This window comes from Hordeum vulgare, chromosome 2H (assembly GCF_904849725.1).
Source record: "Hordeum vulgare subsp. vulgare chromosome 2H, MorexV3_pseudomolecules_assembly, whole genome shotgun sequence".
Taxonomy (NCBI): Eukaryota; Viridiplantae; Streptophyta; class Magnoliopsida; order Poales; family Poaceae; genus Hordeum; species Hordeum vulgare.
In genome coordinates, this window is record NC_058519.1 from 30,310,173 (window position 1) to 30,382,261 (window position 72,089).

General features: G+C 43.8%; 1 protein-coding gene across 1 annotated transcript; it reads right to left on the minus strand.

Annotated features, from left to right (window-relative positions):
- Positions 1-41,651: 41,651 nt before the first annotated feature.
- Positions 41,652-45,175, minus strand: LOC123424636 (probable protein phosphatase 2C 33). Its single transcript, XM_045108270.1, has 7 exons — positions 44,731-45,175; positions 44,458-44,632; positions 44,151-44,368; positions 43,916-44,023; positions 43,688-43,813; positions 43,346-43,584; positions 41,652-42,083 (listed from the first exon to the last, which is right to left on the minus strand). Exons 1-7 carry the CDS (start codon positions 44,941-44,943, stop codon positions 41,861-41,863), a joined length of 1,302 nt encoding a protein of 433 aa, XP_044964205.1. The 5' UTR covers positions 44,944-45,175; the 3' UTR covers positions 41,652-41,860.
- Positions 45,176-72,089: the final 26,914 nt, after the last annotated feature.

The window sequence follows — 72,089 nt, forward strand, 5'->3', positions numbered from 1 at the left end:
TGTACATGAGGAAGGCAACTCCGACAACTACCCATACTTTGCCCCGCACGGTCTAGCTAAAAAGAGGGAAATAATGTGTTCGAGGCGACCTCATACCGGTTGCATGGTGTGCGTTCGATCCCTTTCCATCCAATGATGTATCTTCCATTAGAGCATTAGTCGGGCGCCTCAAATCCGCCTCATATGTCCGGATATATAGGCCATCCGGTCATTCATCGGTCACGAAATTTGACCTAGTCACGCGTCTCAAACGAGTCTCAAACACCCGGGCTAACCGACACCCCTCATATTCAGTTTAAATGTGGGGCGGATATGGGGGCATCCGTGCACGTTCGTCACGTCGGACACAACCTGACCCCATCGCAAATTGCATCAAATCCACCCTGCAGAAATGTTGGATCCATTTGTTTTTTCCTCTTTTCTTCCTCCGCATCATTCGTCTCGCCGCTTAGTTGCCGCGTGTGCTCCGCAGTCATTCCAAGCCTTTGCCCCGCCAGCTCCGGCAGAGCAGTCCTATGTTCCGTCCTTGCCACGGGGAACGTCGTTGCCGGCCCGGAAGCCACCGCGGTACGTCTGTCAACTCCCTGGTTCTACCTTGCGCTGGATGTGTTCGACACATTGTCTAACCAGATTTTCCATGATTTTTTAGGGAAAACGATGGATTATGCTTCGTCCGACGAGGAGTATGGTCTGACGTAGCTTGATCAAATGATTAAAGATCAGTTCTTCAATTCGTCGGATCCGGTCGAAGAAGTAAACATGATCGACAAGTGGAGCATATTCTTAATTTTAAAGGCTCAATCAAAGGGAGAAGAGTGATCAATCGGGATAGGTTATGCGGAGCAAAGCTACTCCAAAAGGATAATTTTGCTCCGAACCCAACTTTCCGGAATGATCCATGGTTTTGTCGCTGTTTTCGCATGCGGAAATCATTGTTTGGATGGAGTGGAGGCACACGATGACTACTTCAAGCTCACAAGGGATTGCTGCAGTCAACTCTCTTTCTCTGCCAAACAAAAGTGCACGGCTGCTGTGAGAATGCTTGCACTTGGTACTGCTGCAGATGTCGTTGGTGAGATGGTTAGGGTGGGGGAGAGCACATGCTTAAAGACTACTATCAAGTTTGCCCGTGGTGTGATGGAGGTTTTTGGAGCAGAGTATCTGAGAGAACCAAATGCACAGGACACGAAGAAGTTGTTATCTATTGAAGAGGCCAGAGGATTTTTAAGAATGCTCGGATTAATTGATTTCTTGCATTGGCGGTGGAAGAACTGTCCCAAAGGTTTGCAAGGAATGTATCAATGTCACACCAGAGAGGCCACTATCATACTACTCGGCAAGCGGGGAAGGAGCACGACGGCTTGCAGCCCGAAGTCGTGGTTTGCTACGGCCATGGTGACACGGGTTGGGCTTCACACCACAGGTCGACACGCCACAACTATATGTGCTGCTTTGTCATCTACAGCAGTGCTTTCTTCGGCTCACAAAGCATTGGTGTGATGGTGCTCCCATGGTTTTTCGGTTTGCGGTATTTGTCTTCCCGGACGGCGATGTTAATGGTGTGGTTGGTGGATGCCGACGATTTGGTTCAACAATCGACTACCTTAAAGGTCTATTTACAAAAAAAAATATGGGCTGCTTTTGCTTATGTGCCAAAACGGCTGTCCTGGGTGATGTTGTTCAGTGTGGTTCACATATATTGTATTTTTTAACTTCATATGATGATGAATATCATTTCACGTGAACATAATCCCAAAACCTATTACGGGTACCTACCAGTAGCATTTTTATCCAAAGATTCAAAACAAAGTCCAGGAATCACTTCGCGGTTTTATTTGCTTTATAAGCATTGCATCATATATTTTGGATTCCTCCAAAAAGGGAGAAGAGGAAGCAGGGAGAAGGTAAAATCTAAATCTATGTATTCCACTCACACTCCACATGTATTCACAGTAATTGTTCAGGCTGCCAGTGTAATTTCAAAAAAAAATGTGTTGCAGCAAAACATGTGGATAGAAGCAGCTTAAAAATAAAGGACTCTGCAAACAGTTCACAACTTCACATCAACATCCATTCCCCGCCCCAAAAAAAATACATTTTCGCTTAAAAAAGAAACCATATGAAAGTTGACTGGGAGAATTTTATTACATCACTGTTCCCAAAGCTTAAAACTCAGTCTGCACAAACAAGAAAAGAGAAAAACTCTCGGTAAGAGAGATCTCCATTTTGTATCGTTTTGCACAAGTAATCAGGGGGCATATCAAATGATGAAAGGCAATGAAGTTAAATATTTGCACCATCTTCTTCTCTCATCTCATGGATGGAGTATATATCATTGTTTAAATGATTAATATATTATGCAGTTTGATATACATGGAGCTGGATTAAACACCCAAAGAAGCATTACTGAATGGCTGAATTTAACATGTGAAGAGTTAATCCAGATGAAGGGGAGTATGTTGCAGAATTATACATGTCTACCCACATAAACAACATTGAAACTGCTGGACTTTTCCATGTGGTCTAAGAATTTACATACAAAAACATCGAATAATCAAATTACGCACCATCTAAATTAAAAGCAAATCTCCGAATCACTTCTACCCCGAAAACACCAAATCCTATACACAAAAATGGCACGAAATAATACCCTGGCAAGACTAGCAATTCACCAACATACAAGATACAACCAAAGTAAGAAATTCTTTCTCAAAACATGTCAAAGACAAGGAACTAAGATTACTTGCTAAGATTCTTGATTTTTAACAATAACCATACTATAATATCAATTGACATAAAATTGTACTGAGTACAAAACTGAACCAAGTTATACAAATTTGCCCGACAAAAATATCGCCACACAAAACAGTAGGGCCAACCAAGTGAGGTTCTTAGAACCTTCGCTGGTTCTAAATAATGCAAACTCAAAGTAATGAGGGGGGGTAAATTAGAGTAGTCCTATATCAAAGATTCCCCGTAGTTCAGAATTTCGATGTGATGCTAAAGGCATGGTAATGGACATCAAATAATGATAGCAAAAGTGCTCTGCTACCATCCAAAATGTTCAATTCTACAAGCAACACTATGGAGGCCAACTAAGAACAAAAGACAAGGTGCGTATAGAATAAATACTCCAATGGCGCAGCAAACCAGCAGTGTAGAACATCCAGATCAAGCACTGCATCCTACAGTTCTAAGAAAAACGTAGGCTCATGATTTGCACCATCTTCTTCTCTCATCTCATGGGACGGTGGAAGGGGAATAACACTCCCTCTCTGGTAATGCTTGGTAATCCACAAGTCGATTTCTTGGTCATCTCTGCTCTTCACATATCCTAAAAACTTGCCATCAATGTCAAAATGCAACACACGCCTACAAGTGAACCGGACCAGCAGCACACCCTCTCTGAGAGCAGCCATCCTATGGATCATTGTCACCTTCGGAAGTGCTGATGGATGCACCCCGGTCAAATTAATCCGGTGCTTGAAAGACCAGGTTTCCGCATCATAATCCTATAACACCCAAACATCTATGGTGTGTTTGTCACCACGGATGCTGCACAAAGCAAGAGTGCCATCCATCTCCAGCAACGACTCATGAAAACAGTCGGACAATCGGGCAGGACGACACATCAATCGAAATGTTTCAGCTCCTGTGTTGAACACCATTATGGAGTTCCCATCCCAGCCGTAGTATTTTTCAAGTCTCCAATGCATGCTGCCACGATGGTGGGCTGGTGGATATTCACACGAAGCGGCCAGGACCCCGCGTAACACCAGCTCCGAGGAAGGCGGCGAGGATGTTTGTTGTGGGATGCATCCTTGTCCAATGTATCGTGTATTATCAGATCCCACCGCTACGACGTAGTAGGAAGTTCTGTAATTTGTGTTATGTGCCTTGTAGCATTCCGGATCCGTAGCGACCCAAAGCACTCGGTATTCTCCTCCAGATGGTTGGTGCCGATAGAAGCCAACAATCTGGGGGTAAAAAACCCGTTGGGTCCGAGGCTTCGCTAGGGGAGCACACTTGCGGGTGACCGGGTTGCAGATGAAGAACATGAAGCGGTGGGAGACGATGAGGAGGCCATCAAGGGCAGCGTGGAGTATATCATTGTAGTAGGTCTGCATGACAGGGCAGAGCTGTTGCTGGCCTGCACCAGCATCAAAGGAAAACAAGAGGCGGTGTCGCTGGGCGTCGACAAATTGGCTGAGGATCGGGAGCAAGGGCTGGTGGCGGTGGTTGTCCAGCATGAACTTGTCGGTGGAGGTGGCGTTGTGCCACCACCTGCAGATGGCGCGGCAGCGGAGGATGTCCTTGGGCGGCAAACGGATGTCAGGCTCTGAAGGAAGCACCTGATGATCAATGCACTGTGGAAGGTGTCGGAAGCGTTATCTACCGCTCATCGCTGATCCAACGGTCGTGACATAAAGCGGCACTATGGAAATTCCGACAAAGCCCCTGGCCGGTCGCGCGTCCCTCTCCTGCTCGTAGCCGCGCATCCTTCTCCTCCTCTGGATATAAAGCCATGTAACTTTCCCCTTTACCAACTTTATGCTTGTTGTAATCCAGGGTTGAACCCTAGCCGCCGGTGGCGAGCTACATTACCATTTCCTTCTCAGTAAAGCTCCAATTTCCTCGCGATTTCTCCTTTGAATTAAGCTCCTGTTCCACTATTCGTGATCATACTCTGTTTGTAGTTAGCGAGAGCTTGACAATCGGTATCAAAGGCCCGGTCTTTCCTCGGCAAAAAGGGGGCGGGCGCAGCAAGATAGTAGATCTCAGATCGGAAGGCGGATGTTGATGGGTCTTCGTCCTGGTTGTTGGAGCACCCTGCTGCAGTGGTAAAACCCCAGGTTTGGAGATCGATCCAGAGCAGGGAGGTTGCTGGGGGCGGTGTGAGCAACGTGGGCTAGGTAAATTCCCTCCCTTTTCCCTCCCTTTGAAGCAGTTGGATTGTGATCATGGCGGGAGTAGCAGAGTCGGCCACAACTGCTGCTTTCCAGCTGGAGTCATTAGAGTTAGATATGAAGTCACTGAGGCAAGAAAGAGATGAGGATAGAAAGGAATTCCACCAGTTCCAAGCAACAGCGAACAAGAATTTCATCACAATGCAGAATTTTTTTGACAAGATCCAAGATAACTTCACGAGATTATTACTAGACCCTGATCCTGGTAAAGATGATGCAGCTGATCATGCATCAGTACAGGGAGCAGCTGTGCAGAAAGACAACCCTGGAGGATCACCTATGATTGCACCAGGGCGCCCAAAACAGCTAGCAGCAGATACACCACCATCTGTGACTATGCCTGAAAAAGCTGTTGTGGGAGGAGTTGGTACAGCAGTATTGAGGGATCAAACTAGAAGGGAATTGAACATGGATGGTACATTGAAGTAACCCTACAGGCATCCAAACTTTGGCATTAACAAAGCTGAGGGCATGGGTCAAAATGCTATGGTTGTGCATGTTGTTCAAGAGGAAGAATTGCAGGAGATAGAAGGATATGAAAACAACTATAGAAGAAGAGTTAGTACCCCAATGGACAGTAGAAGAAGCCCTCTTACTGTGAAACCTGCTAAGCTCAACATGGTAGAATTTGAAGGAGATGATCCTGAATCCTGGATACAGAATCTAGAGCAATATTTTGCTGCTGCAAGAACACCTATTGAGCACATGACTGAACTAGCAATATCTTACTTGAAAGGACTTGCTGTGCAGTGGTGGAGAGGTACTGGTTTTGCCCCTGGTAACATTGCTTGGCATAAATTCTGCTCCTTACTGTCTACGAGATTCTCAGTACAATTTGTTTGTCATATTGTGACTTCCTTTCATGATGTCAAGCAAGTAACAACTGTGACAAGATATGTGGAACAGTTTGAGAAATTGATGAACATCATGAGAAGGGAGAACCCTGGAATTCCCAATGAATATTATGTGACTAGCTTTATAGCTGGCTTACACCCTTACATCAAAAGTCATGTGGAGTGTTTCAAGCCCAAAGATATGCAAACTGTTGTGTTTTATGCAAGGAGGATGGAAAAAAGCACAACCATCTCCTGCAGTGGTGCAGACAAAGCCTTACTTCCCACAAGTGAAGAGACAGGTGAATTTTAAGCAAGCACCTGGCCAGAATAGTACACCTCCTCTAGCAAAAAGTACACTTATCCAACAAGCTAAGCAAAACCAGGTCTGCTGCAAGTGTAGGGAACCATGGGTTCCAGGGCATAGACAGGTGTGCAAGATGAGCCAGAAAGCACAGATTTAAGCCATGTTAAATCAAGAAATAGATAACTCAGATGTGATATTTGTGACAGATTTTGAGGACCCTGACTTGGACACACAAGAAGCAGCAGCACCAGAAACTGTACTATATGTTTCAGCACATGCTGCTCATGGCCTTAATTCAGCTAAAAACACATTTATTTTGTCAGTGAAAGTGGGGGAAGTGACAGTTACTGCTCTAGTAGACAGTGGTAGCACTGCTACATTTGTATCTCCTGAAATGGCAAGAAGGATGTCCATTGCACATGTAGCTAACACTAAGGTGAAAGTGGTGGTAGCTAGTGGGGAGGTACTGTGGAATGAATTTACTGTCAAAGACTGTCCATATGAAACTCAGGGCAGTAAATTTTGTGACAGATTCAGGATCCTTAAGTTGACCGGATATGATATGATATTGGGAGTGGATTGGCTTAAGAAATATAGTCCAGTTCAAATGGATTTTATCAAGATGGAGTTGAAGATTGCAGGCACACAAGGTCAAGTAATCACATTTGTGGATGAAACTGTCCCCTTGGAAAAGATCACTGAAAGCAAGGACAAGACTAGTAGGTTAATGGAGCAAGTTGTATGTGGCTTCTTTCTGTTTCCTATATGTGAAGCAAATTATGAGTTAACAACTACTGAAGTACCTAATGATTTGCAACCACTACTTCAACAATATGAGAAGCTATTTCAGGAACCTGGTGGATTGCCCCCTAGCAGACCCTGTGATCAGAGGATTCCACTCATAGAAGGAGCAAAAGTGGTGAACCAGAGGCCGTACAAAGTACCACATCATCAAAAGGAAATTCTGGAGGAAATCATTTTGGACTCGCTGAAGAAAGGATTGATCAGGCCTAGCACCAGCCCTTTTTCTTCTCCAGTGTTGCTAGTAAAGAAGAAGGATGGATCTTGGAGGCTTTGTACTGACTACAGGAAGCTGGATGTTATCACTGTAAAGAACAAATACCCAATACCTGTCATTGAGGATTTATTGGATCAGCTGAAAGGAGCAAAGTATTTCTCAAAAATTGACCTGAGAAAGGATACCATCAGATAAGAATGGCAGAAGAGGATATAGCAAAAACTGCTTTTTCAACTCACATGGGATTGTTTTAGTATCTGGTGATGTCTTTTGGGCTCACTAATGGCCCACCATCATTCCAAGCACTAATGAATCTGCTATTTGGCCTGCTAAAGTTTGTAGTTGTTTTTTTTTATGACATATTGGTCTTCAGTCTGACATGGGAGGAGCACAAGGAGCACCTCAAGCAGGTGTTTGAGATCCTGCAAGAATAAGATGTATGCCAAAATAGAGAAATGTTCATTTGGGAAAAAAGAAGTGGAATATCTAGGTCACATTATCAATGAAGAAGGAGTGTCCACGGATCCCTGCAAGATTAAGACTGTTCAGGACTGGCCTATTCCTGCTAATATCACTGAATTAAGAAGTTTCTTGGGCTTGAGTGGTTACTACAGGAGATTTATTCAGGGATATGGGATAATTTGCAAACCATTGTTTGATTGTTTGAAAAAGAATGCATTTGATTGGCAGCAGGAACAAACCAAGGCATTTGAGACATTGAAGCAGAAGCTGACTAACACTCCTGTGCTGGCTTTGCGTGATTTCACAAAACCATTCATTTTGGAAACTGATGCCAGTGGTTATGGTTTAGGAGCTGTTCTAATGCAAGAAGGAAGATCCCTCTCCTATTTCAGTAAGACAATTGGCCCAAAAGCTACAGTTATGTCTACATATGATAAAGAAGCTCTAGCCATCATTGAAGCAGTTAAAAAATGAAAGCATTACTTTGCAGCTACTGCCTTGGTAATCAGAATAGATCAAGAAAGTCTAAAGTACATCCAGGAGCAAAAGATCACTCAGGGCATTCAGCATAAACTTTTGTTGAAGCTGCTCGGTTATAACTTTACTGTGGAATACAGAAAAGGAAAGGAAAACAGAGCTGCTGATGCTTTATCTAGGGTGAAACATAAGCTTTCTGCTCTGATTGCAACATCTGTTTCACCTACTTGGGTCAGGGAGATTATTAAAATTTATGAGGATGATGATAAAATCAAGGAGTTGATTGCTGCATGTGTGGTAGATAAGGAAAACAGTACTGCTTATACTTTCAGTAATGGAATTCTGAGGTATAAAAGTAAGGTGGTGGTAGGAAAAGCTACTGAGCTGAGACAAGAAATAATGAAAGTGTTTCATAATTTAGTACTAGGTGGACATTCTGGTGAGAGAGCAACTTATCACAGGGTCAAGCTAGTTTTTCACTGGTCAGGCTTAAAGAAAGATGTGGTGCTATTTGTCAAAAGTTGTCCTATCTGTCAGGTTAACAAAGCAGAGCACACACTATATCCTGGATTACTAGAGCCTCTTCCTATTCCTGATTTTGCTTGGGCACATATAAGCATGGATTTTGTTGAGGGATTGCCTGTGTCTGGGAGCAAAGACCTGATCCTAGTAGTGGTGGATAGATTCACAAAATATGCTCATTTTATATCCATGAAGCATCCTATATCAGTTCAGACAGTAGCTAGAGCATTTTCTGACAATGTCTTTAAGCTGCATGACATGCCTATGGTTATTGTCACTGATAGAGATAGAATCTTCACAAGCAACCTGTGGCAGCAACTTTTTAAATCCATGAAGGTGAAGCTACACATGAGCACAAGCTACCACCCTCAAACTGATGGCCAAACTGAGAGAATAAATCAGTGTTTGGAAAACTATCTCAGGTGCATGTGTTTCCAACAACCTAGAAAGTGGCATGGACGGTTGTCCTTGGCAGAGTGGTGGTATAATACTTCTTACCACACATCATTGAAAATGATCTCATTTCAAGCATTATATGGATTTCCCCTCCAATTGTGGCTGAGTCAGCACTGCCTGATTCAATATGGGCAGAGAGTGACAACTTGATGCAAAATAGGGAGCTGGCTATGGAAGTGATCAAGCACAACCTCAGTAAATCTCAGGCTAGGATGAAGCAGTATCCTGATCAGAAAAGAAAGGAAAGAGAGTTCATAGTGGGAGACATGGTCTATCTAAAACTTCAGCCTTATAGACACACCTCTCTCAGCCTGCATAAGCACCTCAAACTGCATTCTAAGTTCTATGGCCCTTCAGAGTGTTGGCAAGAGTGGGAAAGCATGCTTATAAGTTATTACTGCCAGAGGGATGCCAGTTACACCATACCTTCCATGTGAGCCAGCTGAAAAAGCACATTGGTGAGCATGTCGTGCCATCTCCTCACTTGCCTCTTGTGAATGCAGATGGAACTATAAGAAGAGATCCTGAAGCTGCGTTAGATAGAAAACTGGTTCCTCGGCGCCAAGGTGAGATAAGCCTTCCTGTGGTGCGCTGGCTGATCAAGTGGATCAATATGCCTACCGAAGAAGCTATGTGGGAAGATGCAGCTTTTATCCAGAAGATTTTTCCTGCGTTTAGAGCTTGAGGACAAGCTCAGATTCAAAAGGGGGGTATTATCAGGCTCTGAAGGAAGCACCTGATGATCAATGCACTGTGGAAGGTGTCGGAAGCGTTATCTACCACTCATCGCTGATCCAACGGTCGTGACATAAAGCAGCACTGTGGAAATTCCGACAAAGCCCCTGGCCAGTCGCGCGTCCCTCTCCTGCTCGTAGCCGCGCGTCCCTCTCCTCCTCTAGCTATAAAGCCATGTAACTTTCCCCTTTACCAACTTTATGCTTGTTGTAATCCAGGGTTGAACCCTAGCCGCCGATGGTGAGCTACATTACCATTTCCTTCTCAGTAAAGCTCCAAATTCCTCGCGATTTCTCCTCTGAATTGAGCTCCTGTTCCACTGTTCGTGATCATACTCTATTCTTAGTTAGCGAGAGCTTGACAACGGACGAGGATCTCTTCGACAACGATCGACTCAGGAAGGTCATCCAGGACGGTCGCACCTTCGCTGCCCCGCATGGTGACTGGTCGCCGGTGCTCCGTCAGATCAGATTCCGATCAACTATAAGAATAAAATGGGGAAACGTAAGGATGGCGTGTGACGGATCCCTGGGGCGGGCACGGAGAGGCGAGAAGGTTTACGTACCCTGGCTGGGGCGAGGTGGGCGATGGCGAGCTATGGCGGCATCGCGAACCACCTGCGGTGGCCGTGCCGCTTCCTGGCGTCTCTGGACATGAAGACAAGAACGATTTGAGGAAAAAAATAGATGGATGGAGACGAAAAATGAATCAGAATGCGGCGGACAGCGTGCTCTGAGATCACCTCGCACGGCCGGTCTGGGCGGCGGATATGTTTAGTGGCGTCGGGGAAGAGGGCACTCCGGCGAGCAACTCGCGGTGTTCCGGCGGCGGGATAGGTTGGGAATTTGAGGGGGCGGCGGTGGTAGGGTTTGGGTCTGCCCTGTTCCCGTCTGGCCCTTTTCACACCGAAAGTATGTGCGTTAATAATGTGTTGGTATTTGATCTAAGGCCCAACGGGCTGTAAAGAAAAGAAGAAGAAAACACACACAATGATGCCACAATCCAACGATCGTTTTCCCCGTCACAACAAAAACGTCCTGATCGGGGCCATCCTAACCAATAAGCGATTTTGGTCCCTTGTCGCTAGTGTACATAAAAAGGATGGGGGCAGCCGGCACCTACGAGAGATCAATTCACGTATGGTTTAATCATGGTCCCCACATTCCTAAAACCCTAACCGATCTGGGACAGTGCCGATGGCGCCCGGAGCTCTAGCCACATCCCTAAAAGCGGAAGACCATCTCCAAGCTCTGCCCCTGTTCCAGGGCAGTGCCGATGGCGCCCGGAGGGACGCCGCTACCCGCTGCGACCGTCTGTCCCGAGCCTGCATTATGCCTTGCATTGAGCAGGCACGGGACATCGCATCGCCTGCACCAATGGCCTCTTTCATTGGTGTTAAGAACCCAATCTCTCTCTCACTTGTTCTGTTAGGTGGTCTAATTACTAGACGTAAACTCCAGTCATGTTAATCCTACGGGATTATTATCTAACAATGGTATCTTCAGCCGTTTTGTGCCTAGATTAGATCCCTAATGATGGTCCGGTCATGTTAATGTGCCTATTTAAGTCCAGATCATCATTGTTAAAGGTTATGATTAATGTTTATGCAATAAGTATGATCAAATCAGGTTCTGTTAGTCTCATTATGCCACGTTTCCATTTGATTTTGGTGATTAGGCCATGTTTTTGATTCATGTTAAAGCATATAGAAGGAGGGGATTCAAATGTCTTAAGAAATCATCAAATTATCCAAATTAAGAGGATCAGAAACCCTAGATTATTCCCCAAAATTTTTACAAATGCAAATCCCAAATCAGAACCAAATGTATGAAATTTTTTAAGGGAATAAATGTTTTCGGGCTCACCTAGATGACACCGGCACTCGGGTCCGCGCGGCCGCTGCCGTGCATGCATCCATGGCCGGAACGCCACCTTCGTTGTCGCATGGCCTCTGTGCCTTGCACGTCGTTGTCGCCGACAGACTACGTCACTGGAGCGACACTCGAGGGACGAGCGCGCGGGACGAAGTCCCCTGTACGTTGCTCTGGCGAGCGCAGCTGCCGCGTCGCCATGTGTGGCATCCTCGCCGTCGTCGTAGTGCGGGCACGTACCCACCGGCATTGCCGTGTGGGCGCGGCTCGCCGTCACCGTCGCAGACAACCTCCGGTCGGGATTGCGGCTGGATTGGGGGAAGTGGCTGATGGGGGCTAAGGTTCGACCCTACCCCGCTTTTCCCTCCGCTCGGAGCGATCCGAGCCGCTCGCTCGATCGGACGGACCGGCCAAAGCGGCGGTCCAGACGGGCCGTTTTCACGATCGAGCTTCAGCCCAGGTTGTTTCAGCCCGTAATTTTTTTTATTTTAAGCTCTCAGACTGGTAGTTTAAATGGACCAAAATAAGGTTCTGCGAATTTTCTGTTTTATTCGGTGCATTTTCTGAAGTTATTCTAAAAATGTTATGCACTGTTATAAATAGAAAATTGTCAGAAAAATTATGTTAAAAATTATGTTTTAGATTTCTGAATAAAATGAAACCACGAGAAATTTTATTTGGAAAACTTTTATGAAGTTAATGTTTGTGTCATTTTATGGCATATTAATGTGATGATTTTTGTAATACAACCAACATTGTTTTACAATTTTGATCCATTTTAAATTCTTTATTATTTTCTACCCAACAATGATATAATTCGGAGTTAATTTTTTTGCATGAAAATTAATTAACCAACGTAGGTCAATTTTCCTGCAATTTAATTTTAATTATGATGTTCTTTTCCTTTACCTATGATATTATGAAATTATGACAGCTTCTGGTCCTCATGGTTTCGAAAACATCAAGCCACTAACGGGAAACAACTTCCAAACATGGAAGGACTCGTTGCTATTGCACTTGGGTTGGCATGAGGTTGACCTCGCGCTTAACGAAAGTAAACCAGAGGAATCTGCAAAGGGTGCCACTGAGTATGCTGAGCTTAAGAAAGCATATGATACTAAAGTTGAGCAGTGGGAGAGGTCAAACAGAATGGTACTCCTAATTATGAACTTCTCATCTCGACTGAGATTAAAGGGTGCCGCCGAATATTTGAAATCGGTGGAAGAACAATTTAAGGGCTCAGAGAAAGTGTATGCAGATGAGCTTTTGCACAAGCTGCTTGCAAAATATGATTGGCATGGAAGTGTGAGGGAACACATATTAAGTATGAGCAATGCCGCGGCAAAGCTTAAAACCATGAAGTGTGACTTGAACGAAGAGCTTCTTGCGCTCCTTGCTTTTAGGTCACTACCCTCACGGTTCAATCCATTCAAGATAAACTATAATTCTCTTGAGACTAAATGGAAACTACCTGAATTCATTGCACATTGTGTTCAGGAGGAAGAGAGAATGAAAAGTGAACAAAAGGATCAAGTTTTCCATGTTAACTGTGGTAAAAGTAAGCATGAGAATAATGCTCATGCCAACAATGTGCCCAACAAAAAGCAGTTTTTTCAAAAAGACTCCTCCAAAGCCTAAGCAATGCAATGAGGCAACTTCTTCACGTTCCGCTCCTCCAGCCGTTGCTCCACTCAACCTCACAAATGTCGCTGGAGAAAGGATTTGCAACTTATGCAAACAGCCAAATCATGTCAAGGCGGACTCTCCAGGTTTTCTTAAGTGGCTGAATAAAAATGGTAAGGATGAGATCACTCTCATAGATGAATCTCTATATGTTGATTTTTCTGAATCTAGATGGTGGATTGACTCAGGAGAAATTGTTCATGTCGCTAATTTCTTGCAGGGATACCATACAAGCCATACCCTAAGAAGGGGTTCAAGAAGACTTAATGTTGCAAATGGGAAGGAGGCTGAAGTTGAAGTTGTGGGCTCCCTCACTTTGAAGTTGCACACTGGTTTCCTACTTCAGCTCACGGACGTTCTTTATGTGTCTACATTGAGTAGGAATTTGATTTCAGTTTCATGTTTAGATGATTATGGTTTTCATTGCACCTTCGGGGAGAAACAATGTTTTTTAAAATATTGTAATAAGGATGTTGGTCTCGCCGTCCGATGAGGCAAACTTTATATGTTGAATCTTTCTGAATATCCTATATGTGTGAATCTCTGTGAGATGAATGTGAATGAATGCAATCATGAAAAAAAGGGAGAAGTACCAATCCTTCTTCGAAACTGTGGCACCGTCGTTGGGCCACATTTCGAGGGGGAGAATGGAACGATTGATTAAAGTAGAGATACTTCCTCCACTAGATTTCTCTGACGCAGACAATTGTATTGACTGCATTAAGGGAAAATATTAAAAACAATTAAGAAAGGAGCAGTAAGAGCCACAAGGGTCCTTGAACTTATTCATACTGATATATGCGGACCTTTTAACTTAAAATCTATGGATGGTTTTGATTCCTTCATTACCTGCACAGATGATTTCTCTCTCTATGGCTACATTCACCCTATACGTGATCAGTCTGAAGCTTTGGAGAAATTTAAGATTTATAAAGCAGAGGTTGAAAATGAACTCGGTCTAAAGATCAAAGTAGTACGGTCTGATCGCGGGGGAGAATAGTATGGCATGCATGCTTCTTATGGGCAAATTTTAGGACCATTTGCTAAATATCTTGCTGAAAATGGAATTATTGCCCAATATTCAATGCCCGGTGAACCTCAGCAAAATGGTGTAGTTGAGCGTCGCAACCGCACTCTTATGGATTTGGTGTGTAGCATGCTTAGTCATGCAAGCTTACGAGTAAGCCTTTGGATGGAGGCATTGAAAACAACTGCACACATCCTGAATCTTGCTCCAACTAAGTCAGCACCGAGCACACCTTATGAGATGTGGACAGGAAAGAAACCGAGCATGAATTACTTGCGTGTGTGGGGTTGCCCAGTTGTAGCTAAAGTATTCAATCCACATATTAAGAAGTTGGACCCAAAGACAATTAGTTGTTTTTTCATTGGGTACCCTCATAGAGGAAAAGGATACCATTTTTATTTCCTAGGTCACACCACCAAGTTTGTGGAAACCAGGCAAGCGGTATTTTTTGAGGATAATGAAGTCACTCTGGTTAGGGCAATTGATCTTGAGGAGAAGCGGGTGTATGTGTTGGAAATATGCCCTAGAGGCAATAATAAATTAGTTATTATTATATTTCTTAGTTCATGATAATCGTTTATTATCCATGCTATAATTGTATTGATTGGAAACACAATGCTTGTGTGGATACATAGACAAAACACTGTCCCTAGTAAGCCTCTAGTTGACTAGCTCGTTGATCAAAGATGGTCAAGGTTTCCTGGCCATAGGCAAGTGTTGTCACTTGATAACGGGATCACATCATTAGGAGAATCATGTGATGGACTAGACCCAAACTAATAGACGTAGCATATTGATCGTGTCATTTTGTTGCTACTGTTTTCTGCGTGTCAAGTATTTGTTCCTATGACCATGAGATCATATAACTCACGAACACCGGAGGAATGCTTTGTGTGTATCAAACGTCGCAACGTAACTGGGTGACTATAAAGATGCTCTACAGGTATCTCCGAAGGTGTTCGTTGATTTAGTATGGATCGAGACTAGGATTTGTCACTCCGTGTGACGGAGAGGTATCTCGGGGCCCACTCGGTAATACAACATCACACACAAGCCTTGCAAGCAATGTGACTTAGTGTAAGTTACGGGATCTTGTATTATGGAACGAGTAAAGAGACTTGCCGGTAAACGAGATTGAAATAGGTATGCGGATACTGACGATCGAATCTCGGGCAAGTAACATACCGAAGGATAAAGGGAATGACATACGGGATTATATGAATCCTTGGCACTGAGGTTCAAACGATAAGATCTTCGTAGAATATGTAGGATCCAATATGGGCATCCAGGTCCCGCTATTGGATATTGACCGAGGAGTCCCTCGGGTCATGTCTACATAGTTCTCGAACCCGCAGGGTCTGCACACTTAAGGTTCGACGTTGTTTTATGCGTATTTGAGTTATATGGTTGGTTATCGAATGTTGTTCGGAGTCCCGAATGAGATCACGTACGTCACGAGGGTTTCCGGAATGGTCCGGAAACAAAGATTGATATATAGGATGACCTCATTTGATTACCGGAAGGTTTTCGGAGTTACCGGGAATGTACCGGGAATGACGAATGGGTTCCGGGAGTTCACCGGGGGGGGGGGCCCACCCACCCTGGGGAAGCCCATGGGTGTTTGGGGTGCCGCACCAGCCCTTAGTGGGCTGGTGAGACAGCCCAAGAGAGGCCTATGCGCATAGGAAAGAAAATCAAATAGGAAAGGGAAAAAAAAGAAGGAGGTGGGAAAGGGAAGAAGGACTCCACCTTCCAAACCAAGTGGATTTCGGTTTGGGAGGGGGAGACCTTCCCCCTTGGCTCGGCCGACTCCCTTGGGAGTCCTTGGACCCCAAGGCAAGTCTCCCCCCTCCTCCTCCTATATATAGTGGGGTTTTAGGGGTGATTTAAGACGACTTTTCCACGGCAGCCCGACCACATACCTCCACGGTTTTTCCTCTAGATCGCGTTTCTGCGGAGCTCGGGCGGAGCCCTCCTGAGACAAGGTCATCACCAACCTCCGGAGCGCCGTCATGCTGCCGGAGAACTCTTCTACCTCTCCGTCTCTCTTGCTGGATCAAGAAGGCCGAGATCATCGTCGAGCTGTACGTGTGCTGAACGCGGAGGTGCCGTCCGTTCGGTACTAGATCGTGGGACTGATCGCGGGATTGTTCGCGGGGCGGATCGAGGGACGTGAGGACGTTCCACTACATCAATCGCGTTCACTAACGCTTCTGCTGTGCGATCTACAAGGGTACGTAGATCTCTCATCCCCTCTCGTAGATGGACATCACCATGATAGGTCTTCGTGCGCGTAGGAAATTTTTTGTTTCCCATGCGGCGTTCCCCAACAGTGGTATCAGAGCTAGGTTCATGCGTAGATGTCTTCTCGAGTAGAACACAAAAGTTTTTTGTGGGCGGTGATGTGCGTTTTGCTGCCCTCCTTAGTCTTTTCTTGATTCCGCGGTATTGTTGGATCGAAGCGGCTCGGACCGACATTACTCGTACGCTTACGAGAGACTGGTTTCATCGCTACGAGTAACTCCGTTGCTCAAAGATGACTGGCGGGTGTCAGTTTCTCCAACTTTAGTTGAATCGGAATTGACCGAGGAGGTCCTTGGATGAGGTTAAATAGCAATTCATATATCTCCGTTGTGGTGTTTGCGTAAGTAAGATGCGATCCTACTAGATACCTATGGTCACCACGTAAAACATGCAAACAACAAAATTAGAGGACGTCTAACTTGTTTTTGCAGGGTATGCTTGTGATGTGATATGGCCAACGATGTGATGTGATATATTGGATGTATGAGATGATCATGTTGTAATAGTTAATATCGACTTGCACGTCGATGGTACGGCAACCGGCAGGAGCCATAGGGTTGTCTTTATAACTAACATTTGTGCTTGCAGATGCGTTTACTATTTTGCTAGGACGTAGCTTTAGTAGTAATAGCATGAGTAGCACGACAACCCCGATGGCGACACGTTGATGGAGATCATGATGATGGAGATCATGGTGTGACGCCGGTTACAAGAAGATCGTGCCGGTGCTTTGGTGATGGAGATCAAGAAGCACGTGATGATGGCCATATCATGTCACTTATGAATTGCATGTGATGTTAATCCTTTTATGCACCTTATTTTGCTTAGAACGACGGTAGCATTATGAGGTGATCTCTCACTAAAATTTCAAGACGAAATTGTGTTCTCCCCGACTGTGCACCGTTGCTACAGTTCGTCGTTTTGAGACACCACGTGATGATCGGGTGTGATAGACTCAACGTTCACATACAACGGGTGCAAAACAGTTGCGCACGCGGAACACTCGGGTTAAGCTTGACGAGCCTAGCATGTGCAGACATGGCCTCGGAACACATGAGACCGAAAGGTCGAGCATGAATCGTATAGTTGATATGATTAGCATAGAGATGCTTACCACTGAAACTATTCTCGACTCACATGATGATCGGACTTGAGATAGTGGATTTAGATCATGTACCACTCAAATGACTAGAGAGATGTACTTTTTGAGTGGGAGTTCTTAAGTAATATGATTAATTGAACTAATTGTCATGAACATAGTCTAATGGTCTTTGCGAATTACGATGTAGCTTGCGCTATAGCTCTACTGTTTTTATATGATCCTAGAGAAAATTTAGTTAAAAATTGATAGTAGGAAAACTTTGCAGACTGGGTCTGTAAAACCGAGGATTGTCCTCGTTGCTGCGCAGAAGGATTATGTCCTTAATGCACCACTCGGTGTGCTGCACCTCGAGCGTCGTCTGTGGATGCTATGAACATCCGACATACACGTTTCTGATGACTACACGATAGTTCAGTGCAAAATACTTAATGGCTTAGAAGCAAGGCGCCGAAAACGTTGTAAAACGTCACGGAACATAAGTGATGTTCTAAAGAGATGAAATTGTGATTTCATGCTTGTGCCCTTGTTAAGAGGTACGAGACCTCCGACAAGATTCTTTGTCCACAAAGTAAAGGAGAAAGGCTCAATCGTTGAGCGTGTGCTCAGATTGTCTGAGTACAACAATCGCTTGAATCAAGTGGGAGTTAATCTTCCAGATGAGATAGTGATAGTTCTCCAAAGTCACTGCCACCAAGCTGTGAGAGCTTCGTGATGAACTATAACATATCAAGAATACATACAATGATCTTTGAGCGATTCGCGATGTTTGACACTACGAAAGTAGAAATCAAGAAGGAGCATCAATAGTTGATGGTTTGTAAAACCACTAAGTTTCAAGAAAGGCAAGGGATAGAAGGGATACTTCGTGAAACGGCAAAACAGTTACTGCACTAATGAAGAGACCCAAGATTAAACCCAAACCCGAGACTAAGTGCTTCTGTAATGAGGGGAACAGTCACCGAGGCGGAGCAAGTCTAGATACTTGGTAGATAAGAAGGCTGGCAAAAGTCAAGAGAAGTATATTAGATATACATGATGTTGATGTGTACTTTACTAGTACTCCTAGTAGCATGAGGGTATTGGATACCGGTTCGGTTGCTAAGTGATTAGTAACATGAAATGAAAGCTACGGCATAAACGGAGACTAGCTAAAGGCGAGGCGACGATACGTGTTGGAAGTGTTTCCAAGGTTGATATGATCAAACGTCGCACGCTCCCTCTACCATCGGGATTGGTGTTAAACCTAAATAATTGTTATTTGGTGCTTGCATTAAGCATGAACATGATTGGATCGTGTTTATTGCAATACGATTATTCATTTAAAGAGAATAATGGTTACTCTATTTTCTTGAATAATCACCTTCAATAGTTTATTGAATCTCGATCGTAGTGTTACACATGTTCATAATATTGGTGCCAAAAAAAAGATACGAGTTAATGATGATAGTACCACTTACTTGTGGCACTGCCGCTTGATTCATGTTAGTATAAATTGCATGAAGAGGCTCCATGCTGATGGATCTTTGTACTCACCTGATTTCGAATCACTAGTGACATGCAAACCATACCACATGAGCAAGGCCTTGTTTTCATTGAGATGAAATAAGATAGTAACTTGTCGGAAGTGATACATTTTGATGTATGCAGTCCAATGGGTACTGAGGCACGCAGTGGATATCATTATGTTCTTACTTCACTGACGATTTGAGTAGATACAGGAGTATTTACTTAATGAATCACAAGTCTGAAATGTTGAAAAGTTCAAATCCGTTTCAGAGTGAAGTTCGTCGTAACAAGAGGATAAACTGTCTACGATATGATCATAGAAATGAATATCTGAGTTACGAGTTTTGGTACACAGTTAAGACAATGTGGAAATTGTTTCGCAGTTCATGCCACCTGGAACATCATAGTGTGATGATGTGTCTGAACGTCATAGCCATGCACTATTTGGTATGGTGCATACTATGATGTCTCTTATCGAATTACCACTATCGTTTATGGGTTAAGCATTAGAGACAACCGCACTCACTTTAAATAGGGCACCGCGTATTTCCGTTGAGATGACACAGTATAGACTGAGGTTTAGAGAAATCTAAACTGTCGTTTCTTTAAAGTTTGGGGCTTCGACACTTATGTGAAAAAGTTTCAGTCTGATAAGCTCGAACCCAAAGAGGATAAATGCTTCTTCGTAGGGTATCCAAAACAGTTGGGTACATCTCCTATCTCAGATCCGAAAGCAAAGTGTTTTTTTGTAGAAACGGATCCTTTCTCGAGGAAAGGTTTCTCTCGAAAGAATTGAGTGGGAGGGTAGTAGAACTTGATGAGGTTATTGAACCATCACTTCAACCAGTGTGTAGCAGGGCGCAGGAAGTTGTTCCTGTGGCGCCTACACCAATTGAAGTGGAAGCTGATGATGGTGATCATTGAGCTTCGAATCAAGTTACTACAAACCTCGTAGGTCGACAAGGTCGCATACTGCTGCAGAGTAGTACGGTAACCCTGTCTTGGAGGTCATGTTGTTGAGAAACAGTGAACCTACGAGTTATGGAGAAAGCGATGGTGGGCCCAGATTCCGACAAATGGCTCGAAGCCATGAAATCCGAGAGAGGATCCATGGATGAAAACAAAGTGTAGACTTTGGAAGAATTACTTGATGGTCATAGGACTACTGAGTAAAGATGGATCTTTAAAGGAAAACAGACGATGATGGTGATAAGTCACTATTAAGAAAAGCTCGACTTGTCGCAAAGATGTTTTCGACAAGATCAAACAGTTGACTATGATGAGACTTTCTCACTCGTAGCGATGCTAAAGGTCTGTTAGAATTATGTTAGTTGTTGATGCATTATTTATGAAATATTGCACGTAGGATGTCAAAACATTGTTTCCTCGACGGTTTCCTTGAGCAAACATTGTATGTGATACAACCAGGAGGTTTTGTCGATCCTAAAGATACTAGCAAGTATGCAAGCTCCAGCGATCCTTCAATGGACTGGTGCAAGCATCTCGGAGTTGGAATATATATACTTTGATGAGATGATCAAAGATTTTGGGTTTGTACAAGGTTTATGAGAAACTTGTATTTCCAAAGAAGTGAGTGGGAGCACTATAGAATTTCTGATAAGTATATGTGGTTGACATATTGTGGATCAGAAGTAATGTAGAATTTCTGTAAAGCATACAAGGTTGTTTGAAAGGAGTTTTTCAAAGGAATACCTAGATTGGGCTACTTGAACGTTGAGCATCAAAGATCTATGGAGATAGATCGAAAGCGCTTAATGGAAGTTTCAACAAGATGCATGCCTTGACAAGTTTTTGAAGGAGTTCAAAAGAGATCAGTGAAGAAAGAGTTCTTGGTTGCGTTGTGAGGTGTGAATTTGAGTAAGACTCAAAACCCGACCACGGCAGAATAAAGAGAATAGACGAAGGTCGTCTTCTATGCCTTAGCCGTAGAATCTAAAGTATGCCATGATGTGTACCGCACCTGATGTGTGCCTTGACTCAAAGTCTGTTGAGAGGTACAGAGAGTGATCCATGATTGAATCACTAGCAGCGGTCAAAAATTATCCTTAGTAACAAATGGACTAAGGAATTTTTCTCGATTATGGAGGTGGTTAGAGAGTTCGTCGTAAAGGGTTACGTCGATGCAAGCTTTGACACTACTCCGAATAACTATGAGTAGTGAAACAGATTCATATAGTAGAGTAGATATTTGGAGCATTTCCGAATAGCACGTAGTAGCAGCATCTATAAGATGACATAAAGATTTGTAAAGAACGCACGGATCTGAAAGTTTCAGAACCGTTGACTAAAACCTCTCTCACGAGCGAGACATGATCAGACCCCATAACTATATGGGTGTTGGATTCGTTGGAAACACATGGTGATGTGAACTGGATTATTGACTCTAGTGCAAGTGGGAGACTGTTGGAAATATGCCCTAGAGGCAATAATAAATTAGTTATTATTATATTTCTTAGTTCATGATAATCGTTTATTATCCATGCTATAATTGTATTGATTGGAAACACAATGCTTGTGTGGATACATAGACAAAACACTGTCCCTAGTAAGCCTCTAGTTGACTAGCTCGTTGATCAAAGATGGTCAAGGTTTCCTGGCCATAGGCAAGTGTTGTCACTTGATAACGGGATCACATCATTAGGAGAATCATGTGATGGACTAGACCCAAACTAATAGACGTAGCATATTGATCGTGTCATTTTGTTGCTACTGTTTTCTGCGTGTCAAGTATTTGTTCCTATGACCATGAGATCATATAACTCACGGACACCGGAGGAATGCTTTGTGTGTATCAAACGTCGCAACGTAACTGGGTGACTATAAAGATTCTCTACAGGTATCTCCGAAGGTGTTCGTTGAGTTAGTATGGATCGAGACTGGGATTTGTCACTCCGTGTGACGGAGAGGTATCTCGGGGCCCACTCGGTAATACAACATCACACACAAGCCTTGCAAGCAATGTGACTTAGTGTAAGTTACGGGATCTTGTATTATGGAACGAGTAAAGAGACTTGCCGGTAAACGAGATTGAAATAGGTATGCGGATACTGACGATCGAATCTCGGGCAAGTAACATACCGAAGGATAAAGGGAATGACATACGGGATTATATGAATCCTTGGCACTGAGGTTCAAACGATAAGATCTTCGTAGAATATGTAGGATCCAATATGGGCATCCAGGTCCCGCTATTGGATATTGACCGAGGAGTCCCTCGGGTCATGTCTACATAGTTCTCGAACCCGCAGGGTCTGCACACTTAAGGTTCGACGTTGTTTTATGCGTATTTGAGTTATATGGTTGGTTATAGAATGTTGTTCGGAGTCCCGGATGAGATCACGTACGTCACGAGGGTTTCCGGAATGGTCCGGAAACAAAGATTGATATATAGGATGACCTCATTTGATTACCGGAAGGTTTTCGGAGTTACCGGGAATGTACCGGGAATGACGAATGGGTTCCGGGAGTTCACCGGGGGGGCCCCACCCACCCCGGGGAAGCCCATGGGTGTTTGGGGTGCCGCACCAGCCCTTAGTGGGCTGGTGAGACAGACCAAGAGAGGCCTATGCGCATAGGAAAGAAAATCAAAGAGGAAAGGGGAAAAAAAGAAGGAGGTGGGAAAGGGAAGAAGGACTCCACCTTCCAAACCAAGTGGATTTCGGTTTGGGAGGGGGAGACCTTCCCCCTTGGCTCGGCCGACTCCCTTGGGAGTCTTTGGACCCCAAGGCAAGTCTCCCCCCTCCTCCTCCTATATATAGTGGGGTTTTAGGGCTGATTTGAGACGACTTTTCCACGGCAGCCCGACCACATACCTCCACGGTTTTTCCTCTAGATCGCGTTTCTGCGGAGCTCGGGCGGAGCCCTGCTGAGACAAGGTCATCACCAACCTCCGGAGCGCCGTCACGCTGCCGGAGAACTCTTCTACCTCTCCGTCTCTCTTGCTGGATCAAGAAGGCCGAGATCATCGTCGAGCTGTACGTGTGCTGAACGCGGAGGTGCCGTCCGTTCGGTACTAGATCTTGGGACTGATCGCGGGATTGTTCGCGGGGCGGATCGAGGGACGTGAGGACGTTCCACTACATCAACCGCGTTCACTAACGCTTCTGCTGTACGATCTACAAGGGTACGTAGATCTCTCATCCCCTCTCGTAGATGGACATCACCATGATAGGTCTTCGTGCGTGTAGGAAATTTTTTGTTTCCCATGCAACGTTCCCCAACAGTATGTTCCATCCTCGACTATCCAAGAGAGCTTTATCCCTATGACAAACACGCATGAGACACCTACTGGTGATCCCGAACCTGAAGTGGATTCTCAATCTGATGAGGAACCTCAGCATAATGAGGATCCTCCTCATGATGAGGACTCCCAACCAAATGATGATCCTCAACCTAATGTCAACCAGATCTGGCCAAACGGGTCGTGCCTGACGGGCCGACCCGACTGCCCGCAGGCCAGGCACGACACGGGTCGGGCCCGACATGACTTAAACGGACCGTGCCAGGCATGTGGCACGCCTCGGGCCGTGCCTGGGCCTGGAGGCTGGGCATGCGGGCCGGCACGACACGATCCGTTTAACGTTTTTATTTTTTATTTTTATTTATATATATATGAGATAAAAATAAAGCCCAATAGGTTAATATTAACCCAAAAAACAACCCAAAATGTCAAAACCGGCCCAAATAATAGCCGAACAGGCCGAAATCGGCCCAAGTAGCGACCTAAAATATTAAAATCCTAGCAGGCACGCGGGCCGGCACGACACGACCCATTTAATAATCGGGCCCAGGCGTGTCGTTCCGTGCCTGGCACGATTGTGGCGGGCCGGGCCGTGCCGGGCCGGGCCGTTTGGCCATGTATGATGTCAACCCTCAACCTTCTCGGACAAGAAGAAGTACACATACTAATGAGCCCGTGAGAAGATCACAACGAGATAAGAAAAAGGCCATCTCCAACGATTATGTCACTTTCATGTGTGAGGATGAAAAGTAAAGACGCGTCCAAATGGTTGGTCGCCATGGAAGACGAATTGAAATCTATGAGCTCGAATGATGTTTGGGACTTAGTAGAAGTTCTCGATGGAGCCAAAAGGGTAGGCTGCAAATGGGTCTACAAAACCAAATATGACTCCAAAGGGAACGTTGAAAGGTTCAAAGCGAGCCTTGTAGCAAAGGGTTTTACACAGAGAGAAGGGATCGATTATAAGGAAACCTTCTCGCCTGTGTCAGCAAAAAATTCTTTCAAAATAGTCATGGCACTTGTAGCTCATTATGATTTAGAGCTGCATCAAATGGATGTCAAGACGACATTTTTGAATGGTGACTCAAAAGAAAAAGTCTACATGACTCAACCTGAAGGTTTTGTCATGGAAGGAAAAGAACACATGGCATGTCGCTTAAAGAAATCCATATATCGCTTGAGGCAAGCTTCAAGGCAGTGGTACCTAAAGTTCGACAAGGTTCATAGAACTTTTGGTTTTAAAGAAAATGAAGTGGACAACTGCATATATGTTAAATCCAAAGGCAGTAGTTTCACAATTTTAGTCCTATATGTGGATGATATTGAAAGTGCGTTATATCGACTAGAGGGGGGGAGAATAGGAGATTTTTAGAATCTCATCACTGAGGAAATTCCTTTTGAGGAAATTCCTCACTGATGACTAACTTACAGCGGAAACAGTTAAGGATCAGTTGTGCAATTGTTCACAGCAGCAGTATTACAGAGTGAAGATTATGAAAACAGATTGCACAGCAAGCAGGCACGCAGAATACAGATGATGATTTACTCAAGTGAAGAATTTGGGGTTGAGGAAATTCAGAGAAAGTCTTCAGCAAATTCTTCAAACAGTCACAGTGAAAGTCATCAACACATAATACAGATAAAGTAAAGAGTTGAGGAATTAGAACCCGATTCTTGGTGAAGACTGTTGTTGATGACCCAGTTCCAACTGCTGTGACAGTTGTACATCTGGTTTGGAGCGGCTTGGTATTGAAACCAAAGGACACCCAGTCCCGGGACACACAGTCCCTACCGTATTCTCCTTGAGCTAAGGACACACAGTCCTCGCCCAACACTCGTGGTAAGTCTTCAGGGCAGACTTCCAAACCCTCACAAACTCGGTCACCCGGCGATCCACAATTGACTGCTGGATTGCTCTAGACCATGACGCCTAACCGTCTGGAGGATGCACAGTCCTCAAAGGTAAAAGGCTTCAGTCCCACACAGGAACAACTTCTTCAGTGATGCTCAATCACTAGATTTGGTTTGTGGTTTCGGTGGGTGGTGTATTTCCTCACTGATGAATTACTCTCTAAAGCTCTGAGGAATTGGGTTGCTCTTATGACAAGTGTCAGTTTCTAGCGGAGCAGCCAACCAGCTAGTGGTTGTGGGGGGCGGCTATTTATAGCCTGGGAGCATCCCGACATGATTTGACATTAATGCCCTTAAATAATATGACCGTTGGAGTGGATAAGATCAGTGACTTGGTGTGGCTTATCGAAACGGTCGGGACTCTCAACTGTGAGAGTCCTCATGTCACTCATATTCCTCACTTGAGGCTTTTGGTAGGATTTGGCTTGGGTTGAGCATCATGAGGAAATCCATTCCATAGTGTTACTTTGACCCCCTTTAACAGTACGGTGTTCCTACTCATTAAGTGCGAAGAAAGTAAAACAGAAAACGTAAATCTTCATGCTTCAATTTCTTCAGAACGATTTTCTTCAGGAACCACCGATCTTATCAATATTAATATCTTCATGAGGAATATCAATTTCATCGCAAATTCTTCGCGATTCATTTCTTCAGCTTCAGACCAATTTCTTCAACTGAAGACATATATTTTTAGGGGTCGATATTCTTCAAATATCTCAAACTCCTCAATGACTTATAGATCCTGTGTACACTTAAAAACACATTAGATACTTAACCTATAAGTCTTCAAACCACCAAAATCACAAAGGGGCACTAGGTGCACTTACAATCTCCCCCTTTTTGGTGGTTGATGACAATTAGGTTAAGTCTTCAACAGGGAATAAAAATGTGAAGTGTAAATACTTAATTGAGGAATTTGAAAACAAGATTCACAGAGACTCCCCCTGAAGATATGCATACCTTGAGGATTTTGCTTTTATAGCTTATGCACATTGATGATTTATATCATGAAGATCTCCCCCTGAATCTTGTAAATCATGCATACATATAACATATCATATGAAGAAAATGAAGATGCATGATGGAAAATGGTATCTGACGAATTTCAGCATGCGTGCATTAAAACTTGAGGAATAAGCATGCAAAGAAAAACGTTCAAAAGCGTCAGAGTACCATCGGGCTTAAGTTACAACTCATTACATAAAAACTTCAGAAGAGCCAAGAGTTTGTAACTTAAATATAGTTCATAAGCCCCAAAAATAAATCCCGTTTGAAGACTAACTCTCAAGTTTCTCCCCCTTTGTCATCAAGTGACAAAAAGGGACAAACTGAGGACTAACGCCCATGAAGACTTCATTGCTTGGCAGTTGAGGAAGATCCTTGGCGCTTCTTGGGTGTAGTCTTCTTCCTTGGGCCGGTTGCGGTGTCGAGTTGTTCCTCATCAGATTCGGCAGTGCGGAAGGACGAGAAGGAGCTGTCTTCAAGATCTGGCACTGGAATGGGCCTGAACTTCTTCTTGGGAGGCCACGACCAGTCAAAGTCCTGCTGAAAGTTCAATTCTTCAAGCTCAGTCTGGGTCTTCAGATGTGCAAGGGTAGCCCAGGTGCGATCAAAAACCTCATGCAGATAGTGATGATTAAGCTTGACACTGTTCTGTGTCTCAGTGAGGGTTTTCACAATGGCACCAAACTGACGTTTGACCCATTTGTGATTGTGATCCACCTTCTGATGAAGACTGAGAAGAAGCTCTCTGGTGTTTAGCACGTGAGGAGGAACTGGGCTTGGCGGACGAGTCTCAGTGTCGTCCCATGAGGAATATGCATCGGGCTCTTTAAATTGACCATCAAGAGGCGTGCTTCCTTCATCAATTACAGACTTTCCTTTTCCCTCAATAGGCTCGAAAGTCTTCTTGTTGACTCGGATAGGAGGCATATAACCAACATGGTTCTGGAAATCTGCGTGAAAGTTGATGCATGTCCTTGTCCTGAGGAATCTCATGATCCATGGTGCATAGATTTTGTGATCATAGGGGCACATTGCATTGTCAGCCAAAGTCCTCAAGAAGAAATCATGGATATTCATGGGGATACCGTGAATGATGTTGAAGAGGATGTTCTTCATGAGGCCGATGACATCTTCGTCATCATCATGGCCTTTGATTGGCGCTAGCACACTGCAGAGAATGCGGTAGGCAGACCGTGGTGTGTACTTTAGCTCATGGACGAGGAATGTGGTTCTTGATGGTTTTCCTGCAGCCAAAGGCTTCATGAGGACTTCCATCATTCCATTTGGCATCTCACGCTCACCATAAAGCTTCACTGCCCCTTCTGAAGGAATTGGTACGGGCAGTTCTCTGAGGAGTTCAGACGCTGGAGCCTTGTAGTGAGTATTTTGGGTCATCCAGTCGAACACCCAAGTGTTGATGTCATCAGCATTGCCCGAGATGTGCAGAGTTGAATAGAACTGAAGAATTAGCTCACTATTCCAATCTGATATGTCTGAGCACATAGGGAGCAAACCTGCATCATGTAGTACACTGAGGACTGGTTCCATGCAGGGAATCTCTTCAAGTTCATCATGAGGAATGTGCCTGTGCTGGAATATCTTGTTGCGGCCACAGAGCACAGAGGCATAGTAGTTCATCTGAGTCCTTGTCCAAAACTTCAGATGCCTCATTTGAGGCCTGTCATAAGGATTCTCGCCGATGAAATACATGTGTTCCTCAAAGAAATTCTCTTTCTGAAACTTTGGCCTCTTCGAGAATGGCAGGCGCTGAACTGGATTGAGATTGTGTTGAGGAATGGGAGGGGAAACAACCATGGCAGATTCTGGGTTGAGGACAATGAATTCATTGTCAGGGGCGGGAACATTTTCTTCAGCAGTTTCCTCAGGATGAGGAATTTCTTGTTCTAGCTGAGCATCAGGCTGAGGAATTTCTTCATCCTTCTCAGCTTGAGGAGTTTGATCATCCTGTTCAGTGGGAGGAGCCTGCTCAGACTGGACATTTTCTTCAGCTTGATTTTCATCAGCTGACTTTGTGGCAGAAGAAGATTCATCAGCTGCTGCAGCTGAGGCTTCGGTAGTCTCTTTCTGAGGAATATGAGGTTGAGGACTGTCATCAATCTGTATTTCCTCATCAGTATGCTCCTCAGAGGCAGCATCCTTCATTTCCTCATCTGCCCTCGTAGTGTGGTCACCAACGACGACCATTTCAAATGATGGTGCAACATTAAGAGGCACCGGGTCCAGTGGGGCAGATTCTTCAGTTTCCTTGAGGCGTTTTGCCTCAATCTTTTCTTCTGCTGAGGAAGCTTTTCTCTTCTTCGCTTCCTTCTCAGCAGCCCTTGTCTTTTTCGCGTCTGATGCAGACGGGATTAACCTCTTCACCTTTGAAGCTTTTGGTGAAGGTGATTTCTCAACAGATTCTTCAGCTGGCAGTGAGGAACCAGCTGGAACAAAGTCATCAGCCTGCTTTGGTGAAGCAGCTGGATCAGTAGCAGTTTCATCAGGAGCGGTCTCAGTGATGATCTCTTCAATGGCCGGCTCATCAGCACGGCGCTCTTGGTGTTGTTCCTCAGCTTGAGGAATTTCCTCCTCAACAGGAGATGCATCTTCTGGCTGTTCAACCAGGGGCTGAGGAGTTGGTGCTGGTGGGGGGTGACGTCTGTTGTAGTCATCAACAGCACTAGTGGCTAGCTTGATGAAATTGTGTTTGATGCTTGTGCGGTCTGACAGTTTCTCACACTTGTCAGTTAGGACTTGCAGCTCTGCCTGGGTGGACACCAATGCTTCAGGCATCAACTTGAGAACATTTTGCCTGAGGAATTTCTCCTTTCTGACCTTTGCAATCTTTGCCTGCTTGGCCTTCTGTTCCTTCCACTTGGCTTCATTTATGAAGGTAGCCACCATGTGGCTGACACCAGGAGGAAGTTTCAAATCATTAATGGGTGTGTTTGGATCTTCATACCACACATTGATGAAGTCGAGGAGGACCTTGGGGTCCATCGCCAGAGGAATAGCACTGCCTGATGCTTGTGCTACCCTTTCTTGCTTGTTCCTGATGATGGCTTCCAGAGTTTCATCATCATATTCTTCACTTCCATCTGATGCAGACGGGACGGTGATGATTTTGCTTGGGCTGGGCAGAGGTGCAGGTTCAGTAGTTGCCAAAGTCTTCACATGGGGTGTTGAAGACTTTGTCTCCGAGCTAGTTGCAGCTGGGAGTGAGGAGCTGGAGCTGGCAGTCGTAGTCTTCACGACTTTCTTCGGTACTGGCTTTGGAGGTGGAGCTGAGGACTTTGGTGTAGATGCGATTGGTGCTGAGGGTTTCGGCGCTGATGGTTTTGGTGTGGACGATTTTGGAACCGAGGGTTTTGAAGCTGAGGGTTTGGTGACAGAAGTCTGTGCAAGCTTCTCTTGGGGCTTTGAAGCTTTTGGCTTTGTTGGCACAGACTTTGGTTGAGGAATCTCGGAGCCTGAGGTTTCTGCTGCTGAGGAATGAGCAGCACCGGAGGCAGCAGCTGAAGATTCATGAAATTTCTTCACTGCTGTTTCTGCTTGCTTCTTGAGCTTGGCCAGATGCCTTTCTTTTTCCTCTGGGTAGTCATCAAGTGTCATAAGACTTGAGGGATGAGCAACTTGATGATCCTCAAGCGGGGCCCTTCTGCCAGGAGGCTTCAAAGCAAATTTCTTCGCATATTTTGGAGTCACAAACCTGTACTCCTTCCACTCCTTTGCCCATCTGCGTTCAATTTTCTGCAGCCTAATCTTCCTTTTAGGCATAGTCTCAGGTTCATCATCAGGCATGCAGTAGTCCAGGTATATGTCATCAGGAATGTCCACAGCTGTGTTCTGCTCCAGTTTCTTTCCTCCCTTCTGTTTCCTTTCTTCCTCCATTTTCTTCAGACGAGGAACTTTCTGAGGATTTTGAACTCTTGAGGATTCTGATGAGCCTTGAAGAGTTTCTTCCAGAAACGCTGCAAATGAGTTAATGTGATGAGAACCGAGAGATTCATCAGCTGACATGTGTGTACCTGTGAACAGAGTATAGTTGCGAGGAATTTGGAGAGGTCATATGCGTTCTCAGATTTGAAGAAAATGAAAAGTTTGACAGTTTGAGGAATATAACCAGTGGTTGAGGAATTTGCATAAGCATTCTGTTCTTGGGTTCCAGAGTTGTACAGATCCGAAAATTCGCACAATTGAGGAATCTCGTGAAAATCTTAGATGCTTAGCTAGTTCATCAATGATTGTGGTGATGGATAGTGTTTGAGGAATCATGTGCGCATCATATCTTGAGGAAAAACAGATTTCGCATTGGAGAGGTAAAATTTTAGATCTAATCTGTTGTAAAAATGGGATATATTTACCCTGGAAGGTGCGAACGAGGAACACAAAAAGGTGGCGTTGGAGAGGCTCTTCGGTCAAGTGTCCAATGTACCCTAACTTGGCAGCAGAGGACGTCTACGGCGGCGGCGGACGTAGATGTTCCGTCTCCGGCGTGATCCTGGCGGCGAGAAGGTTGAGGCAGTGAAGCTCTTCCTTGCCGGCGTCAAGACTTCCAGCGGTGGCGCTAGGGTTCGCTGTGCTGTGGCAGGAGAGCGATGAGGCGAAGAAGATGATACCGAGGGGGTTAAGGATATATTTATAGCCCGAAAGTTACTGTTTGGCGCGAAAGTTTCGGACCGAATAGCCCCTGCCTCTACGTCTCCGCAGGACACGTGTAGCTCCTGTACGATGCGGTGGAGATAGTGGAGATCGTGGCTATCCAATCGTGGGAAGTGGGGGTTCAGTTACTGTTCCTTTGAAGAAAACAATTTTTCGAAGATTTGAGGATTTTCGTTACAAAATCATCAGCTGACAAGGATGCAGTGAGGATTTTGAACAAAGTTTCAAGTAGAATGCATATGAAGAATTGAATAGACTGGATAAGTATAGCATAGAGGGAAAATCGGGTCCGATCACATTCACTTAGCAGAAACATCAACTTGAAGAAATAGCAATAAGTGAATGCTGTTGAGGACTAGAAATCACAGTCTTCCTAGGCAAATGAAAGTCATCAAGTGTTTTTGAAGATTTTGCAATAGATCATCACAATGAAGAACAACTGTTTTGAAGAAAATTGCATTGTGAAGAATTTGATCATTTGAAGAAAATCAATCTTGAGGAATTTCACATTGTGCGGTGGCGTTGCCCACCATATAAGAATGTTGATTACAGACGCCGCGTACAATTGTCGTAGGGCCCTGAGAATCAATTTCTTCGTTAATTTCTTCACATTCAGAGTGACTTTCTTCATTGGTTGAAGAAAATCGTTTCATCATGTGTTGCACATCTAAGTCATCAACTTTGCATAAGTGTTAGGATGTGTGCATGTTTTTACAAAACATTTGAAGACTCTAAGATATTTAGCTCACACCGCAACTTGCAAAACCTTTTCTCATCCAAGGGCTTAGTGAAGATATCAGCCAGTTGATCATCAGTCTTCACATGGTCGATGAGGATATTGCCCTTGAGGACATGGTCCCGAAGAAAATGATGACGAATCTGGATGTGCTTGGTCTTCGAGTGCTGTACTGGGTTATAGGCAATCTTGATAGCACTCTCATTGTCACAGTAGAGAGGCACATTCTTCATGTTGATGTCGTAGTCCTTGAGGGTTTGCTTCATCCATAGTAATTGAGCACAGCAAGAACCAGCAGCAATGTACTCAGCTTCGGCAGTGGAGAGTGATACGCAGTTCTGCTTCTTTGAGGACCAGCAAACCAGTGATCTTCCGAGGAAATGGCATGCGCCAGACGTTGACTTGCGATCCACGCGGTCACCAGCATAGTCTGAATCAGAATATCCTACCAGATGAAGATTGGAGCCCTTGGGATACCATAATCCTAGTGTTGGTGTGTGAGCTAAGTATCGAAGAATATGTTTCATAGCCTTATGGTGTGATTCCTTCGGTTTTGCTTGAAAACGTGCACACATGCAAACACTAAGCATTATGTCTGGCCTAGATGCACATAGATACAATAAAGAACCAATCATAGAACGGTATACCTGCTGATCGAAATCTTTACCATTTTCATCAGTGCCGAGGTGACCGTTGGTAGGCATTGGAGTCTTGGCACCTTTGCATTCATGCATGTCAAATTTCCTCAGAACATCCTTGAGGTATTTCTCCTATGATATGAAGATTCCATTGTTTTGTTGACGAATTTGAAGACCTAAGAAGAATTTCAGCTCCCCCATCATAGACATCTGATATTCTTCACTCATCATATAGGCAAATTCATCACTGTATCTTTTGTCAGTACAGCCAAATATGATATCATCAACATAAATTTGACATACAAACAGTTCATTATCATAAGATTTTGTGAAAAGAGTTGGATCGAGTGAACCAGGTTTGAAGCCTTTCTTCATGAGGAATTCCTTCAATGTATCATACCATGCCCGAGGGGCTTGCTTGAGGCCATACAGAGCCTTTTTGAGTCTGAAGACTTTGTCTGGATTCTTTGGATCCTCAAAACCTGGGGGCTGAGCAACATATACTTCTTCCTCAAGCTTACCATTGAGGAATGCACTTTTCACATCCATTTGATATAAGATGATGTTATGATGATTAGCATAAGCAAGTAAAATTCGAATGGCTTCAAGTCTAGCAACAGGTGCAAAAGTTTCATCGAAATCTATTCCTTCAACCTGGGTGTAGCCTTGGGCTACTAGTCGTGCCTTGTTCCTCACCACTTGACCGTCCTCATCTTGCTTGTTTCGGAAAATCCACTTGGTGCCGATGATGTTATGCTTGCGAGGATCTGGTCGTTTGACGAGCTCCCATACGTCGTTCAGCTTGAATTGAAGAAGTTCCTCTTGCATGGCTTGGATCCACTCCGGTTCCAGAAAAGCCTCAACTACTTTTGAGGGTTCTGTGATAGATACAAAAGAGAAATGCCCACAAAAGTTAACTAAGTGTGAAGCTTTTGAGCGAGTGAGAGGACCTGGCGCGTTGATGTCGTTGAGGATTTTGTCAAGTTCTACTTCATTTGCAATCCTCGGATGTGCTGGTTGACGATTTTGCCTGGGCTAAGGAAGTGGTGTTGTTGCAATTTCCTCAGGAACATCTTCTTGTCTTTCATCAGGGATGGGGATTGTTTCTTCACCAATTTCCTCAGTGGGAACAATGTCTTCAGTAGGCTTAAGCTTTATCGCTTCCTCAGGAGACAGCTTATCTGGGTCAGAAGGCAATTGCTCTCTTTGCGAGCCATTAGTTTCATCGAACCGCACATCTACAGTCTCAACAACTTTGTTGTGATAGTTGTTGAAGACTCTGTAGGTGTGCGAGTCCTTTCCGTAACCGAGCATAAAACCTTCATGTGCCTTAGGTGCAAATTTTGAGCTATGATGAGGATCTCTAATCCAGCATTTTGCACCGAAGACTTTGAAATAACTTACATTGGGTTTCTTGTCAGTGAGGAGTTCATATGAGGTTTTCTTGAGGAATTTGTGAAGATATACCCTGTTGATGATATGACATGTAGTGTTGATTGCTTCAGGCCAGAAGCGACGAGGAGTCTGATATTCTTCAAGCATGGTTCTCGCCATTTCAACCAGAGTCCTGTTCTTTCTTTCGACGACACCATTCTGCTGAGGAGTATAAGGAGCAGACAATTCGTGAGTAATACCAAGTTCATCAAGATAATCATCAAGACCAGTGTTTTTGAACTCGGTTCCATTATCACTCCTGATATGTTTGATCTTGATGCCGAAGTTCGTCGAGGCCCTTGAAGAAAATCGTTTGAAGATTTCCTGCACTTCAGTTTTATACACGATAATGTGCACCCAAGTGTATCTGGAATAATCATCAACTATGACAAAGCCATATAGAGATGCTGCATTGGTTAGTGTTGCATAGTGTGTAGGTCCAAACAAATCCATATGAAGCAATTCAAATGGATGGGTAGTGGTCATGATGGTTTTGGAGGGATGCTTGGATCTGGTCATTTTCCCAGATTCACAAGCACCACAGAGATGATCCTTGAGGAATTTGACTGATTCGATGCCAATGACATGCTTCTTCTTTGCAAGTGTGTGCAAATTCCTCATGCCTGCATGACCTAGTCTTCTGTGCCACAGCCATCCTTCTGAGGTTTTTGCTAGTAAGCAAGTGGCTGGTTGAGGACCTGTAGAGAAGTCAACAATGTACAAATCCCCTCTTCTTACACCTTCGAAGACTTTGGATCTGTCAGATTCCATGATAACTACACATCTATATCTACCAAATATAACAATCATATCAAGATCACAAAGCATCGAGACTGACATGAGGTTAAAACCAAGGGATTCAACAAGCATCACTTTGTCCATATGCCTATCCTTGGAAATAGCTACTTTGCCAAGTCCCAATACCTTGCTTTTACCTTTATCAGCATATGTGATTTGCTTCAGAGGTGATGGAGTTAGTGGCATATTCATCAGTAGGCTTTTATCACCAGTCATGTGATGTGTGCAGCCACTATCGAGAACCCACTCAGTATTTTTGGGTTTGTCATCCTGTAGATGAATTAGTACAGCTTACCATCTCATATGCTTCAAGTTTGAAGAATATGATACTAATTTCATCATAACAGAAATGTAAGGACGTGTGAAATATTTCTATTTTATCAATCATTAGCTTGCGTCCTATCAAGCATTTCCTCAGGTCTCCAGCAAATTCTTCAGATGATGATTTTCATCTGGAGACCTGACCTGCAGAAGTGATTAGTTTGATTTCTTCACCACCCACATTTGAAGGGGTGGCAAAGCGTTCATCATCCTGCGAGCACCATATGAAAAAGGTGGCATTGACGCTAATGCACTTCTCTTAACAGTAGGGGGGTTAAAGTACTCATATGAGTATGCAGAGAACTGGTTTAAGGATTTATGAACATAATGATTTGAAGAATAGCTCTCATAATCATATTCCTTGTAGTTTCCCTGCATGTTAGACGCATAAGCACGGGTATGAGCATAGTTTTGACCAGTTGAGGATTTTGATCCTCTTGAAGACTTTGGTCCTCCTGAGGAATTTGATCTGGGGTTCAGATTCTTCAGAGGTGATGTCATGAGGACATTTACTTGGAGATTTTCAAGACAATTTTTGGGAACCCAGATTTTCCTCAGAGGAGGGTCATTCCTGCAGTTAGTTCCAACATATCGAGCAAATACTTTACCAGATTGATGTTTGAACAGTTTATAGTTGGAATCAAATGACTCATCAGAGGAATAGGATAATTCACATGAGAAGCCAGTTAGATTAGATGGATCAAAAGGAGGCCCAGTAGCAGCAACCCATGAGGTTTTTGGATACTGCTCAGGTTTCCAATAAGATCCATCAGCATTCAATTTCCTCTCAAAGGCAATTCCTTCTTTCCTCGGGTTTCTGTTCAAGATCTTCTTTTTGAGCACATCACAAAGGATTTGATGTCCTTTGAGGCTTTTGTACATGCCTGTCAAGTACAATTCCTTCAACCCTGCATTTTCATCAGTGACATTTGTGTTTTCCTCAAGTGAGGAAATAGACACAACAGGTGCAGTTGAAGAATTTGTAGCAGTGGTAGCATTTGAAGATTCTGGTGAAGAATCAGCAGTCTCACGATCAATGCATTTAAGACATGGAGGAATAAATTCAACTTGACTGGCGCTGATCTGCTGAGATAGTAATGAATCATTCTCCATACGAAGATCATCATAAGACATCCTCAGCTTCTCAAGATCAAGCTTCCTTTGAAGAAATTCGTAGGAAAGCTTCTCATGATCAGTGAGGAGTGTATCATAACGATCCTGAAGAATATCAAATCTAGACTGAAGATTTTTCATGTCATCAGCAAGGATTTGATTAAGATTCATTTCATCATTCAACAGATCATCACTTTTGTCTAGCAGTTTTTGAAGCTTTTCAAGAGCAGTTTGTTGTTTAGTGGCAATGATGGCAAGTTTACTGTAACTGGGTTTTTTGTAATCATCATGTTCACAGTCACTTGAATCAGATGAGGAGGCATTATGTGATACCTTTGAACCTTTTGCCATGAAGCAATAGGTTGGAGCGAAGTCATCAGCATAGTCATCAGTATGGATGGTGCACTCATTTTCTTCAAGATTGAAGATTGACTTGCTGACGAAATTGGTTGCTAGCGAAAGACTAGCCTGTCCGGATTCTGAATCTTCTCCAGAGCCTTCTTCATCATCACATTCTTCTGATTCTGCCTCGGAATCCATTTCCTTGCCAATAAGTGCCCGAGCCTTTCTGAAGCTAGTCTTCTTGTGTGAGGAGGACTTTGAAGATGAGGATTTTGAAGATTTCTTCTTCTTCTTTGAGTCATCAGAACTGTCATCCTTGTATTTCTTCTTCTTTGATTCCTTTACCCAGCGAGGACAATCAGCAATGTAATGACCTGATTTCTTGCACTTGTGACAGGTCCGTTTCTTGTAGTCCTCAGATGCCGATTCTGATTTCCTCATGTCTCTTCTTGATGATTTACCCAACTGGCCTCGTCGTGTAAATCTCTGGAATTTTCTCACTAGCATTGCAAGTTCCTGACCAAATTCTTCAGGGTCACAGCTGCTATCATCTGTGTCTTCTTCTTCAGATGAGGAAATTGCTCTTGCCTTCAGTGCACGTGGTCTGGCATAGCTTTGTCCATATAGATCTCTCTTTTCTTCTAGCTGGAATTCATGAGTATTTAGCCTCTCGAGGATATCAGCAGGATCTAACATCTTGTAGTCTGGTCTTTCTTGAATCATCAGAACTAAAGTATCAAATGAAGAATCCAAAGATCTCAGCAGTTTCTTCACAACTTCGTGATCAGTGATGTCTCGAGCTCCCAGTGCTTGCAGTTCATTTGATATGTCACTGAGGCGATCAAAAGTGTCTTGGCAGCTTTCATTGTCATGTCTCTTGAAGCGATTGAAGAGATTGCGAAGAATATCAACACGAGAGTCACGTTGGGTTGATACTCCTTCATTTACCTTGCACAGTCTCTCCCAGATCAGTGTTGCAGAGCCTAAGGCACTTACTCTTCCAAACTGGCCAGGGCTCAGATGACCACAGATGATGTTCTTCGCCTGAGAATCGAGTTGCTTGAATTTCTTCACATCAGCTGCAGTGACACTAGCAGAAATGATGGGGACACCATTTTCCACAATATACCAGAGATCATTGTCTATAGCTTGTAGATGCATTTGCATTTTGTTCTTCCAGAAGGGAAAGTTCTTTCCCTCGTAGGTAGGACATGCTGCAGTCACCTTAAACATGCCTGCAGTCGACATAACTAAAACTCCAGGTGGTTAAACCAAAATCACACAGAACAAGGGAGTACCTTGCTCTGATACCAATTGAAAGTGCGTTATATCGACTAGAGGGGGGTGAATAGTAGATTTTTAGAATTTTATCACTGAGGAAATTCCTTTTGAGGAAATTCCTCACTGATGACTAACTTACAGCGGAAACAGTTAAGGATCAGTTGTGCAATTGTTCACAGCAGCAGTATTACAGAGTGAAGATTATGAAAACAGATTGCACAGCAAGCAGGCACGCAGAATACAGATGATGATTTACTCAAGTGAAGAATTTGGGGTTGAGGAAATTCAGAGAAAGTCTTCAGCAAATTCTTCAAACAGTCACAGTGAAAGTCATCAACACATAATACAGATAAAGTAAAGAGTTGAGGAATTAGAACCCGATTCTTGGTGAAGACTGTTGTTGATGACCCAGTTCCAACTGCTGTGACAGTTGTACATCTGGTTTGGAGCGGCTTGGTATTGAAACCAAAGGACACCCAGTCCCGGGACACACAGTCCCTACCGTATTCTCCTTGAGCTAAGGACACACAGTCCTCGCCCAACACTCGTGGTAAGTCTTCAGGGCAGACTTCCAAACCCTCACAAACTCGGTCACCCGGCGATCCACAATTGACTGCTGGATTGCTCTAGACCATGACGCCTAACCGTCTGGAGGATGCACAGTCCTCAAAGGTAAAAGGCTTCAGTCCCACACAGGAACAACTTCTTCAGTGATGCTCAATCACTAGATTTGGTTTGTGGTTTCGGTGGGTGGTGTATTTCCTCACTGATGAATTACTCTCTAAAGCTCTGAGGAATTGGGTTGCTCTTATGACAAGTGTCAGTTTCTAGCGGAGCAGCCAACCAGCTAGTGGTTGTGGGGGGCGGCTATTTATAGCCTGGGAGCATCCCGACATGATTTGACATTAATGCCCTTAAATAATATGACCGTTGGAGTGGATAAGATCAGTGACTTGGTGTGGCTTATCGAAACGGTCGGGACTCTCAACTGTGAGAGTCCTCATGTCACTCATATTCCTCACTTGAGGCTTTTGGTAGGATTTGGCTTGGGTTGAGCATCATGAGGAAATCCATTCCATAGTGTTACTTTGACCCCCTTTAACAGTACGGTGTTCCTACTCATTAAGTGCGAAGAAAGTAAAACAGAAAACGTAAATCTTCATGCTTCAATTTCTTCAGAACGATTTTCTTCAGGAACCACCGATCTTATCAATATTAATATCTTCATGAGGAATATCAGTTTCATCGCAAATTCTTCGCGATTCATTTCTTCAGCTTCAGACCAATTTCTTCAACTGAAGACATATATTTTGAGGGGTCGATATTCTTCAAATATCTCAAACTCCTCAATGACTTATAGATCCTGTGTACACTTAAAAACACATTAGATACTTAACCTATAAGTCTTCAAACCACCAAAATCACAAAGGGGCACTAGATGCACTTACATATATTCTATTGGCTTGCAGTGATAGGGATATGCTGCATGAGACCAAGAGATTGTTGTCCTCAAATTTTGACATGAAGGATCTCGGTGAAGCCTCGTATGTCCTTGGCATTGAGATTCATCGAGATAGGTCCAACGGAACATTAGGACTATCGCAGAAGGCATATTTTGAGAGAGTACTACATAAATACAATATGCATAAGTGCTCTTCCTAACCTGCCCCCATAGTCAAGGGTGATAAATTTGGGACATTCCAATGTCCAAGGAACCAAAATGAAGCTGATCACATGAAGTCGGTTCCTTATGCTTCGGGTGTCGGAAGAATCATGTATGCTCAAGAGTGTACATGCCCTGACTTAGCTTTCGTAACCGGGATGCTTGGCAGATTCCAATCTAATCCACGACAGGACCACTGAAAGGCCGCAAAGAAAGTCTTACGTTATATGCAAGGTACTAAAAATTTCATGCTTACATATAAAAAGTCTGATAACCTGGAAGTTACTGGTTACTCAGACTCTGATTTTGCCGGTTGTGTGGATAGCAAGAAATCCACGTCATGTTATATATTCACACTCGCTGGTGGAGCCATATCGTGGAAAAGCTCCAAGCAAACGATAGTTGCCTCATCTACGATGCAGGCAGAGTTTGTAGCATGTTTTGAGGCCACTGGGCAGGCTATATGGCTAAAGAAATTCCTTCCCGGACTTAAAGTGGTTGACAACATTTCGAGACCACTGACATTGTACTGCGATAATGAACCCGCAGTTTTCTACGCTGATAACAACAAGTCAAGCGTTGCTGCCAAGGACATTGACCTAAAGTATCGTGTTGTTAAACATAGAATCCAGGATCAAACTATTAGTGTTAAGCATGTCAGTACGACACGTATGCTTGCGGATCCGCTCACTAAAGACTTACCACCCAATACATTTCGTGAGCATGTAGCCGGCATGGGATTATTGGAAACCTCTTGATTCTGGAATTATTGGACCACTAATATAACCACTCCCCATTAAGTAATATGTATTCCACTTCGAAATAGGATGTGTGCTATGAGTATGGCGGTTCAATGGCATTTTATTTGTTGTTGTAACACCTTACTCTGGTATATCATTCCTATGGAGAATGGACAAAAGTTATTGAGCCTAACGATCAAGGGGAGAATGTTGGTATTTGATCTAAGGCCCAACGGGCTGTAAAGAAAAGAAGAAGAAAATCACAGAAGGATAAGAAGTAACGTGAAGGAGAGGGGCCACGGTCCAACGATCGTTTCCCTCGTCACAACAGAAGCACCCTGATCGGGGGCACCCTAACCAACAAGTGGTTTTGGTCCCCTGTCGCCAGTGCACATAAAAAGGATGGGGAGCAACCGGCACCTACGAGAGATCAATTCACGTACGGGTTACTCCTGCTCCCCACATCCCTAAAACCCTAACCGATCTGGGAGAGCGCTGCACGACGGGATGACCATTTCCAAGCTCTGTCCCTGTTCCAGGGCAGTGCCGGTGGCGCCCGGAGGGATGCCGCTACCCGCTGCGACCGTCTGCCCCGAGCCTGCATCACGCCTGCATTGAGCAGGCACAGGACTTCGCATCGTCTGCACCAATGGCCTCTTCCATTGGTGGTAAGAACCCAATCTCTCTCTCTCACTTGTTCTGTTAGGCGTAACATCCAGTCATGTTAATCCTATCGGATTATTATCTAACATAATGAAACAACGAAATATGAATTTAAAGAATGATGCAGCTAAACCTACAATAATGTGATGCAAGAAATGTATTATGACATGTGTAAGAAAAAAAAGGCGGCACTCATGTGTCGGTTGCCCGATTTAAGGCGTGGACCGGTCACCTCACCACCCGTTGGATCGGGGTCACATGACCATCCGATCAAGTCACCACACTCATCTCTTCACCCCACCCTCGTCTTCCATCACCATGCTTGAAAACCACTCATCAGGGCGTCTTGTAGCTTGGACGCACTGGTCGCAGCTTCGGTAGGCGATCGTAGCTTCCACGGCCGTTTATAGCTCCCGCGTTAACGGCCTAGTTGCAACACTGCTTGAAGGAAGGACGAGAGCGGTCCTGCACCGGCATCGCTCAGTTGTAACTTCCAAGTTCTTCTAAAGTAAATTCATTCCTTGCACATATACCAAAGGAATAAGATACAACGGCTAAATGCTAATCCCTCATTTAGAAGAGTAACCAATATCATGTGCGTGCAGAAGAAAGGCGTATAAATGGAAGAAAGAAAACGAGGAAACAACCAAAATCCGGTGTTTACAGAGTTGGCTCAGCTCATACTTTGTTTCCAGCAAAAATACATTCCAAGATTAATACTTACTAGGAGTACGTAACAGAAACTATCGATCCTAACACACAATAAATACGGAGGTCATTTCTCCCCACACAATGGTGCAGTCTGCACCAGAGTTTCCTCAAAAATATATTAAAAAATTTCCAATATCAGGATTTTTCATAGGCAACAAACCGGTTAGCAGCCAAATACAATTTATACCGGGCTGAGAATCTAGTTAGGTTCAGCAAACAATAATAATTGAATCACCAACAAACTTATCTCCATCTTTTTAGTTTTTACACTGAGAAGGACGCATCCTTTTGACACAAGTCATGCTTCCTTTTCACCTACATGCCGTCGAGCAGCTTGGTCTTTTGCCCTCCATTGCGTCTTTCTTTTTCCGACACTCCAGGCAGAGATAAGGGCCTCCCCAAGGCGCGTATGGAGAAGAACAGTGGCTGCCTCCATTCTCCTCCATCAAGCCTTCAAATGGTTCTTGGTCCACTTGGCAGATTGCACAGCGAGAAGGCGGTGAAGCTGCTTTTAAGGACAGATTCCTACCCAACCTGAAAGAACGAAGCTTGGTGCTTAATTGCCTGGGCGTGAGCAAATTCATTGAGTAATTCTGGACTGTCATTTCTCCACACAAAACACAACATTAATCAGAAGTAGACAGCTGCCATTGCTTTCATAATAATCACAATATTTGAAAAGAGCATCAAAGCACTTTTATGTTCTACACTTCTAATCACTCATCATGCAGTTTGTTTATTCCAGGCTTCCAGCAGAAATAGTGCATTGTTCAATCTACAGAAAAAGTACTGAAATGTAGGAATGACATACTGCACCTCCAGAGTCCAAGATCTACTCTCAAATACAGATGCCAAATGTAAAAACCAATAGAGCATATCGTGTACTTTTCTTCTCAAAAGCATACCACAAGAGAAGACAAGTTAGTGCCCAGAGTAAGGGTATACAGCATGGGAATTCAGCTAAACATTCTTATCGGCTATAAATAAAGTATGGCACAGAACTATGCCCAAGTTTGAGCCACACTTGATTAAATGGTTACAATTTGATTGATCCACAGTCATATAACTCTAAATTCAATCTTTGAACCAAAAGCTCTGGAATATGAAATAAAGGTGATGCAAGATGTCAACAAAAGGTTTCAACAAATAATCGTGTCAAGAGAATCGTCCTGTTGCCAGTAGCTATCCATAGAATTTATTAGAAAAAGTAACAGAAGAGGAGTCACAATAAGCATGATTCATAATCACACAACACCAATTACAGATGGATGACTGAGGAATGTCAAACTGACTTTATCTACACTGATTACTCTATTCCGATTCCAGAGTATAACATTCTGAACCCAATAAAATTCTCCAGTGCCAGCAAGTGTGATACACAGCCGAAAGCTGAATGAAGCATATGCAAAAAAATAATCATGCAGACAAGTGCAGGTGGCACACGGTTCAGAGGGTTCTTATCACACATAACAATGGACAGGAATGGGAGTAGGTACTTGATAAGGAAAACAACATGTTGGCACCAAAGTGGGAATCATGATATAAAAGAATTACATAAGCCATGATACATACAAAAGGCTCTCCAAATGCTCTAAGAAATTGACAAGAACACATCCTAATCCACGTCTTAGAATGCCACAGCAAAGGTATGTGATCAAATAGGCAACAAGCATGATAGATGTTCAATCAAAATTCAGAGATGTAAAATAGCATAATATAAGAAAGCACACAGAACTATGAGAAAACAATTAACTCAACAAATTTGCTGGATCATTGCAGTAGCAACTAGAACGTACCTTTCTTCCAACATTGCAGAGCCTTCTTCAAATAGCTCCTCCACAGAACCAATAGAGGCGGACTTGCCTCCAAACTTTCCAACTGAACTGTGTGACCTTCTACGAAAAAGAAGAGACTTGAGCTTGTTCTGATTTCTCTTTGGGGATAACTGTGGCGACGTCAAACGATGATCGGATGGGATGATGTCAACCACCACACAGGTGGTATCATCTTTCAGCCCGCATTTTTTCAGAGCTTGCTGCATACATAAAAATAGATATCAGAATTGGGAATTGAGTGAATCATGCCAACAGGCATGGAGAATCTAGGCACTACACGCAATCGGCTACGTGCAGAGTTACCTTAACCACAAGCTTCGCAGCGAGTTCTGCAGGCAATCCTCGGCATGACTGTGCTGCTGCCTCATTGGATAGTGCATCCCATATGCCATCAGACGCCATTATCAGCCTTCCTCCGACACTTGAGAGCTGAGATTACCAAAGAGAAAGAGACAACTTTAACAACTCTGCACAATAAGCACCAGAACAAAAGAAGCTACAAATTACATGCATTTTGTAATGCCTCCCCACCTTCACTTGCTTGACATGTGGAACCGGCACAATGTACTCCCCAACATCCATGTCTCCAATGGATCTTGAGAGGCACAAACCACCTGGCCAACAACGGAGAGGGCCAACCTAAGACAAAACATTCACACAGCAATGCATCATCAGAACGATCACCAAACAAATTGTTCGCCAGTAGTTCAGTCTAAATTATCATGTTCTGTAAGGGATTGTTCGGGGTCTAAAAGAGAATCGCTACCTCCTGCCCGCCGAAGAGATTCAGACGGCCGACCTCCCCACCGCTCGCCGTGACACGCTCCCTCTCCTCGACGTTCTCCTCCAGCCTGTGGTCGACGGTTAGAAGCTGCAGCTCGCCGCCCTGCGTGTCCAGGATGCACCGGGAATCCCCGACCGAGGCCACGGTGACCGTGAACCCGTCGACGACCACGAGCGTAGCCGTCGTCCCCGACACCTCCCCTGAGTAAACACACAGCCGGCGATGTTTAGCGACAGGCTCAACAGGCGTGCTCCGCAACCGCCATCTGGACACACACGATCCGTCTCACCCTTGCGCTGGAAGTCGATGTCGGCCTTGACGAAGCCGGCGACGAGCGCGCGGGGCAGCGCCTGCAGCCATTCCTCGCGGCCGCCGATGTCCGGCGGGAGCGCGCTCATCACGTGCTCCAGCAGGTGCTCCTTGCTGAACACCGCCGCCGACACCCCGTTGTGGCCGTCGAACACCTGGCGAAACGGCCACAGATCCAGCGAACCCGTCAGATCACAGATTTCCACAGACCAGCGACGAACCCGGACACGAAAAGAGGGGGGCGGGGCAGTACGGCGAAGACGGAGAAGGCGGTGGAGGGGTCGCCGGGGACGCGGAGGCAGTCGGGCTTGACGAGGAAGTAGTCCTCCCCGCGCTTGGCGAAGCCGGCGTGGCCGTAGCGCAGCGCCGGGCGCTCGGAGCCCCCCGCGCGGAGCTCGCGCCCGATCAGCGTGGCCAGGGGCAGCGCAGGCGGAAGCTTTCTCCTCTCCCTCTCCGCGCCGGCCATCTCGCCGCCGCCGCCGCTTCTTGCCCCCGCAGTCGCGCTCGTGTCTGCCTACCGCGGGCCACAGTGCACCATTCCCTGCCGGGGAAAAGGCCGGGGACGGAGACAATGGCGGGACGCGTCGGGGGGTCGGATCTGGCTGGGAGTGGGATGCCGGCCGGCGAGGACCGGAGCGACGGCGAGGCCGCGAGTTGGGATTTGGGATGCTGTCGTGCGTGCTGGCCTGGAGTGGGAGGAGAAAGGCTTATAATTAGCTGGCGAAATGCGGCGACAGGGAGGACGAGTGGGATTTTCGGAAAGGGCAGGGTGCTCCCTGATAAAAACAATGGCCAGCTAAATAAAAAAGAAAGTATTTTTTTTCCTTACACAAAAGTAAAGCCTTTAATTACAGCAAAACGAAAAAGGTAAAGCAATATTTCGGTTTCTAAACCTATCCTTTTTTTTTTAAACACGGTACAAACCTGAATGCCCATATACGTGTACATACATTTACCCTACAATCGTGCACACGCATCTTACCTCTATTAGCATCTTTGAGATACCGAGACGGGACAAAGTTAATTTGGTGAGCGTATGTGAGCATTTGCGGTTCTATTGTCTTCAAAAACAAAACCTAGGCTATTTCAGATGGGATTAGCTTTTGCTATAATTCTCGGACTACTTGTGGTTACTAAGATCTCAATGAACTTCGAGATATGTGCAAGATGTTTGTTTGAGTTATGAAAACAGACACTATATTATTTTCTGTATTTTAAAATATAAGTATTTCTAGAGATTTCATTGTATATTAAATACGATGTATGTAGACATAATTTAGAGTATAGATTCATTCATTTTATTTTATATGTAGTTCATAGTAAAATTTCTTAGAAGACTTATATTGAGAAACTGAGGTAGTAAATTTTTACCCAAGATAAAAATAATAATAGCACACTAAGGATTTTCTTAGATGTGTATAAGCAAATTTGTGAAGCGGACTTCACTTGTCAATCGGCGGAGCGTGAACCGCTCCGATGAGAGATTTATACTTACACCTATCTCGGTGTGTTTAGTCCGGTTTATGTATCTGCGTTAAGATTCATGAAAATGAAAGCAATCAGAATTAAATCGAACGGCCAATTTTATTCGGCATCTATATATGCAAATAAAATAAAAGGCATGTGATGATGTGCTTGCAATATACAGTGATGCATCGTGGCTGTCAAGCGGCAAGCCGAGGCCAGGCATGAGACACTTGCACTTTACAGGCATTCCCTGTCCAAGTCTAGGAATCAAGCCTACTGGTACACAAGGATTTCCCTTTTCATTACTACATGCTTGCTTCTTTATTAGCAACTAAGGACATGTTTGGAGTCCTTCCGCTCCGCGGCTCCGCTCCCGAAATGGACGGAGTTTGTAGTTCAAATTTATGGAACGGGTGTACAGATGTTCGTAGATTCTTAAATTTTAAAAACTGATGGATTACCGAATGAGTCCTAAGTTAACCATCCAAAGTTACAAAAAGAAAAAAAGTTGCACCATTATCCTAGCGTGTGTCCCCCGGGAGCCCACAGGCAGAGCCACGGGAAGGGCTGGCAATGGACCAGCGCAAGTTGCAGATGAATCCAGTGGCAACCAAATGTTTCATCATTCAGAGAAGAGAGTGCAAATGCAATCGACCTGGAAAGCGATTGGAAAGCGCAACTGGGCAAATGAATACGGAGTGTTCGCCGTTTTTTTAATGGCGGACGCGTCAATTAGGTGGGTAGGATGGGGGGTGACGGTGACCATCACGTTGCGCTGCCGCGCGCGCACAGTTGGCTGAGGTGGTCGATGGTCACCACGGCAGGACGTACGAGGGATCTAATCCAAATTAGGATGGTACTGTATATGGTAGTAATATACGTTATGCTGGGCTAAATAAATAAACATGGCATGACATGATTGTTCGTTCGTTTGTTGGTTGGTTCATCATTGCGGTGAGGCGATTACAGTACGTTGGAATCGAATGGATTTGTTGAGCAAGGAAAAGGAAGGAAGCAGAGTACACGATTGATATTAATTGGCGTCTGGATGGATGCAGGAAACTTCCTGTTCATCGCGGTGGCTAAGAACATGACAAGCTCGTGGAGGCTTGGTGTGCGTGAGTGTGCGTTCGTTTATAGATGTATGATTTGCGTTCGTGCGTAAGAAGGAGTGTATATGTGTGTATGCGAGTATTTACGTCTGTTCGTATATCATAGAAGACGCAGATCTCTGTGGCTAGCTGTGTCCGTCTACCTGACCTCTTTTCAATTGATGGATAATAAAGCATGTGTGTCTTGAAGAGCAAACTCGGTTCGTTAGTTGGCACTAAGACTTGTTTTGTAATTAGGCTAATTAAGAGGCTTGGAAACATTCCTTAAACTGGTGTGTGTGTCTCTGTGTGGTGTGGTGTGGGTTGACAACGCACGGCACGGCACGGCACGACAGGAGGACGCGGCGAGAGATTTCGGCGGCAAGTTTGTTATACGCATGCAGCTGTATCCCTCCCACGCCGTCGCTTCGGGCCAAGCCATATCTCAATCTCACCCGGAAGCTGGGCCGACGCCGCCGAATAATTCGTGGCGGTGGCGGTGGCGGTGGCGCCGCGGGATTATCACTAGTGTTTCGATTGCCATCTCCCAGGCCAGGAGTATCTACCTGCACATGGAAGAGCAACAGCGACCGCTCGACCGTACCCGGGAAAACGCAGGTCTACGTCGTCCCGGTGCAGTGCCACTTGCGCGACTCGATCGGACGGCTCGCTCGTCTCCGACGGTGCCATCGCCGACCAATAATTCGTGGCTTTGCACATGGAATGGAAGACACAGCAGCGCCTACTCGTCGTCGTCGGTGGCCGTGCGTACGCGCGTCGATCGTCTTTGTCCGACCCGGTGCCCCTTGCGGTCGGACCAGCCAGCAGCGACGACTCGAAGTGTGAGAAAAGGCAGGAATCGTATGCTCTTAGCAGGGACGCGTGCATGTTTATATAGGCGGCATAAGCCGAAGAGATATACATGAGGAGAGGTTTAAGATCAATCTATCTTATCTACAGTTTAAACACAAGGAGATAGAAAGAGATCCTAACCTATACGTGTTATACAAGTCACGTATAATACAAAGAGATATTTCGTCTAACACGGAGGGCTCGCCCGTCTCCGACTCCGACATGGAGTCTGTGTCACTCCGGCGGGCCACCATGAAGGATAATACTAAAATGGAACAGAGTGTAGTTAGCTGGCTGATTGATCGAATCGCCTCGGGCATCTTCCTCTCCTCCGATAGATAGAGATAGATTGATGAGAAAATCTAAGTAACGACGCCGCACCTCTTCCTTCCCGTGCAGCGGGCGCGCAGTGATCCTAGCAGGCATCGTACGGCCCTCGAGTGCGACGGAGTATATTAATGTTAAATTTTGAAAAAGTTTTATCTCTTGAACTATAAATCCAATTGACGATCCGTTTTCACCGTTAGCTTTCTCGCAGCGAGATCTTCAAAACTAGATCCCATGTCGACATGTTTCGACAACTCTTTTTTTTCATCGATAGTTGCCAGATTACTATTACTTAGTTGTTAGATTATGAGACACTTAGTAGCCACATTTAATTAACCTAGTTGTCAACTTGGCAACTGTGTGTATAGATTTTTGTGAGCTACGCTTGTTTAAACCCGACGACCGTGTTTGACAAATTATTGTTGTCTTGTAGCAATTTCTATTATACTCCCTCCGTCCCAAAATAAGTGTCTCAACTTTATACTAGCTCTAGTATAAATTTGTACTAAGCTTGAGACAGTTATTTTGGGACGGAGGGAGTACATGATATAAACGCATGTCATAGGTTTGGTTTGCCAATTTAAATATGTCAACTTGTCATATTTACATACAACTTTACCAGAAAAATATTTTATGTGTTTGATAGTTTAACTATGCCGACTTGTCATATTTACTAACAGTTACCAAAAAAAGATTTCTTCTAGTCGTCGATTTTAAGTATACTGAGTTGTCATATTTTTACACGTTATCGTCCTAAAAATATCGTTTGTGCTTGCTCGTTCGATTATGTCGAGATGTCATATTTATACGTAATTTTTAAGAAATATGGCGATTAAGTTAACTTTTATCAGACAAGTAAGTATTTACTAATATGACAAGTATGTACAACAAATGTGGTAAGTACGAGAAACAAAAAAGTTGTCGAAACATATCAACATGGGATCTAGTTTTAAAGATTTCGTCGAAACAAAGTCAATGGCAAAAACTGATCATCGATCGAATTAATGGTTTGAAAGATAAAACTTTTTGAATTTTAATAACTTTAAAAAAATCTGGTGACATCATTACATACATGCATGACGAAGGAAGAGGGTTTGACAGCAGCATCAGATTGTTTTTTTTAAGATAACATGATTAGTAAAGCACTAAAGCAACGTTACTTTTTTTTATTAGAATGATGATTTTACTTTTTTTTATTAGAATGATGATTAGTTTGGCCGCCGCACCGCAGGACGCAGGTGCCGCCGCTGGGTAGCGTTGTCCTAGATTGATTGGTCGATAAACGGCTGCGATCACCGGATCGTGTCGACGGCGGGAAACGGGAAGCGGCACGGCCGGAAGCATCTCTACGTCGTGCTGGACGACCGGGCCAAGGGGTACAGCATCCACAAGATCGACGTCGACGCCGGCCGTCCGCTGCTCCGCCTCGACTCCTTGGGGGAGGCCTCCGGCTCCAGGGGCGTGCTGATCGGTAGCCACGGCAGCAAGATCCCCGTCCTGTGGCAGCCGACGGCGGGCGGGCCGTCGGCCCCCCGCACCCGGATGCGCTGCTGACCATGCGTTTCGTCGTCGTCGCCGGAGAGCGGCTCTACGCGCTGCACGACGGAGGGATGCACTGCTTGGAGTTGGTGTTGGACGAGACGCTGCCGTCAGGCGCGGACGAGGCGGGGGAGCACCGGCGGGCGTGGACGAGGGTCTCGTCGCCGCCCTCGCAACGCGGCGCGGCGGTTACGCCGGCACCTTCTCCCCCGACACGGCGGTCGGCTCGCTGGGTGGGGACGCCGAGTGCACGCCCCGCGGCGAGTGGCTGCTGCCGTTCCGGGGCCAGGGCCACTACGACGCCGGCCTGGACGCCTTGCGGGGGTACATGTGCGCCTGCGACGTCCCGGCGCCTCTCGCCGCCCAGCACCCCGGCGACGCGCCGCGGCAGCCGATCTGTGAGCTCGTGAGCGCGGCCAGTCTGCTGTACGCGGACCCGGCAGCGACTCCGCCGCCTGGCTCGTCTGCATGGGGGGCGGCCAGTTCTGCGTCGTGGAGTCCATGGCGCTGGCCGAGGCCTTGGCCGAGCAGGAGGACGAGCATGTGCTGCTCCGTCTCGCCATGCTCTGCGTTGAACGCGATCGTCTCCATGGAGGGCTGCGTGCTTCGTCTCGGCGCACTCTCGCCTGCCGGGTGCTCAAGTTTGATCCCCTGTTTAGCCCGCGAGCATTTTGCATGTAAATTTGTATACTCGCTTCCAACCCCTTAGGTGTAGCTGCCGTGCCTTCTGGTTTTGGGGCATCGCCATGGATGTGTAGGAGTAGGATCGAGCTAGAGGAAGAAACATGCATGCACTAGTTGAGAGATCTTGATCTAGCTGCTCTCAAGTTTGTAGAGTTTTTTTTTTTCTTATAGCATCTTCAACACGGGCCGTTGCAAAAAAAACACTTTACAACATGGGAATAGCAACAAAAAAAAAATGTGCGCCACGTAGCGCTGGCTCTAGCGACCGCCAAAAAAAAAATCGCGTGCCACTCCAACACAAACGCTAAAATTTAGAATGCGTGATGCATATTCTACGTAAAAACAAGACGATGGACATAGATAGTATAAATAGTTCATAGATAAAAGTTATTCCTCGTCGATAGTTCATCATAGATAAAATACATAAATAAAAATAATAAAAAGGATAAAAACTACTCCTCATCTGTAACATCCCAAATTTTGGAATGTTAAAAATAATTATTAGATGATTGTTTGTTTGCTTGAGTGATTGAAAACTTGAGTGAAATTTGAAACTTTTCAAAACCTTTTGAATGAGAGGGAATAAAATGACTTTCCCCTTCTCCGGTAAATTCAAATTCAAAGGCAATGAAAGAAGATGACATGACTTCTTCAACTATAAAGAATTTGAATCATGATGGCCATTGAATTTCTTTCGGTATTTGATTCCGAATTCATTTCGGTAGAAGATTTCAATCACAAAAAAATTCTTCCTCACAATATTCTTGCCAAGCAAGAAGGAGAGGAGGTAACATGACACCCCAAAATAAATAAAAGTCAGAATGAAATAGTGCCAAAAATTTTAAAGGCAAAATTTGGATTTTTTTTGGATTTTTTTTTAAAAATAAATTTTTATGAAGTTTTTATTTTGTGAAAAATAATATGCCCACGTGGTGGGAATTATTTTTCTGAAAATTTCGATATATAATACTTATATATTTGGAATTTTATTTATTTTCTTTTATACGTTTTTCTTTCCTAGTTTTGATAAATAGAAAACAGTCTTTTATTAGGAAACCTATCTGAGCCATATTAGGAAAACTGTCTCGCCCATAACTCACCTTCTTCTTCCTCAAAACGTTTCCTTCTGTAGCCATGACAGAAGCTTTCAGGAAGGTTCCTCCCCGGATTTCGCGAGTTCTACTCCCTCCCCACACCTCCCGTCGCTCCTATAAGAACCCCCATGGCCTCCTCGTTCCATTCCCCTAAAAACAATCTCCGTTCCCTGCCCGACGCCACCACGCCACACCCCGTTGGTTCCCTGCATCAGGTCGAGCTCTGCTGGAGCTACCCCCCTGCAGGTCCCTCCCCTCCCAGCCGAGCCACCCCTACCCCCCCCCCCCCCTGCGTGCCCCACCCCCGCACCCCATCGCCCATGTAGCCACCCCAACCCCGACAGGACTCCCTGCCACCTCTCGCAGGAGCCCCCTGCTCCTCCCCATCACTCCCTCGCCCCCTCCCAGGAGCGCCCCCCTCCTCCACCGACCCCTCCCCATGCCGGAGCCGCCCTCCCCACCTCGTCGGCGTAGTCCCCCTCGCCGGAGTGCCTCCTCCTCGCCACTGCTCCTCCCTGCCATCGTGCACGAGGTAACTCCCTCTCCCTTTTGTTTTTTTCTTTTGTTTCACTTTCTACCGTTAGATCTTTAGTCAAGGCGTGAGATTAGATCTGAAGATACCCCTTCGGTTCTTTTAAAAGAACTGACAGTTATTTTTTTATTAGTAAGTTTAGCCGAAGCGGTTTCTTATATAGTGGCCATCCGCTGTTTAGCCTATGCAAGGCACACCCCAGAGCCAATCACAACACGCCACTTGGACCCCCGCTCACTAATTAGCTATTCAGTTTTTTTAGTTTTAATTCAAAAACAGACAGAGTTCCAATCTTGTTTCCTCCATAACTTTTGATCCAGAACTCCAATGGAGTTGAATTTTTTTCGAGTAGATCACAATTTGTCTGTAGTTTTCAAAAACATATTATTTGCCTATGTTTGAAATTTTCAAATATGAATTAGATCAGATTTAGTTTAAACTTTTTTGCTTATTCTGGGAGTTTAAAAATAGATTTGTAATTAATTCTTTTTGCTACTGATCACTAGTGATCTTATTTATCAGTGGTAAAAATTTCAGAATTGTTTGAGTATTTTAGCTCATTGTTTCTTGTGAAACACTTTCTATTTCACTTCTTTTAGGTTTATCACTATATTTCTTTCTTTAGTTGTCTTTAATTATTTTTTATTTTTTATTTCAGAAATATTATGTTTTGTTTTTGTTAGTTAACAGTAGGTTTGCAACAAGTTTTGGTTTTATTGTTGTATGTTATCATGAAATCAATTCTAGTTCTCTAATAACTTGCAATTGGTTTCTCTACTGTTTCAAATCCCGTTTGGAAATACTTTCAAATAGTTTTGTGAAAATACTTTATTTTATCTTAGTTAAATTTATATCTTAGTTCCCTGTTATTTAAGTATTTTATTTTCTGTTAGACAAAAACTATTTACTGTTTGATGTAGTAGAAGACTCCCTAGTCTTATTTGAAGTTTCCTTCGGATTCTTATTCGCTCTCTCCTTTGTTTTGATTGCTAGAATGATTGCTAGTATGAGTGCTTACGTGAACGATATGGTTGTTATATAGATTTCATCGGAGAGTGACGAGTAGTCTATCAAGTTATTCCTCGAGAACGAAAATTCTTCTTCGTCAACATCACCAGGCAAGTCACTTTGATCATACTATCACCTATGTTTTTTCTATGCATGGTAGTTCCACCTTCCTATACCCAATTGCATGCTGAGTAGGTACTTGGAAATTTTGGTTACCTATTGTAGTATCATGTGGTAGGCACCCAACAACCCCGTTATTTGGCCCGGGACGACAAATTTCATATTGTTATGCTTGAGTAGACGGGATTCTGGTTGAGAGTTTATCACGAGTGATGCGAGAATAATTTAATAACCAAGACCGGTTAAGTCAAGACTTTTCAAGACCTCGTGATGCAACGCAACTCTGGGTGAAGGACGGTTGATCGGCTCCCTGGAGAAACCAGTGGATGACCCGGGATGCTGGAGACGTGCCATGACATCTTGCGGAAAGCTTCACCCAGGCTCAAAGAGACGGACGGATATTTTCAAGACCCAAGGCTTTCCTGCACAGCCACAAGTCATTATGGGCTCTGGCTTGGTTGGACAACGCGGCGACTCTGGACAGGCGGTGCTAGCAGATGTAGAAGAACGGTAGGATTTGGATGGGCACCGATAGGGATTCAGAGGGACCCGTTGAAAGACCATGTTTTGATCATCTGGTATTCAAATCCCCTGAAGTGCGAGGACATACACGGAGGCGATCAAATCTTGTGGGGAACGTGTGCAAAACTGTGCAGAGTACTCAAACCTAATTGATTAGCCGTGTCCACGGTCATGGACAACTTGAGCCAAAGGAACTGAAGTTATCTGGAATTCTCAACACCATTATATATATTTGATGTGGGTAATATTGTTAACTTGGGTATGAGAACTGGTTGACGGAACCATCTCATTAACAACCAACAGCGTAGTAACATTTTGCTTTTAGCCCCTCTCTTGATGTAGGAGAAAACTTTGCTTTACGCTAAAAACTTATAGCCCCACCTGCCATATATGCATATAGTATAGATGATTACTTTTCACCCCTCTCTTATGTGACTTGTCGGCATATTCAATATGCTGACCTACACGGCTGCAACCTCTTATGTTGTAGATATTTTCCTCGATGAGTAAGAGTACGATTCAGGGTTACGGTCCGCACTCAACTTGCCGTTGGTGTTTATTGGGACTCCACTCCCTTGACTATTTCCGCCGAGATATTTAAGGTATATATCAGTTTTACGCTATTTACATGTGATTGCACTTTGATATATACATTGATGTACTGTGTGCCAGCATACTGATCCAGGGATGCCATAGATACACAAAGGCTTGACTCGTTTTGAGTCGGGTCGCTACAGAAATGGTATCAGAGCACATGTTGACTGTAGGACGTGACCCTAGAAACTGGAAATCTCTTAGGAAAGGATCTCTCTAAATTTTTATTTCCAAGAACATTCTTTACCTCTCATCTCTTCTGACTTCATCAAATGTCCTCTCTCACCTCCAATAGTTAGACAATACCCTTACCCCTTTGACCTCATGAAGAATCAACGGAGTTCTACTTCAAAGTAAAGAGGATTTCACCATGCATTTGAAGAATTGAAGCTACACCCATTGAAGACTCTCAAGACCCGAAGAATTCAAAGACCCTGAAGCGTTCAAATATTTATATGACCATTAGAACTCCAAACCACTGTTATATACCCACGTTAGTTACGATGATTTGTGAGCCGTCATTGATGTGTGTTTTCCGACAGCCACAAATAAAACCTATTCTCACAAAATATTGTTTGTATTGTGTGTATCTCCCTCTCTCTTACCCGTCTCATCCCCAAAACCTCAACCCTACCAGATGGAGTATGAAGCTGGACTTGTAGTCTCTAGACCAATGACCCAGCTGGAGCCTGATATATGGATTCAAAACATGGAGAACCACTTCGGGAGCAACTTGATCTCAAGGAAGTATGAAGTGGAACACGTTCTTCAGTACTTTACACAAAGTGCTGCAATCTGGTGGAAAATGCATCATGCCATACAAGGATTTAGTGGAGCAGAAACCTGGGACGAATTCAAGAAGACTTTGTTAAGATCCCGTCTTATTCAGAAGTGCTATGATAATCCGAAGGAGAAGACTTGTGCATGCAAGATCTATGGAGAAATAGGACACACCCAGGAAGAACACAAGGATGGATGCACTCATTGTGAAGAAAATCACCCAGCTGAGAAGTGCCCAAGTAGTCAGGTGACTTGTTTCCTTTGTGAAGGAACCAACCACTGTCCAACTCAGTGTCACATTTACCCCAAGGTACAACAAGTTGTCCAGCAGCAGAAAGAAGCAATGAAGGAAACACTCAAGAAGAAGATTCTAGAAGAGCCGGTGATGAACAAAAATATTGAAGACCCTGATGGACAAGGTCTGACCAGATTTTTCTCCAATGCATGCTACTCATGTGGAGAAGAAGGACATTATTCATAGGATTGCATGAAGAGAAGCCAAGAGTATCTGGGAAACTTCCCGACAGAAAAAGTGGAGTTTGATCCACTTGAAATAGAAGAACTGGCCAAAATAAAGGAGTCCGGAAAGAAAAAAGGTACCCTCGGAAGAGCCAAATCTCTGCAGATATAGACCTGAGTCATGTCAGATGTTACAAGTGTATGGAATTTGGCCACCACAAATACATGTGCTCATGAAGGAAGTCGGAAACCCAAGGAGCAAAAGCAAACACTAAGACGCCTCGAGACTTGTCAGAACTCATTTGCTTTCGTTGCAAGGAAGCAGGACATTTTGCTAACGATTGTCCACAAAGGAAGAAAGCTAAAAAGGAGTAGTTAAGTTTTGACCGCGGCAATTAGTGTAATCTGAAGAACTCTTGTTTTTCATGAGATCATGGAGTGAATTTTTTTGTAACAGAAGTCCCTGAGATTGTAATAACATCATGAATAAATGGAATTTATTGTCTCATGATTGCCTATGTTGAAACTGTATGCGTTGTTTCTCTTCGAACAAAGATCTCTGAACAATTATGAGGATATGAGAAAATATGGTCTATGCAGGCATGAGTATAATTCATTTTAAGTGTGGTAGTAATCGGTAAACCCACAGGATCCACTGAGTAGGAATGTACCATAACTACCAAGGAGACATATACATTCCTCTGAGTACCTATTTACTGACACCTGCAGATGACAACTCTCTACGAGTCATTCCTCAAGGGCCCAGAAACGATCATGACCCTGACCAGTGATCATGATTACCCGAAAATCCTGAAGGACATGATGAAGCACATTCATCTTGAAGGAGATGCAGTCTACAAAGGCTACCCATTCATGTAAAGTGGAGTAGAACTTTGGTACGTGGAAGTACACCTCCACCATGTGAAAGGAGTTTGTCCAAGGACTATGGGGCAATACTTTTTCATTTCACGTGTACCACGAGCAACCTTCTTTGATGTTGTTCGTGAAGCTGCCATGGAAGCCATACGTCAGATTCGAGAAATACTTGAAGCAAGACTCCGTCATACCCAGGAATACCTGAGTGAGGTACGTGCGAAGATGATGGAGATGAAGCTCATGGCCACCATGATGAAGCAAAAGATGGATGATTTCAAGGAGCACCTCGGAAAGTTCGAGTGGAACTTAAGTACCTCCAAGAGTGACAGATGAATAATGTTGGCAGAAATGCTCGACCATACTGAACAATGTGGATGGCAGCATTTGTAATAGAGTACTTTTGAATTAGAGTTTTTGATAAGAAATTAAGGATGTAATAAAGGATTGATTATGAAATGAATATGATTTATGGATGAACCAATACCTTTTCATGGTAAACACACCAATGGAAAGTATCCCACAGAATGGAGTGTGTACCAAAAATAAGTCCGAGGATTATTATTATATGATGGTTACCCCAAGAATAGGGTGGAATGAAACACTAGGAAATTTAAAGGCGGAGTAATTCCAAGTATGCCTGAAAACCCACAGACCCCGGGACTAATAAGGATCAAGTCTATCTTTTTGGAGAAGGAAACTTGTTTCAGCAAACGTTTTCTTAGGAGCATACGAAAACCCGAGAGTGGTGAAGAAACGATAGATGTTTTGTTCAGCTTGCAGAACCAATGGTTTATCCGAACTTCTTTCGTGGACAAGAGAAACTCTGCAACGCTTGTGAGGATGCCCAAGTGTTAGAATACGAGATTCACTAAACCTTATACAAGGTAATGATTTCAGTGCGACATGGTTTGGCCACCATGACGACTTACTCTTATCATTCTCTTGCTATTCGGAAAGGTAAATCTGAGAGACTTGCCCATAGAGAGAGACGACGTTCTTTGAAGCTTTTGTTTAAGCCTTAGAATGGTATGATGAAAGCCCCATGTACATGGCATTTGTTGTCACGCGTAGGAAATTTTACGGTGAGGATGAAGACAAGACCCGTCTCTCTGCAGGATAGCCACAAATGGTAGACCACCATGAAAATCATCGATAGGTTATTTAGAATTGATCACGAGACTGTCAGTTAAGAAGACTCAGTAAAGGAATAAGCTTATATCAACAGAAGGACCCTAGTTTTGATGGAGACGTTATGAATATAGCGAAAGATATGAAGACCGTGAGGAGTCAGATGATAAAACCCCAGGGGATTGTTAAAGTTTTAAGGGACCAGTAGCTCTCCTTTTAAGTGTGGTAGCATCCCGCTTTGCCGGAGGCTGGATTTGTTCGAAGACCCCCAAACCCTAACCTTTTCTTGCTAGCCCTTCCGAATCTCGAGGACGAGATTCATTTTAAGTGTGGTAGGTTTGTAACATCCCAAAGTTTGGAATGTTAAAAATAATTATTAGATGATTGTTTGTTTGCTTGAGTGATTGAAAACTTGAGTGAAATTTGAAACTTTTCAAAAACTTTTGAATGAGAGGGAATAAAATGAATTTCCCCTTCTCCGGTAAATTCAAATTCAAAGGCAATGAGAGAAGATGACATGACTTCTTCAACTATAAAGAATTTGAATCTTGGTGCCGTTGAATTCCTTTCGGTATTTGATTTTGAATTCATTTCGGCAGAAGATTTGAATCACAAAAAAAATTCTTTCTGACGATAGTCTTGCCAAGCAAGAAGGAGAGGAGGTAACATGACACCCCAAAATAAATAAAAATCAGAATGAAATAGTGCCAAAAAATTTAAAGGCAAAATTTGGATTTTTTTTAAATAAATTTTTATGAAGTTTTTCTTTTGTGAAAAATAATATGCCCACGTGGTGGGAATTATTTTTCTGAAAATTTCGATATATAATACTTAATATTTGGAATTTTGTTTATTTTCTTTTATACGTTTTTCTTTCCTAGTTTTGATAAATAGGAAACACTCTTTTATTAGGAAACCTATCTCGGCCATATTAGGAAAACTGTCTGGCCCATAACTCACCTTCTTCTTCCTCACAACGTTTCCTTCTATAGCCATGGCACAAGCTTCCAGGAAGGTCCCTCCCCAGATTTCACGAGCTCTACAACCTCCCCACACCTCCCGTCGTCCCTATAAGAACCCCCATGGACTCCTCGTTCCATTCCCCTAAAAAAATCTCCGTTCCCTGCCCGACGCCACCACGCCACACCCTGCCGGTTCCCTGCATCAGGCCGAGCTCTGCACGAGCTACCCCCGTGCAGGTCCCTCCTGATAAGACCTCGATGACGCCTAGAGGGGCGGGTGAATAGGCTATTTAAAAACTTCTTCAGATTTGGCTTGAACCTAATGCGGAAATAAACTAAGAGGGTACTTGTCAAGCACAAATCCTGAATGCACTAGGCACTGCACGTGTATCAACAACATGATCTACCAAGATGGACACAATACAGTTACTAACAAGCACAAGTAAGTTACACAAACTTACTTGAGCTATATCACACGACAAGTAGGTGAACGACACAAGATACTAGATCATACTATAGCACACGATATATCAAAAGCTGCAAGTGTGAACGTGTGGATATAGAGGGTATGCTTGAATGATTAATCTTGTACAAGAAATAGCCAACACAATATAATGAGCACAAACAATATGCAATGTATGTATGCTCAAGTAACACAAGTAAACCACAAGTAAGGAGTTAGGGTTAAGGATAACCAAGGTCACTGAGACAAAGATGTATCCCGATGTTCACTTCCTTGGAGGGAAGCTAGTCACCGTTAGAGAGGTGGATGTTACCACGAAGGCACACCAACGACACGAAGGCTCACCCTATTCTCCCTTTGAGATAACACCACGAAGGCGTTTCTCAACCACTAGTGGTAAGCCTTTGAGGCGGCTTCCAAACCCTCACAAACTTTTCCGGGGGGTAATCACACGGATTGATTCCTCTCCGAAGAACTCCTACCGCCTAGGAGTCTCCAACCTCCAAGAGTAACAAGATCACGGGGAATGCTCAAAACTTGCTCAAATCTCAAATAGCTTGGGTTGAGAGGAGGAGAGGGAGACGATCTCTCTTTTGATTGGAACAACTCTCAAAGGGGCTCACAAATGCTCTTGGGATCTAAGATTTGGTGTGAGCAAATGTGTGTGAGGTAGAAGTGTGTTCTTATGAGGATAAGGCTGTGTTAGGCACCCCTCTCACGAAGTGGGAGGGGGTATTTATAGTGGGGAGAGAAAAACAGCCGTTGGGGACACTTTAAGTCACACAGGGTCCGGACGTCCGACAGTTTCCGGAAGTCCGGGTGTCCGCGAGGGGTCGGACGTCCGAGAGTTGTAGATATGTCTGAAAACACTGTGAGTTGAACACGCACCGGACGTCCGGAGAAGGCCGGAAATCCGAGTTATTCGACTCAACTTCTTCTGGTGGGAGGTTCCGGATTTCCAAAAGGGGACGGACGTCCGGCCCTCGGATGTCCGGAGGAAGCCGGAAATCCGAGTTATAGAGCTCATGTTCTTCTGGTGCAGGGATCCGGATTTCCGAAGCTGGTCGGTCGACCGGCCCTCGGATGTCCGGAGGGAGCCGGAAATCCGAGTTATAGGGCTCAATTTCTTCTGGTGCAGGGCTCCGGATTTCCGAAGCCTGTCGGTCGTCCGACCCTCGGACGTCCTCAGGGAGCCGGAAGTCCGAGTTATATGGCTGAAGTTTGTCTGGTGCATAGTTTCGGTATTCCGAAGCTGGTCGGATATCCGGGCCTCGGACGTCCGGAGGGAGCCGGAAGTTCGAGTTATATGGCTCTGATTTCTCTGGTATAGAATTCCGAATTTCCGAAGCAGTCGGTCGTCCGACCCTCGGACGTCCGGAGGAACCCGGATGTCCGAGGCACTAGTTCTGTTTTCAGATAACAGCAGAGCAGTGGAGATGTGGTCTGAGCAGAACGGCGGAGATGTAGTTTGAGCAAGTTCATCGCAAAACCTGTGATCCCCTCTTAATAGTGCGGGATCCCTAAAGACTCAAGAATCATAAAAGGGGTACTGATGATCCATACTTGAGTGTATACTTTTATTCGCTGATCATCACTCCGCACAAGTAACGTCAAAGGAACCGATACCTTTGAGTTAGCCCTTTTACTTGAGCTTGATGTTGTTGTTCCTTCTTGGCTCAAGTTGAAAGCAAGACATGATGAAGTCTTCAAGCAGCTCTCCCATACACAATGTGGAAAGCCTAGCTTATGTATTCATCTTCATTTGTCCACCATGTGAACATCCACAAGAATCAAGCATGTAGTGCTCAGGAATGCTTATCTTGATCTTGTCCTTGTTAGCACATGAGCTTGTCCTTATCAACACATGATCATTAACGATAGTTTCAGTGATATATCCGTGTTGATCCACTTGAACTTGCACACCACAATGTTGATGATGATCACCACTTGACGTCTTCCTTCATGGGTTGTATGAGATCTTACTTTTGACGCAAACCCATGGAAGCACACCTAACCCCCACATAGGACTCTCACAAAGACCATGGGTTAGTACACAAACACGTAATGGACAATGCTTACCATACCATGGGATCACTTGATCCCTCTCGGTACATCTTATACGCTTTGTGTGTTGATCATCTTGATTTACTCTTTGTCTGAGATCTTGATCAACCTAGTGTCTCTATGACCATTCTTTGGATAATACCTTGAATACCATCTTGGTCATCATATAAACTCCTTGAACCCAACAGATGGACTTCAAGAAGTGCCTATGGATAAATCCTATAAATATAACTTAAGGCAACCATTAGTCCATAGGAATTGTCATCAATTACCAAAACCACATATGGAGATATATGCTCTAACAATCTCCCCCATTTTGGTAATTGAAGACAACCACTTCAAGAGAGTTTATATAAGGAAATAAGCATAACCAAGCGCACACATACAAGGTAATAATGCATGTGTGAAGATGTAAATGCTTACGCAATAAAAGCAAAACCCTCTAAACAGATCCAAAGTAAACTCTCTAAACTTCTCCCCCATTGGCATCGATTGCCAAAATGGACAAAAAGTTTAGAAAGCCAATATAGTAGGTGGTCCTCCAAAAGGTGTGTACTTCTCAGCAAATGAGTGCAGAGAAATACACAAATACAATGATAAGTAGTTGGAGGGAAACAAACTATATTGAGGACCCAAAGATTGCAAATAAAAGGATCATATGCCACAAAGACATACAAAAATAGAGGCAAGCAATCAAAAGATTCCTGATGGAACAAATAATCATATGGTCCTTCGAACCACATGAATAGAAGATATTATGATAAAGGCAACAGAGTGTTTTATCAAAAACTAGAGAAGCTCCCCATGATTTGTGCACAAATACGAGATTTTTGTATTTGATACAGGTGCACAAAATAGTATCGTTGCTCCCCCAAAATTAATAAAAACACACAACGAGTGCAAGAAGATAGATAGACAATAAGCATATCGATTGCACAAAACAAATGGTTGAGCAACATGTAAAAGAAGCAACTTAAGAATAGGCTCAACCAAAGTAATGTGTGTGAGTCATGGCAAAGCACTTGAGAAGACTAAGATAAGGATGAGCATTACTCATCAACATAGTCTTGATGAAATGAGATACAAAGTGCAAGACATATCATTCCCACACACACATACTGGAAAATGGGTTCACAAGCTTACTAATAAACAAAATAAGAACCAACGCTTGTGAAAACCCATTGTGAAGATAGAAAGTAAGAACCTTGTCAAGAGGAGAGATAATAATTGAAATGGCAAAAACCTCATCAAGACAAGCATGAGGAAAAATAATCTTCACGGCCAAAGAGTGCATCAAGATGTAGGAAAATAAGATACGCACTCAAAATAAAACTTTTCACGAAGCCACCAAAAGCTGAAAAAGGAAATTCAATGATGATCGTGAAAGAAAAGAGGATATTAATTAGAGATGTAACTTCTCTCATGTGTAAAAGATTCTAAGTAGAAGACAATCATGATGATATATATCCACAAAGAAGGATGTACACACGAAATGGTTACAAGAAGGAACAAACTAGATATCCAAAAGGAAGTCATAAATATATCAATGAGATCTTTTGCTTGGAAGCATAGCACATGGCCTAATATTTTCTTATTGTACAATATGAACTTCCAACATACGAACATCAAAGACATCCCAACTAGTAGTAAGACATCATCATTCGGATGCTTTGAGAAAGAAAACAAGTACTACGAGAACAAATCAAGAGATTCATGCCATGATGCAACCTGGAAAAGAAAAGATAGGTTGGGTCCTTTGCAAGAAAAGAATGCATGAAGTGGATACTTGTTACCGAGATAACATTGGATTGATGTAGTAGATAGTTGTTCTTTGATCAACCTAACTTGGCTCCAATAATCACATGGTCTCAACATCTTCCTTATAGGTGAGCCGAGCATCCAATGCATCTCTAGTTGTTCCTGGAACAACAAAACAAACAAAATGGTGCCAAAACTCATTGGGACCAAAGAGTTAGAAAACCAGCAATACATAGGACAAACTCCACATACATATGTGCATATAGATATGAATTTGAATTTCATGCACACTTTAGCCAATTTATGACAAGTTGGAGTTTCTCCTATATATTGGGTCAAAGAAGGAAAGCAAGCAAAAGAAGTTGTATATAGTAGCTAGATGCGCATGCTCAAGACTCTCAAGAATCAACTCAACACAAAGTTGATAAGTCACCAAAAGACAAGGTATCAAGTGATAATAAGATCCTAAAACAAAAGAACTATCACTTGAAGGATATCAATTAAAAGATGCCTCAAGGAATGAGATATCCATTGACACATGCCAAATAAAAGGAAACAAGATACCAATTGAAGGAAAGCAAACACGGGGTATCTAGTTTCCAAAAGAGAGCTAGGTTCCAACAAAACAAGCCCTCGACAAATTTTCATGATGGCACAAAGCATCATAAAGAGCAAGACTTGCCTCCCATCAACACATACTTGATGGGGATCAAAAGATTTTATGATGGGTGAATAAAGAGAGTGTTCTAAAGAAAATAGGATAGCTCCCCCAAGGGACGTGCATTATATAGAATTTGCATTTGAATACAAAACGCACACGATGGTATCATCACTTTCTCTATATCTATAAAAACACTAGACATGTTAAAATAGATTCATAAGAGGCAAGGAAGACAAACGAAACACAAAATCCAATGTAAAGATGATTAGCAATTCCTATCACATGATGGGAATACCAATTGTCAAGGACAAGAAGTATTTTCGAAGTGATACTCATTGGTAGATCACAAATATATCCAAGATCATATTTACCCATAAAACGCAAGCAAATGACACTTGTAGAGCTAACATGCCACCTAGGAACAAGATAATTTACAATATCAACACTAAGTGGTAACACGTCAAATGTACACATTTTCTAGGTTTGTAATATGCACATAGCATATTACTCCCCCATAATGTGATAAACCAACAACATTAACAAGTGGCAGATTAAAACCAACAAGAGATACTTAATGGACCATATAGAATTTGAATTTCTCATGAGTAAGACATACCACATAGAAACTAGATAATCTTGAAGTATCAAAACTAAGTGGTATTCCCCATGTATACACATTTATAGGATTGTGAGGTGTGCAAAGCACATCACTCCCCCACAATGGGATAATCCATTAATCTCTCACAAGAGCCAACAAAAAAATATAAACAAGATGCAAAAAGGCTCAATACAAGACTCACATGTACATGATATGCAAACCAACATACCCATACTCGATTACTCAAGATAAGCAGGTTGGAAGCACAACATATACAAACGCATGCAAGGTACAAAACCACAACATGCAAAGGGGCAAGCACCTAACAATGTAAACAGTTTAAGTATAAGTTACCGTAAGGAGGCACATTGGATATAAGATAGAAACTTGATAATCCAAATGACTTGGCTTGAGATAAGATGAATGATGAAGACCCCTTAATTCTTCATTATGTATCCAAGTCTCTAATGTCCTCCGTAGTCACCTATTGATCAAGTTTGAGCTTGTTTGTCCCCAACTACGTTGGGTCCTAAGAGGTTAATCACAATAGGCTTGGCAACCCGAATGGTTCTTTTCTTGACACCATTTTGAGCACCAACAAACTTGGCAAACACATTGCCAACCTTATCCTTCCCAAGGGAATAGGTATCATCAATAGTGATTGGGTTGGATAAGTTACCTCTCGTGCAAGACGAAGCGACGTGACCCTTCTCACGACATAAGTAGCAACATCTACCCTTTGTTTTCTTCCCAGTTGATTTCTCACCTTGGGGAGTGTTGGCTTGGGTCTTATTGGGAAGAGGCCTTCCTTCAACTTGTACTTGAATATGTGATTGAGTTTGTGGTCGCTTCCCTTGTTGCTTGTGACTTTGAGACTTCGTCTTCAGAGGGCAAGATCTAACATGGTGCCCTTTAACTTTGCACTTGAAGCAAATGATTTTGGCCGAATTCTTGACTTGTTCTAGGCCCCTCTTGTTCTTGTTTGAGTTTAATCCAACATCATTTTTGTCATTCGGAGATGTTTGCTCACACAGGACGTTGTTGAGTGTGGACATCCCTTCATGACATTGTTCGAAGTCTTTCTTCAAAGAAGTGACTTGGGCCTTGAGCTCTTCGATTTACTCTGCACGGTTAGTATCAATGCAAGTACTAGAGGAAGTGTAAGCTTCAATGTTAGAGCAACAAGGCAAGGAAAGTAATTCATCACACAAGGTAGCAACATTGTGAGTAGACAAATTACGAGGACTAGCACATGGAAATATAGTACTTTGACTAGAAGTAGTGCCATTGTCCACATGAGGCTCACTTGATGTTACCTTGGTGATGATAGCCTCATGGGCTAACTTTTGCACATTATGGGATGTTAGAAGATCGGCATGAGAGCTTGTGAGCATTACATGGTTTTCTTCCAACTTCCCATAATTGCTAGTTAGTAAATCAAGTTGAGCACATAGCTCAACATTCTCCTTCAATGTTGATACTTCAAAAGAGATAGGGTTAGATGTACAAGTATCATCAACAATATGAGAGGAGTAAGTAGCGATTAGAAACTTCTCATGAGTAGATTGAAGCTCCTCAAATATCTTAGAGGTTTTGACGAGCTCTCCCTTGACATTCTTGCATTCAAGGAGAAGGACCTCAAAATCCCTTTTAAGTTTATCATGAGCAACTTCAATCTCTCCTTTTGAAGATCTTAAGTCTCTACATGTTTGATGACTCTTCTCAAGTTCATGTTCAAGTTGTTCACTTTTAGCTTGTTCATGATCAAGTGAATCATTACAATTTTCAAAGTAAGCAAGAACATCTTGGAACCTTTGAAGAGCGTTATTTTTAGCTTTATGAAGAATTTTACTGATCACATAGATATTTTCAGTCAAGTCATCATCATCATCCTCATCGCAAATATCATCGTTATTGCACAGGGAAGATGATACCTCATTATTACCTCTTGCCATGAGGCACATGTGAACTGGAGGAGTTGATGATGATTCTTTTGGTGAATCAGATTCTTCATTAGTCAAAAGTACTTCATATTTCTTGATTTCCCCTAAATGATTAGTCATAGAGCAACTAGGGAGAAACAAGATATTTTGATCAAGAGGACACGAGGAAGCAGGCATATCACCACAGACATTTGTCGAGGGATCTTTAGGTGAAATGCATGACCTATCAGCACAATAATTTACACTATGTGTGGTGCTAGATATGCTCGTTTCCATAGAGGCTATGACATTTTCATCAACATATATTTCTTCACTCACCATGTCATTACCTTGTGAGATTGAGGATGCTGAGATGTGCAAGCAATCGGATATGGAAGTAGTGGTGGACTCTTTAAGATCGAAAAGAGTGAAGAGCTCATGCACCAACTCCTTCATCATAATACCGTCTTCATCTAGATTGGACCCACCATATATATCTTCAAGTTTACTCCAAACTTCATGAGCTGACTTGCAAGTCGAGATAGACTTAAACACTTCAGGACTTATGGTTCGATGAATGGCAAGAAAAGCCTCACAATCAATATACATTTCATTAGTAGATGAAGATGCATCATCCTTTTTGTCGGCAATCCCTACAAGAACAATTCGTAAAGTATTTGGGCCCATGGCCCGAAAGTGATGAAGCATACGAATTCTCCATACGGTATAATTTGTGCCATCAAAGTCAAAGATGCCATTGTGCACTAATCCAATAGTCGACATCTATACTCTCTAGGTCGTGAAACCTAATTAAAGAGAGACCTAGCTCTGATACCAATTGAAAAGACCTCGATGACGCCTAGAGGGGGGGTGAATAGGCTATTTAAAAACTTCTTCAGATTTGGCTTGAACCTAATGCGGAAATAAACTAAGAGGGTACGTGTCAAGCACAAATCCTGAATGCACTAGGCACTGCAACGTGTATCAACAACACGATCTACCAAGATGGACACAATATAGTTACTAACAAGCACAAGTAAGTTACACAAACTTACTTGAGCTATATCACACGACAAGTAGGTGAACGACACAAGATACTAGATCACACTATAGCACATGATATATCAAAAGCTGCAAGTGTGAACGTGTGGATATAGAGGGTATGCTTGAATGATTAATCTTGTACAAGAAATAGCCAACACAATATAATGAGCACAAACAATATGCAATGTATGTATGCTCAAGTAACACAAGTAAACCACAAGTAAGGAGTTAGGGTTAAGGATAACCAAGGTCACTGAGACGAAGATGTATCCCGATGTTCACTTCCTTGGAGGGAAGCTAGTCACCGTTAGAGAGGTGGATGTTACCACGAAGGCACACCAACGCCACGAAGGCTCACCCTATTCTCCCTTTGAGATAACACCATGAAGTCGTTTCTCAACCACAAGTGGTAAGCCTTTGAGGTGACTTCCAAACCCTCACAAACTTTTCCGGGGGGTAATCACACGGATTGATTCCTCTCCGAAGAACTCCTACCGCCTAGGAGTCTCCAACCTCCAAGAGTAACAAGATCACGGGGAATGCTCAAAACTTTCTCAAATCTCAAATAGCTTGGGTTGAGAGGAGGAGAGGGAGACAATCTATCTTTTGATTGGAACAACTCTCAAAGGGGCTCACAAATGCTCTTGGGATCTAAGATTTGGTGTGAGAAAATGTGTGTGAGGTAGAAGTGTGTTCTTATGAGGATAAGGCTGTGTTAGGCACCCCTCTCACGAAGTGGGAGAGGGTATTGACAGTGGGGAGAGAAAAACAGCCGTTGGGGACACTTTAAGTCACACAGGGTCCGGACGTCCGACAGTTTCCGGAAGTCCAGGTGTCGGCGAGGGGTCGGACGTCCGACAGGGGTCGGTCGTCCGAGAGCTGTAGATATGTCTGGAAACACTGTGAGTTGAACAGGCACCGGACGTCCGGAGAAGGCCGGAAATCCGAGTTATTCGACTCAGCTTCTTCTGGTGGGAGGTTCCGGATTTCCGAAAGGGGACGGACTTCCGGCCCTCGGACGTCCGGAGGGAGCCGGAAATCCGAGTTATAGAGCTCATGTTCTTCTGGTGCACGGCTCCGGATTTCCGAAGCTCGTCGGTTGACCGGCACTCGGATGTCCGGAGGGAGCCGGAAATCCGAATTATAGGGCTCAATTTCTTCTGGTGCAGGGCTCCGGATTTCCGAAGCCTGTCGGTCGTCCGACCCTCGGACGTCCGGAGGGAGCCGGAAGTCCGAGTTATATGGCTCAAGTTTCTCTGGTGCATAGTTCCGGAATTCCGAAGCGGGTCGGATATCCGGGCCTCGGACGTCCGGAGGGAGCCGGAAGTCCGAGTTATATGGCTCTGATTTCTCTGGTATAGGATTCCGGATTTCCGAAGCAGTCGGTCGTCCGGCCCTCGGACGTGCGGAGGAAGCCGGATGTCCGAGGCACTGGTTCTGTTTTCAGATAACAGCAGAGCAGTGGAGATGTGGTCTGAGCAGAACAGTGGAGATATAGTTTGAGCAAGTTCATCGCAAAACCTGTGATCCCCTCTTAATACTGCGGGATCCCTAAAGACTCAAGAATCATAAAAGGGGTAGTGATGATCCATACTTGAGTGTATACTTTTATTCGCTGATCATCACTCCGCACAACTAACGTCAAAGGAACTGAACTCATGTCATCTTGCTTAAGGCGTTTATCCCTGTACATCATGTCATCTTGCTTAAGGCGTTACTCTGTTCGTCATGAACTCAATAAACTAGATGCATGCTGGATAGCAGTCGATGTGTGGAGTAATAGTAGTAGATGCAGAAAGTATCGGTCTACTTGTCTCGGACGTGATGCCTATATGTATGATCATTGCCTTAGATATCGTCATGACTTTGCGCGGTTCTATCAATTGCTCAACAGTAATTTGTTCACTCACCATATTATTTGCTATTTTGGGAGAAGCCTCTAGTGAATAGTATGGCCCCGGGGTCTACTTCACACCATATTTTCAGCCTTACTCTTTTACTTCGTTGCACTTTCCGCCTTCAGATCTCACTTTGCAATCAATCTTGAAGGGATTGACAACCCCTTTATAGCGTTGGGTGCAAGCTCTTTTGTGTTTGCGCACGTACTCTGGACTTGACGCGATTCTCCTACTGGATTGATACCTTGGTTCTCAAACTGAGGGAAATACTTACTGCTCTTGTGCTCCATCACCCTTTCCTATTCAAGGGAAAAACCAACGCAAGCTCAAGAGGTAGCACTCACCCTCCAATTTTCACCAAAATTTGTGAAGATTTGAGGCACCCCATCTCCAAGTGTTCACAAAGGTTAGCAACTTTGTCCTTTCATCTCTCATTGCTAGATCGACTCGTGCAATGCTCTATAAGTATAGTGACTTGTGGGTTTTAGTTTGGGAGTAATTATGTGGGAGTTTATTTGATTTATATGCAATTTAGCCTCAAAATAACTTCTTAGTTTGCATAAGTGTAGGTGTTGTTTACTTAGTGCCTTCCAGTCTCCATCTTAACCACCGTCGATCGCCCGCACCGTCCCGTCGCCGGCTCCACCTTGGTGATCCTCTTGTTCTTATCCTTTTTATTCCAAAAAAAATCTTATTTTTGTACGATTTATATAATTTTCTTACCTGTATTATTTTGTTATACATAGTGTCATGGTCTTGATATCCGTCCCCATCGGCCCTCGTCTGGTTTATAATTTGGATGTGGTATATTCTCTTTTATAAATATTTGTTGTGTGTCTCATTTATATGACAATTATGCCCATCAAGTTGACATAGATATTTTTATCTAGGAGGTGTGTGAAGCGGAAATTGCATATGACCCTCTTGTCGAGAAGTTAAATTTAGTTGAAAAAAAGAGTATTTGAAAGAAAAATTGAAAAGAATTGAAGAAGAGAAGATGAGATTGGATATCAAGACGGATGCAATGTGCTTGAAGATTAAAAGGATTAGAAATTATGCCCTTAATAAAGAGGCTTGGTTTCACTATACTGTTGGATCAATTGTTACCTTAGTTGTGATCTTGATCCCATTTGTTGTTGCATTTAAATGCTTTAGCTAGAAACTCTTGTATGCTATTTTATGAGAATAAGTGTGCATGAACAAGCGGGATAGTTTTATGTGTTGTCTGTAAGAATGATAAAACTTACTCTAAGTCAAAAGTCATTCACGTCCACCTGTTTACGTCCAGTTTCATGTCCGGCTATAACTATTGGACCAAGCACGACGAAAGAGGGGTTGTAATGGAAGAGAATGAAGAAGAAGGGGATGATGACGGCTATCATTCGTCCCCTGAATACGATGGTACTACAATGGGGGAAGAATCTGAAGTAGAGGCACCAGATGAGCCCGCTGATGATCTTGGTCGGGCAATTGCTAATGCAAAGAGAAAATACGCAAGTGAACAGGAGAAGCTGAAGTTGCAGGGCATGTTAGAGGATCACAAGAAATTGTTGTACTCAAATTTTGAAGATGACAAGAAGAAGTTGGGTACCACACTGGAATTGCTACAATGGAAGGCAGAGAATGGTGTATCTGACAAAGGTTTTGAAAAGTTGTTGAAATTGTTAAAGAAGATGCTTCCAAACGATAACGAATTGTCCGAGAGTACGTACGAAGCAAAGAAGACTATCTGCCCGCTAGAATTAGAGGTGCAGAAGATACATGCATGCCCTGATGAGTGCATCCTATACCACGGTGAGGACTACAATAATTTGAATACATGCCCAGTATGTGGTGCCGAGCGTTATAAGATCGGGCGTGATGACCCACATGACGATGTTGAGGTCCAATGCCCCAGGAAGAGGATTCCTGCCAAGGTGATGTGGTATGCTCCTATAATACCACAGTTGAAACGTTTGTTCCAAAACAAAGAACATGCCAAGTTGATGCGATGGCACAAAGACGAGCGTAAGAAAGACAGGAAGTTGAGAGTACCCGTGGATGGGTCGTAGTGGAGGAAAATCGAGAGAGAGTGGTCGGACTTTGTAGATGACCCAAGGAACTATTGGATTGGTTCAAGTGCAGATGTCATTAATCCTTTTGGGGAGCAGAGAATCAATCATACCACCTGGCCCGTGACTCTATGTATCTATAACCTTCCTCCTTGGTTGTGCATGAAGCGGAAATTCATTATGATGCCAGTGCTCATCCAAGGCCCTAAGCAACCCGACAACGACATTGATGTGTACCCGAGGCCATTAGTTGAAGAACTTTTACATATGTGGGCTATCAAAGGTGTACGTGTGTGGGATGAGCACAACTAGGAGGAATTTGACCTACGAGCGTTGTTGTTTGTAACCAACAATGATTGGCCTGCTCTTAGTAACCTTTCAGGACAGACAAACAAGGGATACCATGCATGCACACACTGTCTAGATGATACCGGAAGTATATACTTCGATAAATTTAAGAAGAATGTGTACCTAGGACATCCTTGATTTCTTCGAATCAAGCATCTCTTAAGAAAATAAGGCAAGCATTTTAAAGGTGAGGCGGATTATCGAAAGAAGCCTGTCCACCGTACTGGTGATCATATACTTCATATGGTCAAGGATTTAAAAGTAATTTTTGGAAAGGGTCCTAGCGGACAATCGCTTCCGAATGGCGTTGATAGACACACACCCATGTGGAAGAAGAAATCTATATTTTGGGACCTACCTTATTGGAAAGTCCTAGAGGTCCGCTCTGCAATAGACGTGATGCACGTGACGAAGAATATTTGTGTGAACCTGCTAGGCTTCTAGGGCATGTATGGGAAGACAAAAGATACATCGGAGGCACGGAAGGGCCAGCAACGTATGCACGTAAAAGATGGCATGCATCCAAAGCAGTATGAAGGTCCTCCAAGCTACGCTTTTACCAAAGAAGAGAGGAAATCTTCTTTGAATGCCTGCTCGGTAGGAACGTCCCGCACGACTACTCGTCGAACATAAAGGAAATAATAAATATGGCAGATAAAAAATTTCAGAACCTAAAGTCTCATGACTACCAGGTGATTATGACGCAATTTCTTCCGGTTGCATTGATGGGGCTTCTATCGGAAAACGTCTCATCAGCCATTGTGAAGCTA

Coding starts and splice junctions, on each gene's coding strand:
- LOC123424636 (XM_045108270.1), bottom strand. CDS start 44,943: ATGGCCGGCGCGGAGAGGGAGAGGAGAAAGCTTCCGCCTGCGCTGCCC. Junction 43,814..43,915: donor CACATGTCAAGCAAGTGAAG/GTGGGGAGGCAT, acceptor TGGTAATCTCAG/CTCTCAAGTGTCGGAGGAAG. Junction 43,585..43,687: donor CTGCGAAGCTTGTGGTTAAG/GTAACTCTGCAC, acceptor TTATGTATGCAG/CAAGCTCTGAAAAAATGCGG.